The sequence below is a fragment of the Mya arenaria genome, chromosome 4, assembly GCF_026914265.1.
Source record: "Mya arenaria isolate MELC-2E11 chromosome 4, ASM2691426v1".
NCBI lineage: Eukaryota > Metazoa > Mollusca > Bivalvia > Myida > Myidae > Mya > Mya arenaria.
This window is the reverse complement of record NC_069125.1, coordinates 63,727,571-63,799,659: the sequence shown is the minus strand read 5'-3', so window position 1 is coordinate 63,799,659 and position 72,089 is coordinate 63,727,571. Positions and strand designations below refer to the sequence as shown.

Below are 72,089 nucleotides of genomic sequence, written 5' to 3'. Positions count from 1 at the left end.
CTTGACAAAGTTTCGGCTGGAATGTGAATTGCCTTCTCTCTGGCCAACACCTACTAATCACATAGTTCTTTTCATAGCCAGATGTTTTGAGCAATATTATGCCTCTTCGACAATTTCTGTATATCTTGCAGGTCTTAGTTTTTATCATAAGTTTCAAGGTTGGGCAGACCCATGAAGCGCATTTGTAGTTAGGAAGATGTTAGAGGGTTGTCGTCGGTCATGCAAAAGGCCCGACACCAGGGCCCCAACCACGCAGTCCATATTGTCGAAGATACACACCGCTTTGGGCAGTGTTTGTTATTCGCATTTTGAGACAACCTTATTTATGTATGTCTTGACTTATTTTGGTTTATTTAGAGTAAGCTAGCTTGCGTTGTCGGGTACGTCACCAGATCCACTTCGCAGGAGCGATCTCGTATTCGAAGGCGACAATAGAGCCTTATTGGTTACGGTCAGGGCATGCAAAACTAGCAGGACACCTATGACCATGAGGATCCCGAAGGAGAGGGCCAACCTTTGTCCAGTAAAATCGATGCTGGATTATATTTCGGTACGCACATGTGGTGATGGTTACTTGTTCCTCCATCATAAGTGGAGGTGGACTTCCGACTCTTATAAAACATATATCCGTACAACGAACTTACCTAATTAAATGATGTTCTTACAGATATTTGGATAATTGGCGATCACTGGTGCTAGCGCGGGTCAGGCCCATAGTGGGTCAGCTGGACGCTGTCTGAAGGTCGATGGCTTTTATATTCAGTGGTTGGGGTCCCCTGGAAAGAATTGTTGCCGAAATTTCAACTAAAGACCATGTCAAGCAAGGCACCGCTCATTATTGTGATCAATTTGGGCGGCAATGATCTGTCATCTATGGAGCTAGGTGAATTCAAAGCGCATATCTTTTCAGATTTTAAATATATACGTAGCGTTTTCCCTACTGCATTATTAGCTTGGTTTGATATCCTCCCAAGGTTGCATTGGAGGGAGGTGGATGATGCATCTGCGAAACCAATGGATTTAAAGAGAAAACGTGCAAATCGTTTGGGTCGACAGGCTGTTTGTAGAAGTCATAGTGGTCGGACAGTTGGCTCGATCAGTTGATCGCAGAACGCCTGGTTTCTACTCTTCTAACGGTGTCCACCTGTCCCAAGTTGGTTGTCGGATGTACCTTGTCACATTGCAGGCAGCTTTAATCAAGTTCCTCAATGATCCTTCTGCAGTCAAATATATTGAAATTAAGATTAGAATTTTGGGGGACAAATTTGTTTAGAAGTGCTCCTACAAATTTGCGGTATAGGAAAATTCTAGGCGGCATGCTTCCGCTATTTTCGCATGGGAACATCCGCCATATTCATAATCGGGGTCGAACCGGTTGGTTCGAACCATTGGGTTGCGAATGCAGTTACGAGTTTTCTCCCTTTCACTTCCGGTTTCAGAATTTCCTAGATTTACTTTCGTTCTCTCGCAAAAACCCACCCACCGCACCCAGTTGTATATATTAAATTATTCCATGTTTGTGAAGATGATGCTTGTTAGCCCATTTTAATGTTCTTTTAGGTAATTGTTGGAAATGATGCTGCATAATCCATTGTTATGTAGTGGTTGAAAGTGGTGCTGTGTAGCCCATACTATGGTTTGCATTCTGGTATTGACTTATGTGTAACTTTCTATATATTCACGTCTCATGCTGCATACTGTTGTTTGATTATGATACTGCGCTAAGTTTTTGTGTATTTTCAGTGGTTGTCACTATCATATCAAACTGGACATGGTACAACGCGGACCTGCAGTTGTGGACATGCACGGGCAATCGATCGTATGGCACAGTGTTGCTTTTGGCGCACGCAGAGGCCTTGTACTGGACACTGTCGTCTTTACCGTTAATGTCGTGTGTGTGCATCTGACGCTTGAGGATATAATTAATTTATCTACAGTCAATGATAATGAACTATAAAACAGTTGTTTAGCTAATTTATTAGTTTTTATGTTTTTATCCCTCCGCTAAATTGATGAACATGATGTAAATACTTTTTTTAATTGGTTAGGTATTTTCCTCATTTTCGTTACCAAAGCAACAGCAGTATTTGAAGAACAAATAAAAAAAATACGTACCAAAAGTTTCCGTATTGCCTTCTTCGCACAGTCATAGTTTCATTAATAAATATATCTAGCTTGCATACATCTCCAGTTATCGGAAAATTCACGTTTTTATTTCGGACGTACGGAAATAAATGAATTCACAACATTTCTATTTCCAAAGCAACCACATTTTACTGTCCGACTTGAAGACTATAAATGACGTGAATAATCCCTTACTGCCTTCTGTCTACATACAGAGTTTCTTTACCGTAGATTTCCACTCGAAGATATATACCGGAACCCAATTAAAGTGTAGTATTTTCAACCTGTTCGTGCTACAGCAACCTGTTGAGTGACATTTGAAGGCCGACAAAAGAAAAAAATGTCCGCAGCGCCCTAACCCAAATACCAGGTTTCTTAACCCTAGTTAACATACTTCTTGAGATATTGCAGGATTTGGTTTTCCGGACGGGCCGACGATTGGACGACTAATAATACACTAAGTAGTACGGCTTTTGAAAGTCCCGTATCGATTATTTAAATTTTCCTCTAAAGCTGCTCCTTAACCAAATGGTGTGCTATAGCTTGTAAACTGGAACTTTAAGAGTGAATAGATAATTCTGAATATACTTGTTTGATGCTTAATGATCGTTTCTGTACAGACAAATAAGTGCTTTGGTCAGAAAATGGTAGAACTCCAGAATAATAAAAGCATGAAGCTGACAAAATAAAACCATAATATATTCATGAATTTATACAGATCCTCCACTTACATGAAACGGTGCATTTATTGAACAATCTGTCTGAAATGTCAGCCTTCACGGGGCAAATATTGAGTGCATGCATTCCCAGCAAAATAAGGGTCACGAGAAAAACGACAAAGAGTAGGTTTTGTAACATGCAAACCAGTCAATCATGGTTATAGTTTCTATGATGTACCCATAATTCAATAATAAATGATCTATTACTCATCCTGAAAGTGATTTATGACACATAGTTCTATAATACTTTCTGAGGCAACTGTCAAGGTGTCATACGATGATAAATATGTCATGCGAGAACCAGTACTTAACGCAAATATATTTTAGAAACTTTATAAAAATAAAACACATCTTATAATCAATTCATCTTAGTTTTATTCACATAGGAGCAGTAAAATGACATGGAAAATATTTAATGAAACTAAGCAAACACTAAAACATCAACGATAAATTATGGAATGCGATGTTGGTCCAAAATGTGTGTGTGCAATGAATAAAATCACTTACAATTTTACATTGCAAAAGTAGTCACACAAACGTTGATTTATGTGTCAGTATCTATTTAAACAAACAGTTTTGTATGATTATGTTCCAAAGAGGATGCGACATTTCTTTTTGTTCCTAAACTGATCCTAAATGGAGGGCATTCAGAATTGAGACTGACACTCATTTATGATTAATATGTGAGTGTTAATAACCTGAAAAATCGATTGTTTTTAAAACTAGTATCTATGGTACAATATAACATATGAAATTTTGAAAAACTGGTATCTATGATAAAATTTAACATATGAAATTTTGAAAACAGAAAAAGTTGAATTTGAAATGCACAGTTATCGGCAACACATTACAAGTGCTCCAGTGATCATTTCCCTAAGGGTAATGCTGAATTTTGAAATTAACTATCACTTAAATTAAGCTTCATCAGAATAATAAACATATTCTAACATTTTCTTTCAGCAAATATAGTCTCTAAGGTTTCATTATTTTTCTGTATCTTCCTGGATCTTCCTGGTATTTTAAATTAAAAAGGATCCATTTTATATATAAACACATCAAGGCATAATCCTAAAGCAGAACATGACATATTTACAAGGTTTCTTTCAGGCTTTTAGTTTATAAGTAAACCCATATACATACAGGCATTAGGAATGATTTATATCCAATATTTTCTAAACTGCTTATATTCATCCGTTATTATCATGTCCTCCAATGCAGTTAGGACCATGATTGTAGCTAAATATAAGCCTTATTGTAATGCTCTTCAGTGCAGTTATGGTCATGTAGATAAATATAACCCTAACTGTCAGGTACTCCAATGTACCATATACCTAAATATAACCCTAATTGCCATACAATCCAAAGTCGATGTAGCAAGAACCATGTACCTAAATATAACCCTAATTGCCATGCAATCCAAAGTACATGTAGTAAAAACCATATACTAGTACCTAAATATAACCCTAATTGCCATGCAATCCAAAGTAGATGTAGCAAGGACAATATACCTAAATATAACCCTCATTGCCATGCAATCCAAAGTAGATGTAGCAAGAACCATATACCTTAATATAACCCTCATTACCATGCAATCCAAAGTAGATGTATTAAGAACCATAAACCTAAATTTAACCCTAATTGTCATGCAATCTTAAGTAGATGTAGCAATGGCCATGTATCTAAATATAACCCTAATTGCCATGCAATCCAAAGTAGATGTAGCAATGGTCATGTATCTAAATATAACCATAATTGCCATGCAATCTTAAGTAGATGTAGCAACGGCCATGTATCTAAATATAACCCTAATTGCCATGCAATCTTAAGTAGATGCAGCAATGGCTATGTAGCTAAATATAACCGTAATTGCCATGCACTCCAAAGTAGATGTAGCAAGGGTCATGTATCTAAATATAACCCTAATTGCCATGCAATCCAAAGTAGATGTATCAATGGCCATGTATCTAAATACAACTCTAATTGGCATGCATTCTAATGCAGTAAGGGTCATGTTACTTAATAAAACCATAATTGTTATACACTCCAATGCAGTCAGGGTCATGTAGTTAAATATAACTATAATTGTCATTAGCTGCATTATGGCTTGACCCTGCCGTGACGCCGTCACGACTTAAATTGTGTTTTAATGCCATAAGTGACATGAAATAGAAATGACAGCAATTCGCAGTCAAATCCAGACATTGGAAGACTTGACAAAACAGAGTGAGAAATAAGAGATCCCCTAGCTCTTGCGAAGAGACCTCTTGGTTCATAAACGTGCTCGGTGTAAAACACCGATACACGGGATACAATTTTCCTGGGTTGAACCAGTACACCACTTTTCCAAGCACTAACCTTTAAATGCCGAGTGCCAGGCAAGGGAGCTACTTGTACCAACTTTTAACGTCTTTTGGTATGACGCGGCCAGGGATCGAACCCATGACCCCCACATCGTGTGCAGACGCCTCAACTACTAGACCACGGATACGGTCTCATAGTCAGTATACTGGATGTGTTAATATTTGAAGTGTCACTATCATTTAGTAAAATAAGCCTGTGAAAATAGTGTCATTTAAATTTTCTTTAAATGCAATTAAGTTATTTAGCTCTATACATCTGCTTTCAAAAATACGTAACAGGGGTTAAAACCATGTAGCTGGGAGAAAATATTTTTACAATACATTTGCCTATCAAAAGAACGTTGTAGATATATATATAAGGGCCACTCACAGCAAGCTGGAATGCAGCGTTGCTACCAAACTTGGGCGACTAATAATACACTAAGTAGTACGGCCGTTAAAAGTACCGTATTGATTAATACAAATTCCCTCGAAAGCTGTCCCCCAACCAAAAGTGAATGGTGTGCTATAGCTTGTAAACTGCAACTTTAAAGAGTGAATAAATAATTCTGAATATACTTGTTTGATGCTAAATGATCTCTTCTGTACAGACAAATAAGTGCTTTGGTCAGAAAATGATAAAACTACAGAATAATAAAAGCATGAATCGTAAAGCTGACAAAATAAAACCATTATGTATTTATGAATTTATACAGATCCTCCACTTATATGAAATGGTGCATTTATTGAACAATCTGTCTGAAATGTCAGCCTTCACGGGGCAAATATTGAGTGCATGCATTCCCAGCAGAATAAGGTTCACGAGAAAAGATACAACGTGTAGGTTTTGTAACATGCAAACCAGTCAATCATGGTTATAGTTTCTATGATGTACCCATAATTCGATAATAAATGATCAATTACTCATCCTGAAAGTCATTATGACACAAAGTTCTATAACATTTTCTGAAGCAACTCTCAAGGTGTCATACGGCGATAAATATGTCATACGAGAACCAATAAATAACGCAAATATATTTTAGAAACTTTACAAAAATAATACACATCTTATACAATGTAACCAATCTGTCTTAGTTTAATTCACATAGGAGTAGTAAAGATCCATGGAAAGTATTGAATGAAATTAAGCAAACACTAATACATCAACGATAAATTATGGAATGCGATGTTGGTCAAAATGTTTGTCGCACAAACGTTGATATATGTGTCTGTATCTATTTAAACATACAGTTTTGTATGATTTTGTTCCAAAAAGGATGCGACATTTCATCTTGTTCACAAACTGATCCTAAATGGGGGGGCATTTAGAATTGTAACTGAATCTCATTAATGATGAATATTTGAGGAAACGTGTTATTAAGCTGAAAATATCGAGTGTTTTAAAAACTGGCAACTATAGTGCAATTTAACATGTACATTTTTGAAAACAGGAAAATGTTAAATTTGAAATGCACAGTTTTTGACTACAAAATACAAGTGCTCCAGTGATCATTGCCCTAAGGGTATTGCGGAATGTTGAACTTAACCGTCGCTTGAATTAAGATTCATCAGAATAATAAACTGTTTTTTCAGCAAATATAGTCTCTACAGTCTCATTATTTTCTGAATCTCACTGGTATTTCAAATTAAAAAGGATACACTTAATATATGAAATACATCAAGGCATTATCTTCTTGCAGAACATGACATATTTATAAGGTTTCTTACATACTTATAATTTATAAGAAAACCCATATACATACAGCCATTAACAATTAATATCCAACATTTTCTAGACTGTTAATATAACCGTTATGTCATGTCCTCCAATACAGTAAAGGCCATGAAGCTAAACATAAGACTTATTGTAATGCACTTCAATGCAGTTAGGGTCATGTAGCTAAATATAACCATAATTGTCATGCACTCCAATGCAGTTAGGGTCATGTAACTAAATACAACCGTAATTGACAAGCACTCCAATGCAGTTAGGGCCATGTAGCTAAATAAAAACATAATTGTCATGCACTTCAATGCAGTTAGGGTCATGTAGCTAAATACAACCATAATTGTCATGCACTCCAGTACAGTTAGGGCCATGTAGCTAAATAAAAACATAATTGTCATGCACTTCAATGCAGTTAGGGCCATGTAGCTAAATACAACCGTAATTGTCATGCACTCCAATGCAGTTAGGTCCATGTAGCTAAATACAACCGTAATTGTCATGCACTCCAATGCAGTTAGGTCCATGTAGCTAAATACAACCGTAATTGTCATGCACTCCAATGCAGTTAGGGTCATGTAGCTAAATACAACCATAATTGTCATGCACTCCAATGCAGTTAGGGTCATGTAGCTAAATATAACCATAATTGTCATGCACTCCAATGCAGTTATGGCCATGTAGCTAAATATAACCATAATTGTCATGCACTCCAATGCAGTTAGGGTCATGTAGCTAAATACAACCGTAATTGTCATGCACTCCAATGCAGTTAGGGTCATGTAGCTAAATACAACCATAATTGTCATGCACTCCAATGCAGTTAGGGTCATGTAGCTAAATATAACCATAATTGTCATGCACTCCAATGCAGTTATGGCCATGTAGCTAAATAAAAACATAATTGTCATGCACTTCAATGCAGTTAGGGCCATGTAGCTAAATAAAAACATAATTGTCATGCACTTCAATGCAGTTAGGGCCATGTAGCTAAATACAACCGTAATTGTCATGCACTCCAATGCAGTTAGGTCCATGTAGCTAAATACAACCGTAATTGTCATGCACTCCAATGCAGTTAGGTCCATGTAGCTAAATACAACCGTAATTGTCATGCACTCCAATGCAGTTAGGGTCATGTAGCTAAATACAACCATAATTGTCATGCACTCCAATGCAGTTAGGGTCATGTAACTAAAAAATAGCCATACTTGTCATGCACTTCTATGTGCATGCAGTTAGGGTCATGTAGCTTAATACAACCGTAATTGCCATGCACTCCAATGCAGTTAGGGTCATGTAACTAAATACAACCGTAATTGTCATGCACTCCAATGCAGTTAGGGTCATGTAACTAAATACAACCGTAATTGTCATGCACTCCAATGCAGTTAGGGTCATGTAACTAAATACAACCATAATTGCCATGCACTCCAATGCAGTTAGGGTCATGTAACTAAATACAACCGTAATTGCCATGCACTCCAATGCAGTTAGGTCCATGTAGCTAAATACAACCGTAATTGTCATGCACTCCAATGCAGTAAGGGTCATGTAACTAAATACAACCGTAATTGTCAAGCACTCCAATGCAGTTAGGGTCATGTAGCTAAATACAACCGTAATTCTCATGCACTCCAATGCAGTTAGGTCCATGTAGCTAAATACAACCATAATTGCCATGCACTCCAATGCAGTTAGGGTCATGTAACTAAATATAACCATAATTCTCATGCACTCCAATGCAGTTAGGGTCATGTTACTAAATACAACCATAATTGCCATGCACTCCAATGCAGTTAGGGTCATGTAGCTAAATATAACCATAATTGTCATGCACTCCAATGCAGTTAGGGTCATGTAACTAAATACAACCATAATTGCCATGCACTCCAATGCAGTTAGGGTCATGTAACTAAATACAACCGTAATTGCCATGCACTCCAATGCAGTTAGGGTCATGTAACTAAATACAACCGTAATTGTCATGCACTCCAATGCAGTTAGGGTCATGTAACTAAATACAACCGTAATTGTCATGCACTCCAATGCAGTTAGGGTCATGTAACTAAATACAACCATAATTGCCATGCACTCCAATGCAGTTAGGGTCATGTAACTAAATACAACCGTAATTGCCATGCACTCCAATGCAGTTAGGTCCATGTAGCTAAATACAACCGTAATTGTCATGCACTCCAATGCAGTAAGGGTCATGTAACTAAATACAACCGTAATTGTCAAGCCTTCCAATGCAGTTAGGGTCATGTAGCTAAATACAACCGTAATTCTCATGCACTCCAATGCAGTTAGGTCCATGTAGCTAAATACAACCATAATTGCCATGCACTCCAATGCAGTTAGGGTCATGTAACTAAATATAACCATAATTGTCATGCACTCCAATGCAGTTAGGGTCATGTAACTAAATACAACCATAATTGCCATGCACTCCAATGCAGTTAGGGTCATGTAGCTAAATATAACCATAATTGTCATGCACTCCAATGCAGTTAGGGTCATGTAACTAAATACAACCATAATTGCCATGCACTCCAATGCAGTTAGGGTCATGTAACTAAATACAACCGTAATTGCCATGCACTCCAATGCAGTTAGGGTCATGTAACTAAATACAACCGTAATTGTCATGCACTCCAATGCAGTTAGGGTCATGTAACTAAATACAACCGTAATTGTCATGCACTCCAATGCAGTTAGGGTCATGTAACTAAATACAACCATAATTGCCATGCACTCCAATGCAGTTAGGGTCATGTAACTAAATACAACCGTAATTGCCATGCACTCCAATGCAGTTAGGTCCATGTAGCTAAATACAACCGTAATTGTCATGCACTCCAATGCAGTAAGGGTCATGTAACTAAATACAACCGTAATTGTCAAGCACTCCAATGCAGTTAGGGTCATGTAGCTAAATACAACCGTAATTCTCATGCACTCCAATGCAGTTAGGTCCATGTAGCTAAATACAACCATAATTGCCATGCACTCCAATGCAGTTAGGGTCATGTAACTAAAGAATAGCCATACTTGTCATGCACTTCTATGTACATGCAGTTAGGGTCATGTAGCTTAATACAACCGTAATTGTCATGCACTCCAATGCAGTTAGGTCCATGTAGCTAAATACAACCGTAATTGCCATGCACTCCAATGCAGTTGGGGCCATGTAGCTACTTAAAACCGTAATTGTCATGCACTCCAATGCAGTTAGGGTCATGTAACTAAATATAACCATAATTGCCATGCACTCCAATGCAGTTAGGGTCATGTAACTAAATATAACCATAATTGCCATGCACTCCAATGCAGTTAGGGTCATGTAACTAAAAATAACCATAATTGCCATGCACTCCAATGCAGTTAGGGTCATGTAGCTACTTATAACCGTAATTGTAATGCACTCCAATGCAATTAGGGCCATGTAGCTACTTATAACCGTAATTGTAATGCACTCCAATGCAGTTAGGTCCATGTAGCTAAATACAACCGTAATTGTCATGCACTCCAATGCAGTTAGGGCCATGCAGCTACTTATAACCGTAATTGTAATGCACTCCAATGCAGTTAGGGCCATGCAACTACTTATAACCGTAATTGTAATGCACTCCAATGCAGTTAGGGCCATGTAACTACTTATAACCGTATGTAGCTAAATATAACCATAATTGTCATGTCCGCCAATGCAGTTAGGGTCATGTAACTAAAAATAACCATTACTGTCATGCACTCCAATGCAGTTAGGGTCATGTAGCTAAATATAACCATAATTGTCATGACTTCCAATGCAGGTAGGGCCATGAAGCTAAATATAACCCTTATTGTCATGCACTCACATGCAGTTAGGTTCATGTAGATAAATATAACCATAGTTGTCATGCACTTTAATGTACATGTAGCAAGGGTCATGTAGCTTAATATTACCCTTATTGTCATTCCCTCCAATGCAGTAAGGGTCATGTAGCTTAATATAACCCTTATTGTCATTCCCTCCAATGCAGTAAGGGTCATGTAGCTTAATATAACCCTTATTGTCATTCCCTCCAATGCAGTAAGGGTCATGTAGCTTAATATAACCCTTATTGTCATTCCCTCCAATGCAGTAAGGGTCATGTAGCTTAATATAACCCTTATTGTCATTCCCTCCAATGCAGTAAGGGTCATGTAGCTTAATATAACCCTTATTGTCATGCAATCCAATACAGTTAGGGCCATGTATCTAAATATAACCCTTATTGGCATGCACTCCAATGCATTTAGGGTCAAGTAGCTAAATATAACCCTTATTGCCATGCACTCCAATGCAGTAAGGGTCATGTAGCTATATATAACCCTAATTGATATGCGATCTAATACAGTAAGGGCCATGTAGCTAAATATAACCCTAATTGTAATGCACTCTAATGTGGCAAATGCAATATAAATATAACCATAATAAACATGCCCTCAATATGCAGTTATGGCCTTGTAGCTAATCTTTACCCTAATTGTTGTGCATTCCAGTGCATTTAGGGCCATGTAGCTAAATATAACCCTAATTGTTATGCAATCTGATACAATAAGGACCATGTAGCTAAATATAATCATAATTGTCATGCACTCCAATATACATGTAGTAAAGGCAACGTAGCTAAATATAACCATAATTGTCATGCACTCCGAAGTAGATGTAGCAATCGCCATGTATCTAAATATAACTATATTGTCATGCACTACCAATGCAGTTAGGGTCATGTAGCTAAATATAACCCTTATTGTCATGCACTCAGTAATACATGTAGTTAAGGCAATGTAGCTAAGTATAACTTTAGTTGTAATGCAATCCAATGCAGTTGGGGCCATGTAGCTAAATATAACCATACTTGTCATGTCCTCCAATGCCTTTATGACCATGTAGCTAAATATAACAGTATTTGTAATGCACCCAAATACAGCAAGGGCCCTCTAGCTAAATATGACCATAATTGTCATGCACTACAATATACATGTAGTAAAGGCAACGTAGCTAACTAAAACCCTAAATCGTCATGTACTCCAAAGTAGATGTAGCAATGGCCATGTATCTAAATATAACTCTAATTGTCATGCACTTCAATGCAGTTAGGGTCATGTAGCTAAATATAATCCTAATTGTCATGACTTCCAATGCAGGTAGGGTCATGTAGCTAAATATAATCCTAATTGTCATGCACTCAGTAATACATGTAGTGATGGCAATGTAGCTAAATATATTGAGGCAATCCAATGCAGTTAGGGTCATGTAGCTAAATATAATTCTAATTGTCATGCTCTCAAATGCAGTTAGCGTCATGTACTAAATATAACCATAAGTGTAATGCACTTTAATACAGTTAGGGTCATGTAGTTAAATAAATTTATATACATATTGTCATTTTTAAAAAAATGCAAATAATATATTTTGCTCTATAAATTTGTTATTCAAAAATTTATATCGTGGGTTTAAACCATGTAGCTGTGAGAAAATATTTTTACAATACATTTGCCTGACAAAATTATGTTGTCGATATATAAGGGCCACTCAGGGCAAGCTGGCATATAAGGTTGCTACCAAACGTGGGCGACTAATAATACACTAAGTAGTACGGCCGTTAAAAGTACCGTATTGATTAATACAAATTCCCTCGAAAGCTGCTCCTCAACCAAAAGTGAATAGTGTGCTTTAGCTTGTAAACTGGAACTTTTAGAGTGAATAGATAATTCTGAATATACTTGTTTGATGTTAAATGATCTCTTCTGTACAGACAAATAAGTGCTTTGGTCAGAAAATGATAAAACTACAGAATAATAAAAGCATGAATCGTAAAGCTGACAAAATAAAACCATTATGTATTCATGAATTTATACAGATCCTCCACTTATATGAAATGGTGCATTTATTGAACAATCTCTCTGAAATGTCAGCCTTCACGGGGCAAATATTGAGTGCATGCATTCCCAGCAGAATAAGGGTCACGAGAAAATATACAACGTGTAGGTTTTGAATCACTCAAACCAGTCAATCATGGTTATAGTTTCGAAGATGTCCCAATAATTCGATAATAAATGATCTATTACTCATCCTGAAAGTCATTTATGACACATAGTTCTATAATATTTTCTGAGGCAACTGTCAAGGTGTCATACGATGATAAATATGTCATACGAAAACCAATACATAACGCAAATATATTTTAGAAACTTTATAAAGATAAAACACATCTAATAATTAATTCATCTTAGTTTTATTCACATAAGAGCAGTAAAATGACATGTTAAGTATTTAATGGAATTAAGCAAACACTAGTACATCAACATAAATTATGGAATGCGATGTTGGTCCATGAAAGTCAGGGTCATGTAGCTAAATATAACCATAGTTGTCATGTCCGCCAATGCCGTTTGTATCATGTAGCCCTTTGTCCATTTTAGTATAGAACATAAACAACAATGCAGTAACAATATGGAAATATTGAGAAAATTTAAACAAGTTTGAATAAAGCTAAATAGATAAATGGGCAGTCTATAAGGAGTATAAAATATCACAAGTCAAAATTTGATTTGTACAACAAAGTCTTAAGCTTAACACGATTGTGACTATTTGTTCAGGTTAAACCAGACTGAAGCTCTCTAAAGAACTGTCTCTGAACACAACCCAACTATGAAGCGATATGAACCTAGACGGAGATGCTTCCTTCCCGGAAATTAGTCTTGCCGATAAGGGCGTTAACAAGCACGCTGTGGCCCTGGCGACTGAGCTCCATCGCCTCACGCAGGACTTTCTCCATCTCACCCTCGTTGTTGCGATCAAGTTTGAGTCCCTTTCCACCATAACCAACAGCTACCGTCTCATAGTCAGAAAACTGGATGTGGTAGTATTTGAAGTATTATGATTAAGTAAAATGAGCATATTAAAATATTCGCATTTAAAAAAAAAATGCAAATAAGTTCTTAAGCTCTATATATTTGATATTCAAAAATATGTTAATAGGGGTTAAAACCATGTAGCTGTGAGAAAATATATTAACAATACATTTGCCTATGATAAGAATGTTGTAGATATATAAGGGCCACTCACAGCAAGCTGGCAGGCGACGTTGCTACCAAACATGGGCACCTGCTCCCGCGAGATCTGGGTCCAGCCAGCATCATTACCAACCAGGGCTATCACTGGAGTCTGTTACACACAGCAATAGTGAATCAGAAGTATAAACAGCAAATGGATCAGGACTTAAAGTTATATACATGTAATAATCTAAGCATGGCTTTTCATAATGATAATTTGATTAACTCTATTAATTTAGGGTAACGCATAAGCTATTTGACATAAATTATTTTCAATAAGGCCTTCATAAACACTGTAGTTCGGTTATAACTTTATACGCATTTCGAAGAACTGGCAGGGTCTAGTCTTCTTGATAGGTGGAACGCATGTGTCGACTTATTTTAAAATTTGTCCATACAAGAGATAGTTACAGCTCAGACACGACCTCCTATACTCTATGTCCTTAAATGCAGCATTCAATAGTAAACAAACAAGTGTGAACTTGACCTTAGGGGTAGGGACATGGGTCTTGTACATGACTCATAGTCTTGGTATGTCGAATACATTAGGCAAGTTTGTTTTTTCAAGTCTGTCTATACAAGAGGGAGCTACAGGCCGGACGCACAAACGGACGGACGAAGGGACGTTTCTTGTTGGTGTCTTTTCATTCTTTAAAAAGCCCCTAAAACTAGCATTTTTATGTGTGTTTTTTCAATAGAAATCATTACCAAATAAACTCCTAATCCTAATGGACGCACCCCCTAAACACCCTGACATTGGCCTAGTCAGACTAATACCGTTATTGGAGTTTTAGGGAAAATAATTCCATGGATGCAAACGTTTAAGAAAGCCTTTATTTTAGGATAATTTTTGTAGTAACTACTATTAAGGTACTTGGTTAAACAACCAAAGTATTGTTTTTAATATGAAAACAAACAGAAATAAATTGACAAGAAGTTTCAAAGATGTAGCTGATGAATTTCTGCACTTACTTTATGTCTGGTGAATGTGTCAAACTCTGCCACACTGTACCCTAGGGAGCCATCCCCATAAATGATCCATACATCACAGTCTGGTCTGCACAGCTTTGCTCCCAGGGCGAAACCTCCCCCCACCCCCAGGGTACCAAAGGCCCCAGGGTCAAGCCACCTCAGGGGACCTCGTGGCCTAGAGAAAGACAAACGGGAAAAAGCTACTGTTAGAGGCACTTACTTTTATCATATGATTTCTAGGAGAATATATCGTGATTTTACATCATTAAAATTTTGTAAGTAAGCTACATTTATTATTAGTTATGGCATATATGGTCAAGGATTTCAATCATAGATACAATCTGCATTTTGAGTTAGCTGGGAAAACGTATCATCTTATCTTATTATTCCTTTTAAACATCTCAGGGGGCATCACCTATACATTTAAATTACTATCATGTACCAATTATGTAAGTACAAGCTATACAGCATGGAATAAAACATGTTTATTCCGAGATAACCAGAACATCCAGTCAATAAAACTGGACATCTCCATTCCTTACTGTTAAATACCAAAACAAACTACAGCAATTGATAGTATTCAGCAGTCTCTGCTAATTCTCCACTTATATCTCTCTGGTAAAGATTTTACAGCTCTTTTTATGTTAAATGTGATTTTTTTCCCAAGGCGTTCAATGGAAAACCATTAGCACAAGGTCATCAAACTGTCAGTAAAGCAGAAGAACTTCCATGCAAGAATGCCACAATATTTGACCATTGAGAATTACACTGCCAACTTTTTCGGCTGTTTGGATAGCCCAGTCCATAGTTAATGCAAGTGCTAACAAGAAAACAGATTATATTGGCAAATCTTTCATTTTCCCCAAAATGGTCTGGAGGGTGCTTAATTTCATCTAGATTACATCATTCTAAATGACAGATGGTGTGTTTACTTTGGATCAGAGATATTTTTTATTTCAGGAAAACTAATAAACAAGAATCTACAAAACACATTCAATTTCTTCTCTTCTCGTTTGCGGTAAACATAAATGGCTTGCATAACGATTATTCTATGCTTGGCCAATTCCATTGAATATATTTAGCAATTTTCTAATCAGTCTGGCAAACTAAATTGAATTTAAAGCACTAAAGTACAAAAAAATAATAAAAAGAAGTTAAAAAAGTTAATGAATTCCAAAAATTTTAAACACAGTACACTGGAAATTAGATGCACCCACATGGGTCAGGGTGACAGGCCCGGACCGATAGAAATTTAAATCAATTCAATAAAGGCACATACTTGCATAAAACAAAAACATTAAATGAGACTCAAACTTTTAACACCACATTATTCCTATTCCGAAAAACATAATTTTTATTATTTATTAAAGAAAATGAAAGATATAGCAATAAATCATCAAGGATAATTATTATAATTTCTTTATAGGCACAAAGCTGTTTCAACATGTTAGACAAGATAAGAAATACTTTAATACAGGTTTTTACAATTTATACTTGAACTGGAATAAAAAATAAATAAATGAAAGTTATCTTTACAAAGTATAGGTCTGTCCATATTTATTTTTGTCCCTAGTTTGGGCATTTATTTGAATCAGAGCAGGGCTTTTTCTGCCCATTTTGGGAAAAAGACCCTCGACATTTTGGGAAATTTTGCGTCGTGAAAATGCGGAAATTGGGAAATTTTACAGTGAAAAGAAAAAGCTGTCTAGTCTCCTGTGAATAAGGAAATGATTTAATATTAGTTTATTTTCCCTTTAAAAGACCCACAATGGCTGAAATATCAATCCTTGGGGTGTAAATATCTATTGCAATAAATCATGACATATAATAGTTCATATGTCTGAATGTAATGAAAATCAATGATTTCTGAGTTCAATTACCAAAAAAACTTACAATCACATAATTTATTAGGATGTTGAAAATGAACCAGTACAGGTAAAAAGAATTTCTAAAAAAAAAAAAAAAAAAAAAAAAAAATTTTTTTTTTTTTTTTTGGATTGGGATTTTTTTCTGAAGATTGGGAAAAATATCTTATATTTTGCTTTGGGAATGGGTCCGATAGTCGGACCCGTGGGTACTATAGAAAAAGCCCTGCAGAGAGATGTGCTTTGATTTAATAAGAGACAGTGAAAGAGGTTGGTCAGCACAGACTTGAGCGATATAATTTTATGGGTTTTAGTAATTTGTGTACGACACTGTGTGCCAATATATCTTTCTATTTTATGTAACAACCTGGCAGACAACAGACAAATATTGAGGAATCTTATAAATCTTCACAATTTATCAGTACTATCAGACAATTGCCATTCTAAGGGTTTCAAAACTTAGACTTTTTAACGTCTGGAGGTTGGCGGTATGCCACTCAAATATCTCATTTTTTTGTAAATGTAGAAATATACTTGTGTAGATATAAAAATGACACGCTAATGGTTTGTAAAATGCAAAAAAAATTATATCGAAATAAAGTGTGGCAAATCATAAGGAGTGTTAAAACAAAAATACCAAAAGCTGGAACCCTTCAGCAAATGTTGGTATTTGCTCAAATATAGTCTTTGAAGACCACAATTTTCATTAACATTAATAACACAATTGAAAATTAATTATGGCTGTGGTGTTGCGTGATTGGTTGATTGACATTTTCATGTGATGTCATCAATGTATCCTTAACAGGTCAACATATTCACCACTTTTATTTAAAGTCCTGGTGGCTGTGTGGACTAGCCGGCTGTTTTCTAATTCTTCCTTGACTTTACTGGCATGGGTTCCAACCCCATTAAAACAAAATACTTGTTTATGCTATAACTGTTTGTTTTTTCAGTAATTTTGATATCATAGAGTAAAATAATGATAAAATAACTTTAATAAGAGTTTTCAGATGCATTACCGGGAAAACTAATTTTTGGTCCAAAAACATGAGCCAATCACTTTAACAGTAAACTTCTTATTAAGTGATTCGAAATATAATGTAATACCGTACATTATGAAGAATTTTCCATATTAGAATATTGTTTGATATATGGCTATAATAAACTCAGGATAAAACAAACAAATTGCATATGTCCCAAGGGGTTCATTTAAAGCATAGTTAACTATTATCATATTTTACATTATAAATTGTCTTGTCTGGATTTTTTCTAACCTCTATCTCTACCAATTTTGATAATGCAAAGCCCTTCAGCCTCACATAGCCTTGAGGTAAGGAGCAGCACTTAGGACTCTAATGGCATTCTTAGATCAATACATTCAATTATTTGTTTTATGACTTTAGGCTGGGTTGGGTGTGCTAATCAAAGGGCACCATAAGAGTCCTTTATTGCACTCCTATCCTCAAGTCACTGAGATCAGCCTGCTGGCACCTGAGAATGTATGCTGCAGTGCCAACAAAGTCCCCGCCGTCAGCCACCATGATGGTGTTGTCATCCATCACTTCCTCTGTCATGTGCAGGACTTTCACAGGGTTCAGATGCTGGTCTGTCACCTCATTACACTTATCCCTGGAAACAAGAATTTCACTGTACAGTAAAACTGCAATCGCTCAAGGACGCCAGGGCCCAAGCTAAATCCTCAAGAGATCCAATGTTTCGAACAACCCAAGTTTTCATTATAGTCTGTTACATAATGGCTTACAATGTATTTTCATTGTTTACTTCGTCACTGATTATGAATTGCATTGTGGAAATCGCTCATATGTTTAAAGGCTGTCGTATACTTGTGATAATGAAAAAGAAAAAAGCCAATAAACAGTGAATAAATAGCAAAGATTATTTTTACCAAAAAACAACACTTTATAAACAATGCCTTAAAGGTGATAAATGGTTTTCCACACATTATTGAATTTCTTTTCATCTGTCTTTGAACTTTTTACAACTTGCAAAATTTTTAACCCCTCTTAATTGTTTGTTTATTTTGGAACATGCTTTCTGGAAAGTATGTGAAATTATGACCTCATGGTAATCATAAGGTTTTGCCCATAATCTGTGTATTTGGGACTGGCAATTGTGCTCGAGTCCTCAACTTATTAAGGTTTTGATCCATTGTCAGTATATCTTAAATAAACAAAAGCTGTCACAGAGACAGCATGCTCGACTATTCCGCCGCTTTTCAGTGTAAGGATTGAAAAGTTTTGGCGAAACATACATTGATCACTCTTAGATTAGATTTCAATGCAATACATGATGTGCGGAGATATTAACATAAATGTGGTTACATGCATAATTTTAACCAGAATTTTTAAGTGTAATAATAAAGGGCTATTATTTGCAAAACACAGTTATCTAACTTGGTTATTCAATTAGGTTGGGTGGTTGAATACCATTGTATAAAGTCTCAATGCAATACATCAAGTAGTTGCTGAGATATTATCCTATGTGTGCTAACATGCAAGACCTTAACCAGAATTTCTATGTTGCATAATAAAGGGGCAAAAATTATATAATATGAAAGATAGAGTTATCTTACTTGATTAAATAAGAAGGTTAAATGGTTGGGAGCCTGTGTGTAAAGTTTCAATGCAATACATGATGTATTCGCTGAGGTATTGACTTAAAAGTGGTTACATGCAAAACCTTAACCAGAATTTCTATGTTGAATAAAAAAGGGGTCATTATTTAAATTTAATGCAAACTAGAGTTATCTTACTTTGTTATTTAAGTAGATTGGATGGTTGAGTACCATTTTATAAAGTCTCAATGCAATACATCCAGTAGTTGCTGAGATATTAACCTATGTGTGCTTACATGCAAAACCTTAACCTGAATTTCTGAGTTGAATAATAAAGGGCAATTATTTGCATTAAATGCAAACTAGAGTTATCTAACTTGGTAAATTAAGTAGGTTGAATGGTTGAGTACCATTGTATAAAGTCTCAATGTAATACCTCAAGCAGTTGCTGAGATATTAACCTATGTGTGCTTGCACGCAAAACCTTAACCAGAATTTCTAAGTCAAATAATAAAGGGCAATTATTTGCATTAAATGCAAACTAGAGTTATCTAACTTGGTAAATTAAGTAGGTTGGATGGTTGAGTACCATTGTAACAATTCTCAATGCAATACCTCAAGCAGTTGCTGAGATATTAACCTATGTGTGCTTGCACGCAAAACCTTAACCAGAATTTTTAAGTCAAATAATAAAGGCCTATTATTTGCATTAAATGTGAACTAGAGTTATCTAACTTGGTTAATTCAGTAGGTTGGTTGAGTACCATTGTATCAAGTCTCAATGCAATACCTCAAGTAGTTGCTGAGATATTAACCTATGTGTGCTTGCACGCAAAACCTTAACCAGAATTTTTAAGTCAAATAATAAAGGCCTATTATTTGCATTAAATGTGAACTAGAGTTATCTAACTTGGTTAATTCAGTAGGTTGGTTGAGTACCATTGTATCAAGTCTCAATGCAATACCTCAAGTAGTTGCTGAGATATTAACCTATGTGTGCTTGCACGCAAAACCTTAACCAGAATTTTTAAGTCAAATAATAAAGGCCTATTATTTGCATTAAATGTGAACTAGAGTTATCTAACTTGGTTAATTCAGTAGGTTGGTTGAGTACCATTGTATCAAGTCTCAATGCAATACCTCAAGTAGTTGCTGAGATATTAACCTATGTGTGCTTGCACGCAAAACCTTAACCAAGGGGTGACGCCGACGCCGATGCTTGGGTGAGTAGTACAGCTATCCTTATTCTTCGAATAGTCGAGCTAAAAAGAAATGAAATAATGGTCGGGACTAAGGCTTGACCTAGACCAATTGCCAGTTCACGAAAGGACGGCCTGTTCATCAAGTCATATTATAATTTTAAATTTATTATTTCTTGAAGCCGATTCAATAATTGTCAAGCCAAAGTAATATCACATAAAATAACCTGCAAATTATCTATATAATAAATATACCTCAAATTGCTCAATATTTAATGAATTTGTATGACACCCATCCCACCAAATGTTCAAGAGGAAATCACAAGTCATTTCAGTAATGATCGCCTTACCCTTGATGCCAATTCAAGCTTGTTTTTTAAAGTCCAGAGATTCATTGCAGCATCAAAGCGTTTTTATGCCTAACAGTCGACCCCATTCATGTATCGATCGCTTTTCATCGGGACAGTGTGTGTGACAGAATATTTTTGTGTTTTTTTGTTTGTTTGTCTTTTTTATTTTTATTTTATTATTCCAAAACATTCAAGTTAAATGTAAAAAATAGTTTGAACAGTTATTAAAACAATATCTTTCGTCATACTGTACACATCATACACTGACTTTCTATGCAATTTGTAACTGTACACTGCTACATGGAAAGGAATTGGTATAAGCAATTACATTGCTTGTTTTCCAATCCATTTCATCATACTATTGCTGTATTGTTATTTTTGTATATATACGAACTGAATAAAATATGTTTAAACTAAGTCTGAACATGACGTCATGATCTATGGGAGATAAGCAAAAATATCACATTGAAAAAATGCTATATTTATCTGTAGGGTGTTTCAGAGCAGGTGAGAAAATACAATAATTTACGATATGTGACCAGCTGGCAGAGTTCAACAGTCTCACCTGTTGGTCTGTTCCTTTTCCTGGTCTCTGCCTCGTAGCTTGTTAAGCCATTCTGGGTCACACTTGAAGCCCTTTAAACCCGCTGCCAGCTGTACTATGAAATCACCTGCGTCTCCCTGAATAGCCACTGTCGGCTTCCAGAACATGTCAGAGTTCTGTGGGGTAAGAAAAGTGTACACATTTAAATCCAAAAGATTTTCAACTTTGTCATATATGAATTGAATAAGTCATAGTTTTAAAAACTGCCACTCTTATTTTAAAGCTAATTAATATTTAATTAAAAAAAGACAACTCTAAGGAAAAAATTAAATTAACATATTAGGAACCTTCCTAATCTTTTACCTTATTAACAAGGTCAAATACAAAGTGCTTGAATCATCTGAATGATCACGAATGACATGTCTATAGTAGTACCTTAAATAGCTGCTCTTTGTTTCGATTTACTGCAATAATCTTGGATTTCCTACTCAATGTCCTGCCATACCCAAGTCGGAAGTCACATACAGCCCCTGAACATAATAATTTCTTTGTAACAAAGCAGTATGAGAAAGATCAGACAATACTTTCACAGAGATTCCGAGGAGCAATTTGTACATGGGAATGATGAACCAGCAGTACTCCCAGGGTCCTCCATGAAATGGGCTGCGGGTTAGCATACATGTAACTTCCATGTTTTAATTGTAACAGGTCTACATAACTAATTTAATGAAATAAATTCTAATCATGTGTATTTATTCAATATCAAATAAAATTATGAGGACACCTAAAGTCATGTTGTTTTTCAGATGATCAAGGGGCTTAACAAAAGCTAAAAAGCTATTCAAGCCAGGAATATAATTGCAGAGCATCGAGGTTTCACATAAATACCATGACAATTTGGACTAGCAAAGGCAATATCATGTCTTAATGATTGCTAAAAGCATACCAAATGCAAACATTTCATAATTCATGTCAATATTATAGAAGTAACATTTGACTCAATTGGTAACAGGCAACTGATTTAAGGCATATCAATGGTAAAATCATACCAGCTAAAATAACGACATCTGCCTCCTTGAGTGCCTCACCCCTCTTCTGGCGTATCTGAATGTCACTATGCTGGCCCAGAAGGCCCCGTGCCATCCCGCCCAGGAAACTGGGAATGCCCATGCTCTGTACAGGACATAAAATATGGTACAGAGATTCATAATCACAGAGAACTGGTAAATATTATCGCCAGAATATTAAATGATTTTTTTGAAGAATTTAAAAAAAAACAGACTAAAATTAAATTACAAATATAATTATACAGCATCTATGAATTTGCCAAATAAAATAGGACCAGAAATTTCAGCGGTAATAACGTCCACATTTAAAGCAGGAAGTCCTGGAAACAATACCAAAAATGCATTCTATCTTTTATAATTGACACATGGGAGAGATTATTTCAAAAGAAACAGGCCACCCCAGACCTATCAGAGGCATTAGTGATTATTCAAGGCATTTAAGATTTTATCAGCTTTAATCATGATTAAATTTCAGCTAAAGGAGATTGGTACTAAAATTGAAAAAATACATGTACATAAAGGTTAATCTCTGAAACCTTCCTGACATCAAATATAGCATATTCATTGTCAGTGCATTTTTTGGAAAGTGAAAACTCCCATAAATAAACAAACTTTACTATTCACCGGTTTCCTACATTCCTACACGAACTGTGTCTACATTCCTACATGTACTGTGTCTACATACCTACATTTAGTGTGACTAAATTCCTACATGTACTGTGTCTACATTCCTACATGTACTGTGTCTACATTCCTACATGTACTGTGTCAACATTCCTACATGTACTGTGTAGACATTCCTACATGTACTGTGTCTGCATTCCTACATAAAATGTGTATACATACCTACATGTACTGTGTCTACATTCCTACATGCAATGTGTCAACATTCCTACATGTACTGTGTCTACATTCCTACATGTACTGTGTCCACATCCATACATGTACTGTGTCCACATTCCTACATGTACTGTGTCAACATTCCTTCATGTACTGTGTCTGCATTCCTACATCTTCTGTGTCTGCATTCCAACATGTACTGTGTCTGCATTCTTACATGTACTGTGTTTACATACCTTAGTGCACTGTGTCTACATCCCTATATGTTCTGTATCTACATACCTACATGCAATGTGTCAACATTCCTACATGTACTGTGTCTACATCCCTACATGTACTGTGACTACACTCCTACATGTACTGTGACTACATTCTAACATGTACTGTGTCTACATTCCTACATATACTGTGGTTACATTCCTACATGTACTGTGTCTGCATTCCTACATGTACTGTGTCTACATCCCTACATGTACTGTGACTACATTCCTACATGTACTGTGACTACATTCTTACATGTACTGTGTCTACATTCATACATGTACTGTGACTACATTCCTACATGTACTGTGACTACATTCCTACATGTACTGTGACTACATTCCTTCACTTACTTTGTCTACATCCCTACATGTACTTTGTCTACATCACTACATGTACTGTGTCTACATCCCTACATGTACTTTGTCTACATCACTACATGTACTGTGTCTACATCCCTACATGTACTTTGTCTACATCACTACATGTACTGTGTCTATGTGTTCATTCCTCCATGTACTGAGTCTACATTTCTACATGTACTGTGTTTACATCTCTAAATGAACTGTGTCTACATGTGCATTCTTACAGGTACTAAGGCTACATACCTACATGCTCTGTGTCTACATCCCTACCTCTAGAGCTGTGACCAATTTGTCAGTGGGGGTTGGGGGCAGTGTTGACTGGGAGCCCAGAATAATCACAGGCTGCTTGGCTCGCGACACCAGCTCCACACACTTTTGGACTTGAAATACAGCAGTGAAATACAGAAGTAGTCTTTAAAAAGCTAAAAATGAAAATGCTTTAAGTATCTTTGAAAAACATTTACAGTCACTTCAAGCATCTGAGTTTTCAATCCTCTGTGTGTATATTTAACAATCACTGACCAAAAGCTATAATCTCAAAAAGCTTAGATGAGATTACAAAGTAACTACACATACAAGCGTGTATTTATACAAAACCTAAAACCCATTGTGCATACAAGATTATGTTAAAAAGGATTTTTGGGTTAAATAATATGGGTATTCAAACTTGGGACTAACCTTGAGATTTGGATGCCCGGGGCATTGTCACAGGCATAGGGGAAACATCTCTTTTCTCCCACGCCCCGGCAAACAAATCGTCTACATAATTCTGTAGGTACCTGCCACCATACATGTACATGGATTTTCCAATAAAATAAAGAGCACCAACTATTAATAAAAATGGCTGTCCTATTGTTAGGACACCAAGTTTGTTGATTAGTGGTTGTATGTTAATTATGAGAGCGAACACTGTAAATAGAGTTTTTGCCAATTCAAGGATCATAATTAATGGAGGCAACATGGCTGGTTATCAAACCTCACCAAGATTTTATTCCAATACACATTCTGAACAAATTTGGGAATGATTGGATTGAATGTAATTTAAATATTTAAAGGGTGATTATCTCAAGTGACTATAGCAATATAGCTGGCTAATGAACTTGTCCAAGATATTATTCCCATACATATTCTGATAAAATTTTATGATGATTCGACAAAGACTTCTACAATTATTGAGCGGGTGCCCAAATTTGCCCATTCACCGCAGTTTAAACTTTAAAATGACCCCTTTTTTTAAAACGGGCATATAAGAACAAGAGCACTACAGGCAAATACAAATGCTTGTCTGGGTTTTTTTAAGGAGAAGAACTCAAATCTTTAAGAGTTAGATTTAATGGCCTTACTATTCATGTGTGTGTTGCTTTGCTAACATTTGTACCAAGTTTCATGTAAAAAGGTTTACTCTAGTTAACTTAACCAATGACAGTACTATGATAATATCTCAGTTGTTTTCTTTGAAAAGCAGTTTAACTTAAAAATACAATATAATAAAAAGATATTACAAATAAAATTATTGTGGGGATAAAACTGTATATACCAGTTGACAATCATGGGCATGAGCCCTTTGCTCTTACTCTTGGCCCCTACTTCTTTCGCCACCATCTGGTAAGGGTACAGGGTGTCAATAGGGAACTCCACAAACACTGGACCTGGTACAGTAAATTGTGCAGTTAGGGTAGAATGACCAAAATCTTAACACATCAATCAATGAACTAATAAATATATGATGCCTGATGGAGACTTTAATGACTGATGCCTAACCTGGTTGCCAACATTTAATAAGTGAAGGTCATTTACTTTTCTTAAAGGTGATTTTTCAACATATTGATATAACATGCCTGAATGAACTGTTAAAATGATTTGGCTTTGAGGAGCAAAACTGGCTAAAAAAAGTTTGTGCATGTCATAAAAATTCATCACGGGGAGTAACATTGTTTTCACACCTTAAAACCCTTTATAATACTGCTAACATTCAGGCTAAATGCAAGGTTCATGACTTCATACCAGGTGTGCCAGACTGTGCTATCTGGAGTGCCTTCTGGAGGGTGGGGGCGATGTCGCGCACCTTGGTAACTGTGGCACAGTACTTGCACAGAGGCTTGAACAGGGACATCTGGTCAATATCCTGCAATGCTCCACGACCCTGAGGAAAATGGAATTTAAATTTGCAGATCATCATTATCTTTTAAATGTTAGTGTTTTACAAAAGTAAATGTGCCACTTTTAAAGACAATTTTCATTATTTGAGATAAGTTTTTTAAACACATAATATACCAGCTCATAGTCAGAAATGTTTCACAGGGCATTTAATGTCATTATAAAAATGAAATGTACAATATAATTTTACCATTGTATAATACAGTGATAATGTTCCATTGTTGGTGGTTTTTATATCATCAAGAATTACCCGGACTACACTTAATCCTACTTTATCTCACTTTGAGAATTGAAGCCGCTGCCCCTCCCATCAGGAGAACTGGAGATTCAGCCATCTGGGCATTCTTGACTGCGGTCACAGTGTTGGTCAGTCCTGGGCCAGCAGTGACTGCAGCAACACCCACAGTGCCGGACATCCGGGCGACCGCATCTGCCGCAAACACTGCTGTCACCTTTAACAGAAAAATACAATTTGTATCCATGTTTATAAACTAAGTAGGACAGAAAAGTAATGCAAACATTCATGGAAATGTCATTAGTAATATTTAATAGATACAATATACAATACCTCTACTTATTTTTTCCGCAAGTCACATCATAAATACAATCTTAAAGCTCTAGAGCTATGACTTGAAAATAAATGTGTGTTATTTTTTCTTGTCTGAACATGAAAGATACTCTTAAGGATATGCACAGGACTTGTATAGTGTTTCTGTGCTGTCAAAATTCATAAATTAAAGTCACGCCCTGTGAGTAATTTTGACAATATTTAACTAGAATTCTGTTAAACGGATGTGTCCCTTGTACGGAGCTCGCACTACTTTTTTAGTCAAGGTCACTATGACCTTGATATTTGACCTATTGAGAAAAGAATCAATAGAGGTCAGTGCCTGCTTAGTTTGAAGATTCAAGTTGTTCAAAGATTAGTATTGAACTGAAACAAAAGCAGCCATATTTTTTTTCAGTGAAGGTCACCATGAGCTTAACAAATTGAATTCAAAATTAATTTGAGTCAAATATTTACCACAGCCAATGTGCATTTGAAATGTTAAGACTAGCCAACCAACGACGATGACAGGCAAAGAAACTTCCATGCTCTACAGGCATCACAAAAATGACTCCATCTAGCCAAAGTGAACCTCTGCTTACCTCATGTCTTGTGTCTACAACTCTTATTCCTAGTTTCTCACAGGCTACAAGGATGGGTGAAATGTGACCTCCAACCAATGTGAACATGTGTTTAACTCCATGAGCCTGGAAAATATATATATATATATATATATATATATATATTAAAAAAATGCAATCTTAGTATATATACACAAATGTGAAGGAGACATGTCTCAGGAAAAAACATAGAAACAGGAGCACAAACTATCGCAAAATTTCCTGGTCCTCTTTTCAGGACAGCAAGTTTGATGATAAGTGGTTGTACGTTAAGCCAAATTCAGAGAGAGGAAACTGTAAAGTTTTTGTCAACTTAAGGGGGATAACTCTTGGGTGACTAAAGCGAAATAGCTGGTTATCAAACTAGTGCGATATATTATGCTAATATACAATCTGGCAAAATTTGGTGATGATTGAACAAAGGATTCTAAAATTGTTGATTGCACAAGACCGATTTTAGGAAATTTCTATCATTAAGGGCAATTACTTTTTAGTGACTTATGCTGGTTATCAAAACTTCTCCAATATACACATTCTGACCAAATATATGGTGATGATTGGACAAGGATTCTAAAATAATTGATTGGACAAGTCTGATATAAGGTTAATTCTAAACTTAAAGGGTGATAACTTTCAAGTGAATCAAGGCTTCTAGAGTATCAATATACCAATTCTGACCAAATATGGTGATTTGATTGGACAAAGGCTTCATATGTTACTGATCATAACAGCATGCTCGACGAAACCCACCCACCCATATTCCTGCTGCAAGTGAAACTTGAATACCCCACACGCACACTCGCACACATAAACAGAACCGCCATTGTAACAACTATGTCTCACTCACCGCAAGTGGGCTCAACATATTTAATAGGATGCTTAAATCTCATTGCACTGATATGAGAATGATGAAAACAGTTCTTCATCTTAACCAAAAGACATTTTTTATCAACTTCTTGAACCCTAACAGCAATAATTGTGCATGTTGTGCAAACTGCTTCTCAAAAAGCATCAGAAAAAGGAAGAGTATTCATTAATTTCAGTTTATTAGAAATATTTATTTTTATTTGTAATTTCTCAGGGTGCTTAAAACCTAGGCGCACACAGACGGTTACAAACATACAAATAGCATCCCATTATGGCATTGGAGCACCAATCCAGCAGGTTCGATTCTCAATAGTATTATTAGTGTCAGCTAATTTTTAACTGTGATATATGTATAAAATATATACATTGAAATTGTACATCTAGTTATAAGTAATATATATCGTTTGTAAGTTTCTATAAGTGCAAAGAAAAAACAAAATGGCAGTATAAAGGTATCATGTTAATCATTAAAGTTAAAATTACATGTACATATAAACTGGGAGTTAGAATTGTTGGTGTTTTTTACATCATCAAGCATGAGTCCCAGATCTAGACTTCAATAATTTGGATCATTTAGTTGTAAGACAAACAAAATCTGGTTTACTACCTTTAAAACATCAGCCACAATTTCACCTCCATGTCTTGTGGATTCTTTTTGAACCTGCAAAATACAAATAATTATTAACAATCAAAGTCCAGAGATTTGGATCATCAGAGTAAACACTCCCTACTCTTAAAACAACTGAGTTAAACTTACATCTTAAAAATTGTCTTATGGCACTATAGATCTATATATATATATATATATATATATATATATATATATATATATATATATATATATTATATTGATAATTTCATCATGCACAGCTAAAAGGACTAATTATATTGTTATCAATTCTTTCCCCCAATTTAGAATCAACTCGATGAAGATTAAAATTAATCTCTCTCCCTCTCTTGTCATTGCGTCATGTTAAAAAAGTGAAGTCAAAGACATGATTTCTCCCTCAATAAGATCTACATGTGTATCAATTGGAAGTCCATACATTTTAGACCTTTCAAGCTTGTGCCTGTAGAGTGTTTGTACACATTTCATATTAAAAAGGTCATACATGTAATTAAATGGGGGGGGGTAGAAAAAAAGGTATATTATATTTAGTATATTTTGTAATATTTACAATAAACAGCATAACATTTGTTTGGAAAATGATGGCAGACAGGGGTTATCTACTGTGTGCAAAATTAATATTCATAAATTGGAAAAATTCACAAACACCAATAATACCTGTCATATCCATCATACTTTAAGAAAATTTCACCAGAAAGTGTAACTATGGTAGAACAATTATTGATACAGTGAGTCAGGAAGATGAAGCTCCCATCCTTAAAATTAGGCAAAAAAGGGGCGGTGGACACTGCACCTGCATGCTGCCTGACCACTGACATGGAAATCCATGTAAATGTTGTAAATAAGTTAAATAAATATAAGGAACTCTAGATAATTATTTTTTAGTTCAAAATTTGTAAAAATAATGACTCATCAACATTTTTTTTTTACAATGATCTGTGATTATTTGATTGGGTGAACTTTTGCAGTTTTGGAGTAGCTGATAAATATTGATTTTAAGAAAGAATACCTTGTGGAATAACTGGTATATTATTCCGAATTTTCTAAGAACCAACCAGACCCCAACAGCGGCAGTTGACAATGTCGCAGGAACAATCAACTTCGTTAATGAAGCTTGCCAGTTCCAAATAATTCTGTCTTGTTCAGCCATTCTGGTTTCTTTCAATTCTGAACTTTGACCCTGCTTGCATCAATGGAAATAATAAATTGTTTTTTTACAAATGAAATGAACAAATAATACAATCGACACATTTGGAAACAATTCAAGCGTTTTTTCTTGTAAATAACTACATATCCTGCCAAAACTCAAATGATTATCAGAAAATATTAACTAATTATTGTTGAAGTAGGCGGCAGATGCCGAAAGAATAAAAAACACTTCTCACAGGAAAAATTATATTTTGACAAGAACATCCTTAGAATATAAAGTATTTGTTAGTCTTTATTGGCAGTTACATGTTTAGTAAAGGACTGGTTTGTATAAGTTAACTTGTATTAAATTCTTAAGATTTATTGACATATACGTGATTAAGTGCATGTTTTCTTGTTTCGTACACAATCACTTTCGTTCAAGATAATTTTTAACTTAATGGTAGCTTAATTAACTTACCTGAACTTTTCTTTGTAAGTGGTAGCCTGGCATTAAATGGATCAGTTTCTAAAAGTACATTTAAGGATTGATCACATTTGTTCTTGCAATTATGCTGTTTGCACATAGTAGGGCACCCAAGCATATTCATTGAAGCGCGGTAGGGCTTTTGGTCATTTGCACTAATACCATGCAGCATAAACGCATGAAAAATGTGATCAATACTTTTATTTACAATTAAGATAAGTAAACTTTACAATTAAAATTAATAGTATCTTTTGTTATTTAGTATTAGTTCTTACATTAATGCAACCGACAACATATGTTTGTATAAAGAATACCTGATATTTGTAATGCATATATTGTTGGTTTAATGCAATCGCGCTAATCCAATTGGAGCGCAATATTGAAGTAAAGAATGATGTCATAACTCTTTGTGTGTTATTCAATAGGAACGTCAAGTTTTATCTACACAAAGGACTGGAAGATTGTAAATATTTTAATACTTTAAACAACCTATATGTCGGATTACTGCCCCTAAAAGATTAGTGGTAGAGTGTCCACTGGAATTGGTGTTCACAGCTGGTTCAATCCTTTATCTTGTCATACCAATGACATTAAAAAGGGGTCAGGTCAGGTATCTTACTAGTTCACCTTAATGCCCGTCAACAAAACCTTTGACGATTTCAACACTATGGCAGACTCGAGACTGCAGGGATACATAAAAAATGTCAAAATAATAAACAAGTATCAGTGAACGATCATTACTGTAGCTTGTATCTTACTAGGGTTTTAGCTACAGAGTTATGGGAGGATGCTGCACCCTGTCATTTTTTGGAAGCACCCTTCTAATGTGCACCGTCCTGCCTTAAAAGAATTAAATGCTTAAGATATTAAAATATTTCTTTTGTTTTGATTAAAACTACATATTTGTTAGTTGAAACCTAATATTACTTCAGATAAGACAATTTCTAACATTTTCTATGAAAATCATAATGCTTTATTTTTTCATTGCCCAATACAATGTGTCCTTTTGTCTTTAGGCACCCTGTCCGTTTTCTGTCACACCCTGTTCTTTTTAAAACCTGGCTAAAACCCTAATCTTACTTGCCTGACCTTCACCATGACAGTGTAGTATGGGGGAATTTGGAGTACTCAGAACTAATTAAAGCTTAAAAATATGGCTGTATGTGTATTGATTAGTGCTTAATTTACACTATTAAAAAACCCAGAGATTCATTTATATAAGGGTTATAGGGTAGTCATGTAGTTCAGAAAACACTAACTTTGGTGCATTATCAATTTCCACATCTTTCGTTCAATCTGTTGTTTTTTTCTTCTTAAAAAATGTTGAAACTTCTATCGCACTCAAGTCTCCTTATATCTCACTCTGTATCTTCAAAATTGCTGTGTCTTCAGCAAATGCGTATGTTCCTGTGTAAGGTTTGACATTAATGGAAGGAAGATTGATATATAACTTGCTTACAGATAGAATATAACAAACTGACCTTTTTTGTAGATATGGGACTAAATTCACTTTTATAAAGTTGAAAAAAATCACGATGGGTCTAGCAGAGGAGGAGGTGTTGATTCGGGACGACTCTGGCCTTCTATTAGAGGATGGCGACGTCCGACCACAAAGCAGGCTACACTGGTGTAACAAGCTCTCGAACACACTAATACTGGCAACAGCATTTTTTGCCTTGGTATATATTTATTTATTTAGAATGCCTATTGTAGCTAAGTAACTGTTAAATTAGTGCTTTACCTAACTCTCATATTCTCTCATTTCCATTTTTTTGACATATTTCCGTAAAGAGTTTGAGCTAAAGCATTTGCTTGCTTATATTTAAACCTTTTTTGAAACATCATAGTTACGAGAAGACTATTGCAGTACCAGTAAATCTTGTAACATGTAATTGTAATGTATAAAGTTGAAGATGTGGGAATTATTATCTATTGTTTCCATCAAGTCCATATTTCACCAACCACTGCATGTTGAAGACAAATGCAAAATTCCTGATTACCAGTATTATTTTTGTTTCAGGGTCTATGTGTGGCAATACCAGGCCCAACGTTGCTTGACCTTGGTGACCAGGTAACAGCCTCCACGTCTGTAATGATGGTTGTTTTTGTTTCCCGCTCCATCGGCTACCTGCTGGGGGCGCTGTTGGGGGGAGCGCTCCTTGACTGCTTCAATCGCCAGCTGCTCCTGTTCTGCGCCCTTCTGCTGGCTTCCGTGGCCACGGCTGTCATCCCCTGGTCTCTCACACTGCTTGTGATGTCTGTCATGTTTGCACTGCAAGGAGTGACTATGGGCACTCTAGATACTGGTATGATGCAGTAAAGTATTTCCTGAAATCCAATGTTATTTTCGATTTGCTCTAGATTTTTTTATGCCCCCGAAGGTGGGCATATTAAAATCGCACCGTCCGTCCGTCCGTCCGTCCGGCTCTTTAACTTTCCCTTGTATGGACAGATTTTAAAATAACTTGCCACATGTGTTCCACATACCAAGACGACGTGTGGCGTGCAAGACTCGTGTCCCTACCTCAAAGGTCAAGGTCACACTTAGTGTTTATTCACAATGGAGTGCTGCATATAAGGACATAGAGTACAGGTTGTCGTGTCCGGGCTGTAACTTTCTCTTGTATGGACAGATTTTAAAATAACTTGCCACATGTGTACCACATACCAAGACGATGTGTCGCGTTCAAGACCCTTGTCCCTACCTCAAAGGTCAAGGTCACACTTAGTGTTTATTCACAATGGAGTGCTGCATATGAGGACATAGAGTACAGGTTGTCGTGTCCGGGCTGTAACTTTCCCTTGTATGGACAGATTTTAAAATAACTTGCCACATGTGTTCCACATACCAAGACGACGTGTCGCGTGCAAGACCCGTGTCCCTACCTCAAAGGTCAAGGTCACACTTAGTGTTTATTTACAATGGAGTGCTGCATATACTGACATAGAGTATAGGTTGTCGTGTCCGGGCTGTAACTTTCCCTTGTATGGACAGATTTTAAAATAACTTGCCAAATGTGTTCCACATACCAAGACGACGTGTCGCGTGCAAAACCCGTGTCCCTACCTCAAAGGTCAAGGTCACACTTAGAGTTTATTTACAATGGAGTGCTGCATTTACTGACATAGAGTATAGGTTGTCGTGTCCGGGCTGTAACTTTCCCTTGTATGGACAGATTTTAAAACAACTTGCCACATGTGTTCCACATACCAAGACGACGTGTCGCCTGCAAGACCCGTGTCCCTACCTCAAAGGTCAAGGTCACACTTAGTGTTTATTCACAACAGAGTGCTGCATATAAGGACATAGAGTATAGGTTGTCGTGTCCGGGCTGTAACTTTCTCTTGTATGGACAGATTTTAAAATTACTTGCCACATGTGTTCCACATACCAAGACGACGTGTCGTGTGCAAGACCCGTGTCCCTGCCTCAAAGGTCAAGGTCACACATAGTGTTTATTCACAATGGAGTGCTGCATATAAGGACATAGAGTATAGGTTGTCGTGTCCGGGCTGTAACTTTCCCTTGTATGGACAGATTTTAAAAAAACTTGCCACATGTGTTCCACATACCAAGACGACATGTCGCGTGCAAGACCCGTGTCCCTACCTCAAAGGTCAAGGTCACACTTAGTGTTTATTCACATTGGAGTGCTGCATATAAGGACATAGAGTATAGGTTGTCGTGTCAGGGCTGTTACTTTCCCTTGTATGGACAGATTTTAAAAAAACTTTCTACATGTGTTCCACATACCAAGACGACGTGTCGCGTGCAAGACCCGTGTCCCTACCTCAAAGGTCAAGGTCACACTTAGTGTTTATTCATAATGGAGTGCTGCATATAAAGACATAGAGTATAGGTTGTCGTGTCAGGGCTGTTACTTTCCCTTGTATGGACAGATTTTAAAAACACTTGCTACATGTGTTCTGCATACGAAGACAATGTGTCGTGTGCAAGACCCATGTCCCTACCTCTAAGGTGAAAGATACACTAAGTGTTAATTCACAAGGGAATTCTGAATATAAGGACATAACAGTGTAGGTTGTCAAGTATGGGTGGTATTTTTTTATGTTCAGAGGCAATTTAAAATAACTTGCCATATGTATTTGACACGTAAAGGCAAGATAAACTTTTCATGTACTGACCTTGTTCGTAGGTCAATGTCACATTCGGGGGCATTCGTCACATACTGTGACAGCTCTTGTTAATTACTGAGGTGATTAATATAATGGTTTAAAAGGAATTTGTCACTTACAAATATAATGTAATTAAGAAGCTATGACTTAACTTGGAAGTTGTAAGATATCTGACATTCTCTTTTAGGAGGGAATGTGTTCTGTATCCAGCTATGGGGCAGACAGAATGGACCCTATATGCAAACCCTGCACTTTGCCTTTGGTATAGGTGCCTTTATAGCACCACTTCTAGCTAGACCGTTCCTGTCCCCGGACCCTGTAGGGCTTACAAACTACTCTGCAGGTGTAGTGCAGGGAAACATCCCAGTATCAACGGACCTGCATCATCAATTACCCTTGCTCCTTAACAGGACAAACAGGATCAAGGGTCTGCTGGATGTTGAAAATTGGCAAAACAGGAAATCCATTCATGAAGGGGATACACATTCAGCGACAAAAAAGTCAAGGTACTTGAGGGAAAGAGGAGATTATGGTTTCAAATTGGACGGATATATAGAACAAAGTTATAACAACTATGTAATTAATGATAAAGTTAGCATAAGACTTAAAAGACAAGGAAATGCAAATAATCAGGACAAAAGTCAGAGTGGTTTCTGGAAATGGAAGGGGAGTGGGTCAAAAAGGTTTGTAAGAGATGAACCTGCACCTAATCCAAATCCAACATCAACAGACACTCACACAATTATTTCTTCAAATAATGCTGTAAATCACTTAACCTTGACTGAGTTTATAAACAGCTCTGATAAACCAGCAAACAGCAACACTACTGAAACCAATCAGCAGACATCAGACACAAGTGTGGCAGGTGGAAATGGCAGCACAACAACACCTAAGATTTTAACATCTGTGTCAATTTCACAACCCATTCAAAAGGTAATGAAACCATTGGCATCCACAGACAACGGTAGAAAACCTGAAACAGCAGATGGCTTGAGCAAAAACACTGTTGATGATCACCTTAAAAATGCTGAGAACCAAGCTGTTCCAGTTGAAGAAAATGAAAAACCTGGTAGTGCACATGAAGGAATTTTAATTGGAAAGGTCAATTTGACAAACCTTGAAAATGGCACAATCAGTACAGATTTAGATGATGAACCTTTCAACTCTTCATCAACTATCAATGGTACCATTGTAGAGAAAGTAACCATAACAACACCAGTTGGATCCCCCACTAATGTCAGTAGGGCTTATATTCAAGCAAATACTACACCTGGTCCTGTAGCTTCCAAACCAGTGCCTCTGTTGGTGCCTAAGACCTCAAGTTCAACCTTGAAACCTACGACAGTCACAGCCACTTCCACAACAGCTATTACAAGCACTACAACACAGTCAACAACAACAACCAAACCTACTACTTCAACAACTAAATCAACTACCACGAAAGTGTCAACTCACCTGACAACTGCTACACAGTCAAGTACTCAGAAAACAACAAACTCTCCCAAAATAGAGAAGCCTAAAGTTACAAAACTAACAAACCGCCCATCTTTCACAATTAAGCCATCCCCACCAAGTGTTGAAAGCAATACTAAAGTAACAGTGAGTAGCACTGTCCCTACTCCTGGAAATTCCACAAAGCCAATGACAAGTGTGGACACCTTCATCCATAGAGTGAAAAATCTATCGAGAAAAAGTAAAATCCGGATTGCCTATTTGATCATTGGGCTTCTTCTTGTTGTTAGTGCAATTCTGTTGTTGGTAATGTATTGCAAAAGGCACAGACTCTCAGTGAACCAAGATTTTGATGACTATGACCGACCGAAAGGCGTAAAATTCTGCTACAAAGCAATTTTGATGATATTGTTTGGAATATTTTTCTTCCTATACATTGGACTGGAGGTGACATTTGGTGCCTTGATCACAACATTTACAGTGGATTATAATAACTGGCCCAAAGAACAAGGTGTGACTGTGGCTGCAATATTCTGGGGAGCCTTAGCTACAGGACGTGGGTTCTCCATATTCTTAGCGAGGTGTTGCAGAGCAAATGTGATGTTAATCATAGATTTAGTATTCATGACAATTGGAAGTCTGGTATTATCATTTGCCTTAGAATATCATGACAAGGCAATTTGGTTGGGGACTTTGATATTAGGACTAGGAATGTCCTCTGTATTTCCAGCGGGCATTTCCTGGGCAGAGAGGTTTATCCATCTTTCTGGGAAGTCAACAGCGGTGTTTGTGATTGGATCAGCAGCGGGCCAGATGTTCATCCCGAGTTTGACTGGATATTTATACGAGAACCTCGGTTTCATGGTGTTGATGCGGGGATCCCTAGCTTTAACTCTGTCATTAATAGTGCTATTTATAATGATAAGCTGTTTGGGGCGTAAAATGTCTCATTTTGTTACAGTTGGTAATAGGAATGGATTCCTCCCCCTGTCTGAGAATGATGATCGGGATAATGAAGAAGATCTGGAGATGGATTTGGTGCACTTTAGTAAATCCAATGCCCGCAGTCGTCATGTCAGGATGAATGGAGGAGGGGATGCCCAGTATCATGTCCTTATTTCGGACCTAGATGATGACTAAGGTCGATGTGTGTACAGTGGATCTGGCTTGTTATTTGTTAATGTTGACTCTGCTTATCATTGCTTACTGTTATTATTGTTCAAATGATTTATGTGTTATTACTTTGCTTTAAGTTACTTGAGAAGTACTTCTCAACAGCGATGTATGATTTCTTGGTTTCTTGCTTTAAGCATTCTGTTGATAATTTCTTGCTTGAATCAAGCTTGAATCAAGCTGTTAATGGTTTCTTGCCATTAGAATTCTATTAATGTTACATGTATTGTCAATATTGTTGTGCAGAACCTTCAACACAATAAATAAATAATGTTAAATGTAATAGATACATGTATTATCTAGTCTTCTTTGGCATCATTAAAGGAAGTAATGATTAATTATCTTTATACCATAGACATAATTCAAATTCACAGTTTATTCAAAGAAATAGTCATAAATGTAAATAATCCACATTGAAAACTTGTTTAATTCTCAGTCCTGATGTTGTAACTTGTAATAACAAAGTTGAACATCCGTGTATACTCATTTGTTTATATCCGTTTATATATGTTTATCATCTTGCATACATCCATGTGTTTTTGCTTCAACATTAGCCTGGAGTATGTGACTTGTGTTGATGTACTGGAGGTTTCCTAGATAACCTCCAGTCTGCCCAGTAAGGTGGGTGATTTGTAAAGTGTTCATCAGTGTTATATAACGCAATATTTTAGTGCAAATACACATGTGTTATTGTATAGTTCACTGTTAAGTGCTAATAGTTCTGGTAATATCAGCTTAAAGTATAATGTAAAATATGTTTTTAATTAACCTTTTTTTAGAAATTTCCTGTTCAGAATATGTTATGATTCCAGAAATGTTATTTTTCAATTAATGTTGATTGAACTAGCTCTCTTTCACTACAACATCTAATTGGAGTAAAGTCTGCCAAATGTGATATTAAAATAATTTATTAATTAGATACAACGCAATTAAATTAATTACAAAAAATGACCTTTTATACAATATTGTGTTCATTAAAAACTTTCATCTGAAGTAAATAATACGTTTACTTATTTTGTACATGACCTTAAGACAGAGACATCTATATCGTAAGGTCTGTTATCAGACTTGAATTTCAGTTCTAATCAGAGTTTTAATACATATGTGTATTATCATACATTGTCAAGTCCGCTATTCACTGACGCAAATGGGTGCAAAAACTGGTTACAGGAGCTGTACTAGTTGAATTTAAGTGTTTTGATATAAGTTATATAATTTACTTCTTGTGCCAAAGATGGTCTTGGAACTTTCTTTTATAAATTTGTGCAATTTCCCGTAAGGCTTTTTGCTTTAAAAACGGACATGTGAATTTTGCAGATTGTTGCTTAATTTTTCGTTTTTAAAACTGTTATTTAAAAAGTTATCTTAAGGTTCAAACGATAAATGTGTTGTGTACCAGAGTTGTTCCCCTTTATTTGCAATTTTAATTGTAATAAAATGTTCAAATTCTTTCAACAGCTTGTTCTTCATTGTAAACATGATAAATGGTGACGTAGATGGAAGTATGTGTCAGTCAGCTAGATTTACTGTTATGTTGTGTTGTAAAACTATAAGTAGAAGTGGATATGATTGTCATTTGTCCGGCTGTCTTTTACATGTACATATATGACCATACATACATCATGAACGCTGTACATATATTACCATACATGCATCATGAACGCTGCTGTCACAGTTGAAAGGTTGGAAGTCCTTTTTAAAAGCATAATGACAAGAGTTGCCACTTCGCTTATACATGATGTACAGGACAGTTCAACTTGCACTTAATAGCGAAAGAGGTCCTACCTGTTTAAGGTAGCCTTGGTCAGTGGCCGTATCACAGTGTCTGTACATGGGGCGTTGTGGTACAGTGTGGATACAAAGATAAGCCTGGAACGAGGACCTGTGTTGTATTTGGGTTTGATACTGACGCCTTGTATTTTGCTGTGTATTTGGTTTGTTTCGCGTGTATGGTGACGCTAGGATTACTTAAACACCAAAATTACTAGCGGAATGAAGTAAATGCGCTTTCAAAATTAAACTTGTATTGAACGAACGTTGGTAATAGTGACGTTTAGAAATACTGAAAGTCTGATATTATCACATGTTATGAGCTAGTACCCCTCTTCACTAGAGTTACTGTGGTATGTTAGATAAGTGAAGTTATTATCATATAATTAAGGAACGTTTCTTGGTCATATTTTGACAGATGTCTTAATATACACAGCTACTATACCGCTAAAAGGAAATGGCGGAGGATCTACCACCGGAAGTAATGTTGCCGCGTCTGAGTCGCGCGCTGTCAGTGTGTGAGACTCAGCTTGCCCACGAGCTGTGGTCGGAGGAGGTCAAGCAGCCGTCAAAGTTACAAAGGTAAGCTATGTTCCTAAAAGCATGCTTTCTATGCATTATAGTCTAACAATAACAAAAAACGTTTGATGGCAGCATGCTCTGCCCAATGCGATTAAGTAAGAACCTTTTGCTAGTGGCATTCCAACACCCACAGGATTCGTTCCCGTGGCACGGACCTCTTGCACAGCCAGGGTGTTCTGCTAGCTGTTGTCATACTGAACTGTGTCGACTGTATCCTCGTCCTCTCAGAGCTCATGCTAGACGTCTACTTCGTGAAAGGTGCAATGCTCTTGTCATGTATCGCTTAGAACAAGCAAGTATGCAGTTATATATTATATATAGTGCAGCTACAGAACGTCTATGCTTAGAGCGTCTAAGTAAGATTTTGGTTAAACAGTTGAAATTAAAAAAAAGCATGCACTGGAGAACAATGACGACCTCTTTGATAACATTGCGATGACCTGAATCTGCAGATATGATAGTGACGGCTGAGCATACGATGAAGACGTTTAATCGGAAGTTGCAGGAGCGCTACCCGGCCCAGTTTTTTGGACTGTTGCTGCACGATACCCACGAGTTTTACAACCGCGTACTGCGCGCCCATCTGATGTGGAACACGACCGACAAAGGCGCAATGGAGGGAAGCAAATCTGTCCCGGAGGCTTTCTATTCGGTTGGTCAAATTTTCCTGTAAAACATGAGTCTAAAATAATATCATTCTAGGGAACACTGAGCTTCTGTATAGTTATTTTTTATTTATTAAATTAACTGTAGTTTTTGTCCAATACGAAAAATAAGACTATGTTGAAAAAATAAGATATATAAATCGTTTCTTTTCTGATCATTGGTTTGTTCATCAGGTTGGTGGTAACAACAGTTTAGTCGTGGGTCTGGATAGCGGGGCCGGGCCGGTATTCTTTTATGACGCGGACGACCCTGAGTTTCTTGAGGATGTGACCCTCAGCGCGGAGGAAATTGTGTCGCACGCCCTCCACAAGACCAGCATCGCCATACTCGCTACCCTCGTCATCTATGTAAGTAAACAAGTTCTCGAAAGTAGCTTAAGTCCATATTTGTCCACAGCAGAGACAGGAAAAAGTGAGAACCAAATATTGTGCGCACTACTACAGTATTTGCTAAATGTCTTGCACTATCATCCATAGCATGTCCGCGTTCCTACAACAGAGCTTTATGTTTTCTCATATTTTCGCATTACAGACCGTACTGAAGGTGTTCTGCTATGGTTTGTCGTTTGTGAAACATAAGATGGAGGTGTTTGACGGTATAGTTGTCGTGGCGTCCTTCACACTGGACGTGTGCTACATCAAGGGCCTAACCAACTACCCCGTGGAGTCCTTCATACTCATTCTGACAATCATGGTCCCTTGGAGGGTTATTAGGGTCCTCAATAGTGAGTACCAACCTTAAACAGTGAGTACCAACTTTAAACATGAGTACCTTCAACATGAGTACCTTCAATAGTGAGATCTTACCCTCAAGAGTGAGAACCAATATTTGACAGTGAGTACCAACCTTCAACGGTGAGTACCAACCTTAAACAGTGAGTACCAACCTTCAACAGTGAGTACCTTCCTTCAGCAGTGAGTACCATCTTTAAACGGTGAGTACCAACCTTCAACAGTGAGTACCAACCTACAACAGTGAGTACCAACCTACAACAGTGAGTACCAACCTACAACAATGAGTACCAACCTTCAACAGTGAGTACCTACCTTCAATAGTGAATACCAACCTTCAACAAACCTTCAACAGTGAGTACCAACCTTCAACAAACCTTCAACAGTGAGCTTCAACAGTGAGTACCAACCTTCAACAGTGAGTACCAACCTTCAACAGTGAGTACCAACCTTCAACAGTAAATACCATCTTTAAACGGTGAGTATCAACATTCAATCATGATTACCTTCAAGAGAAAGTACCACACTTCAACAGTAAATATCAACCTTTAACATTGAGTACATATCTTTAACAGTAAGTATCTTCAACCATGAGTATAAACCTTCAACAGTCAGTACGACCCTTCAACAATTAGTACCGATCTTTATAAGTGAGTTCAGCAATAACTACCAACTCTTGACAGTCAGTTACAACGTGTGTCATGAAAAATACAAAACTTCAACAGTGATTATACCAACCTTTAACAGGGAATACTTAAGCCTTCAACATTGAGTACTATATACAGGGAGCTCTTTCAATAGTTATTACCTTCAATAGCTAATACCACCTTCAACGGTAAGAATCAAACCGTCGGCAATAAGTACCTTCATCATTGATCACCAACCTTAAACGGTGATTTACATCCTTCAACAATGAATTGAAAAGTGAGTACCAAACTTCAGCAGTGAGTACCAACCCTTAACAGTGAGTACCTTGATTGGTGAATACCACTCTTCTACCGTGAGTACCAATCTGTGATAGTGAGTTAAAATTTTAAACCTCATCCGGAACATTATTGTATCTTGTAGGGTGATCATGCAGCGTCCTCAATAATGATTAGTGTTCACATGTAACAGAACAAGAATTATTGCAGCTCTAAATATCGTCGATTTGTCAACAGTGTAATCTGGATCCAAACAGTTACTACACAAACATTTTAAATGATTTTCCAGCAAACGCTCCAGAAGTATAGGAATATAATACGGATGTACATGTAAAATCGTTTATTCACGGCACGATTCCTCATGCCTCAAATACTCTACAGGTCTGGTTATCGCAGTGAAGGACAACTACCACTTTATGATGAAGCTCATGTACCGGAAGTCCCAGTTTCAGCGCGACCGTATACGCCACCTGGAGACCTCTGGGAGAGACCTCCGGGTAGGTAGTGGCGGTGTGGGCAATAAACGATGCTGACATCGGCGCAATACGTACTCATAAAAATTCAACAATGCACAACTTTTTATCACGTGTGTATATAATACACGATCAATCTTGAACATTTCAATACTGCTTTCAACGCATTATAAAAGCTTAGCTGTTTTCATGTCTGTAATTTGTATTGATTTTCATAGGTGGTAGTTCCTAAAGGGTAATTCAATTTAAATCGAACATTAACTTCATAGTCATATTTCAGAGACATAATGCAGTCCTAAATGTATATTTCATATATATATATATATATATATGTTTGCACTTTTCCTTAATTCCTTTCAAGTGATGCCGACATATCATGCGTTTACAAAGCGTTATTATTCACCATGTGTGTGTCATATATCTTGATTATCTCAGCACCGATTGTGTTATCTTTCACTCCACTTTTCAACTCGACAGCGTATACTGCCGGTAAATGTGTAAGAGTCCGAAAGGGTTGCACTAGGCTTTGATTCTGGTTTTACCCCCCAGGTACTGGTGGAAGTACTGAAAGACAAATGCGAGCTTGCTGGAGTGTCCATAGATCATCTTAAAATGGCGGAGGATCGAAGGAACGGTTAGTCAGCAAATACGACTACGGTCGTTATAGTCTTAATACCATAGTGATGGTTGTTTGTTGTATTGCATTGCATTTGTATTCCTTCAGTTAAGTTATGCAATATGCACCATGGATATAGCTTATATAGTCAATTGTTCGATTAAGATTAGCGAGAGATTAACATACGTGCCTTATGGAGGTTTACATTCATAGTGGATTAGCTGTGGAATAAGGTCCAGATATAGTTAATTACTTTATGTATAAGCAGTTATTGTATTAGTCGTTTTGATGTGAAACGTTCACTCGGGCAAAATACTTTACGCACATGCATGTATAAATACGTTGAGAAAGCTTAAAATATGTTTGTGCATATCATGGTTACGCATCAGGCGTGCCTTATTGATATACATGTAGTTTTTGACTAAGTTTTTGGAAGGAAAATATCTGGTTATAAGATAAGAGTACGACTTTGGTTGAACAAACGGATGGTCCAGTTGGTGAACGGCAAGCTGGAATGGCGGGTGGGCAGTTGCATGGGTGGTCGCCAAACTGCTGGCTTCCGCTCAATAATTTTAGTTTGTATAAAGATAATGATGACACTTGTGTGTATAGGTAGTTAATGTGAAAACGTATCTTTGAGTAGGGGAGCGAGCTTGTGTGGTCGAGGTCGCTGTTAAAAATGATTTCCGCTTTAACTAACTTATGATAGCAATAATTAATATTGTAATATATTCCTTTTAAAGTATTTTTATTTTTATTAGGCTTTATGTAATATCGATATTGTCATCATTGTGGAATGGCGTTTAAGAAATATTCCGTAGAACACTTAAAACAACATATTAAAGCACACAGAATTCCTTTTTTTTAAACTGAAGGAATATAAATACGGTAAGGTCGGAGCCTATTTCGTAGGTAGGGTCTGGTAACTCGGACCATGACCCCGTTTCGCTGCTTAAGGGTGCTCGGGTTCAACCATAAAGTAACGGTCAGAATCTATCACATAGAACACTTTGGTCAGTATCAAATACAATCTCGAAACTTGCCGTAGATGCTCAAGTTGTTTCGATTGAAAATCTATGCGATAAATGTCCATACGATATTTTTATTTAGACGCAGCTTACGCCAAAGACGAGGTTACGCCTAGAGGCCTTACGATCTTTATTGACCCAGAAGTATATTTTTAGGCCTGTGAAGACATAATTTGGTATTGATTTGAGGGTCATCGGGGCCAAGGACGCTGTTACTAAATAGAAAATGGTTTTCAATCAATAACTTCACATAGGCATAACTTTATTGTTGAAATTTGTTGTGCTGTAAGTTTGGTCGCAGATACATTATGGGATTGATTTGGGGGTCAGTGGGGTCAAGGTCGCTGGTACTAAATATAGAAAAAAGTTTTTCGCAATAACTTTATTTAGGAAAAGCTAATATATTATATGAAGTTGTATGTCTTTGATGTATGCAAACTTGGCTTGACTTATGTGAAGAGGTGGCACGGACTGTTTTTGAAGTAGGTGGGAAGAAGGTCAATGTCGCTGTTACCAAAGATAGTATAATAGTGTCGCTAAATAACATTGGACTCGATATTATAAGAGAGAGTGTATGTAAATGGATGAAATTTGATGTAAGCAAGCTAATGTGAAGACGTATATTGTGAATCTGGTGACCGTCAAGGTACATGAAGGTCGCTGTTACAAAGATTGGAAAATGGTTTCCGCTAGGAATAGCTTATAGAAATAAAGCTTACAGCTGTGCGAAGCTTGTGTGAAGAATTACAACATGTTGTGCCGAAACCTATGTGAAGACATATCTTGTGGTTGCTTTTGGGGTCAGAAAAATTAAAGAAGCAGTTACTTATACTAAACAAAAATGTTTTATGCTTAAAAACTTCAGTTTGCATTTGATTATAGCAATGTAAATTGGTATATAGCATATTCAAGGTCAATGTCATTGATCATGAAGATAGATACAGTTTATCTCATCATCTGAGTAATGAAGCTTAGCAGAAAGGATGTTAACATGAAACGTATGTTTGGCTCAATGAATGTACGAATTATGTGCAGTTGTAGATATGATTTGGGGTTGGTAAGGACAGGTTGAAGGTCACTGCTTGTATTTAGATGTACAAAACTTAATTGTGCACATTTTCCTGATTTCACAAATGAAAAACCTGCTTTCTTATTATTGTGGCGTATAAAGTTTATGTAACAGACCAGTTGGTGAATCGCTTTTTCAGATACAAAACAACGACCGTTCTTGGCCTGCTTGTCTGGCCAGTTATCCACGACCGACCTGGACACACTAACGCATGATGTCAGCGAACACTGTCTGTCACAAGCCAAACAGAAAATCATGGGGGGAGAGGTAGCGTCGCACCCCGAAAATTGCGTGCAAGATCCGCTGCTGGAATCTGCAGACGTCAACCGACGGGCTGTGCACTTCTGAATCATATCCGCACCTTGTCCTCGTGAATTGTACAAAAATATAACATATCTCGTCTACGTCGTACAGAGATTCGACTTTGAATTCATTTTTACAAAAATCTACCTCGTATTCCATATCTCAGGGATTCATTTCCTCACATACTTAAAAGAGTAGCCGTTAGAGCGGTTGTGACTTTAGAACCGATACATTACGTCCACACTTCTGTCCTTCATCTCGTATCACACCTTAGTAGCCATTGATTGTCTAGATGTATTACCTATTATAAATAATAGCTTTGTCAACTGTTTTGTTATGATATTGAATGTTTAATAAATGCTATTCCTTTGTAAGACCGTGTTTTAGACAAACCATACTCCATAGACGTATTTCTGAACTTTGTTTGTCAGTAGCTTTACAAACAGTCTCAAATCTTAGTCCAGTATCAAACTCAGAAAAAAAAGCATTCTTTTGAAATGCAAAAAATCAGAATAATTTATATTATGTTTATTTAACATAATCTCTTTAAAAGATAGTGAAACTTTCAGATGGTACTTAATTCGAAAATTATCACTATCAGTATATTAGAGAGAACCTAACTTGGAGTTTGAGTCCTGATTCTGGACTTAAGACTTGAGATTGTTCGAAAAGATGGACCAATATTTTGATGACAACATAAAGACACAGTAAAATTCTTAATTTTTTATTGTGCAAACAACATAAGCCTTCATATTGTGGTTCTATGCAATACATATACACATATCAAACAATTTCATGTCCTACTCGCTGAAACTACATCATGACATGGGGCGGGGAAATGCATTTTAGCTTGTCCTCAAGCGCACGTGTAAATGGAGTTCCCCTTTATCACAGATAACATTGGTTTGAGAAGAGACAATGTTTACTTGTCTCTGAGCAAAACGCCAACCAGCTTCATTACATGCGTGAAATAATACTTGAAAAATATAATACTGTTAGGAGTTGCCATTCGTGCCTTCTGTTTAATTAATCCAATGCAGACACCGCGAGTGCAGAAAAACTGCATAATGTTGTGTTTTTTTTAATTTGCTGCCATTTTTAAAACCTAAATCTTAAAGTTTTGTCCCGTTTAAGATATAACGAGTGTTAAAATATTATCTGAGCACTTTCTCTACTTCCTTACACTAAAACAGAGCAAGGAAATAGTTCGGTGGTCATGGCAACGATGGCGTGGCAGATTAATACGCGATCACTGGCATCTGATGTTAAATGACTAAATCTAAGCAACAAGAATAAATATCTAAATTATAAAACAACAATTCTACATAAATATTAACACACTGTACAAAAATATAACGTGGAGGGAAATGGTAACAATATAATACTGTTTGAAATGATGTGGACATAGCACACCCATGCCTATACTTTTAGAGTAATAGAATTAAAACCAAACAAAACATCTGTATTTGAGAGAAAATGAAGGTAACGAAACTAGCATGTTAGACAGGCCGCAAACAACGAAAGAGAGAAAGAGGGTAGGCACTTTCATACTACATCGGATTTTAAACATATTTTTTTATCTTGAATTCGAAGAGCGATCGCCTAACACCGGGTACGTAGTATTCCAAAATGCCTACCGGAGCCCACCAAGTAGGCATCGCACAAGACTGTTAAATTTGTACCTTGAAAATACGAAAGCGTAGCAACCCTTTATAAGCTACAAGTTTAACAGATGATATTCAAACAAACACATGCGACAGGTATATACACACACTCTCAGCTAATACACATTCAAATTGCTGGTAGTGACGTGTGGCAGTAATCGTTTCTGCAATGTTGAATTATTCCCTCTACCAATAACCTACTGTGCCACCGCTTCTTACCAACGCATATCTGATCTTGTAATATTGTAAAATGACTGAAAAATAATCTATCATCACTTCTTTATATCAACTTTTGCTTGATTTTAACAACCAGATGATAAAACTAAAACATATGTATGAAAATCGATAGCTCAAAACTTAAAATATTCATTTTTAAAACTATGAAACTGTCTATAACAATAAATATGTCTCTAGTATCCCAGGTTAGCATGTGGGCATCTGGAAGATTGGGCCGACCTTCGGGTCCATGGGGAAGCCCTTGCGCATACCCATACAATACTGGGAGTCGATCCGCAGACTGTTCTCCTTCACGGAGATGTCGTGCTCCAAGCAGGCCTTTGTCTTCATGAGGCGCGCCAGGGACAACTCGGACGCCTTCAGACGTTCCTTCAGGATGCGAACCGACTCTCGGATCTCGCTTACCTCCCGCTGCAGCCTGCACGAAAAATAAGATCGTTAACACGTGCGCATACATTTTAAATTTGACATCAAGACAAATATCTTTTTTGTACATTGTAACACGCAAACGGCTTTTTCAGATCTGTGTTCAAATGAAGTTCAAACGGAAGAGTGAAGGAGTGATGTTATTTTGTTATTTAACTCAAAATTAACAAATTCTTGAGAGAATCTTGCTGCTGTATATACGTCGGTATGAATTATGCCACATGAATATTAAAGATTAGTGAAACGAAACATTTGAATAACCAAAACTCAGAATCAATAGGTAAGAAACGTGTACGTACGACTTCATGACTGGGTCGTTGCAGAGCTCGACGTTGATGCGGCGTGTACGCTCGTCCAGACGGCTCTGGGACACCTTCATGGGGTGTTCCTTGTCCTGGATGGCCTTACGCAGCAGCTCGATGTTCTTCTCCATGTCGAAGATCTCCGCCATCGTCTGTAACGTGGTGAAAACAAGAATAAATATTCGGCGACTCAGTTTTTACATGATCATTTTACAACCCTTTTCGTGGTTATTATAGGCAACGAATCATTGTGGGCTCACAGACAAGTCTGGAGTTCAAGCAACTCCGGGAAATTAAACAAAAACTGCACCTTTAAACCGTTTTGACAAATTCACACAGTCCGCGACGTACCCTCTGTAAATGTGCCTGGAGCCTGTTCCTGGCGTCCGTTGTCTCGCGTATTCTCGCGTTGAAGGCGTTGTTGACGGTGTTGAACATGTTCCACATGTCGTTGGCGCACTGGCGCATGGTGGCGTCGATCTCACCCCGAAGCCGCTCGGACCCCGCGCGCTCCTTTTGAGATCGGGCGATGTTCTCCTGGGTGTACCGTGCCCACGATTCTGGGATGGTGATCCTGTAAAATATGACAGCCATAAGTATCTTGAAAACACTAATTGAATAACATGAGTGTGCTGTTTTTACCAAGAACAAAACTGTGAAGAGAATGTAAAACCAATAATAATAATGTCTGCCGGCAGAAAAATGACAGCATACTTCAATGCAAGGAGTCTTCTTTGCTACCATTATTTTCATTCCAGTTTACCACTTACGTGTTATCGATGCTCTCGATGCCCGGGTAGTAGCCGGTGCCGGCGGACCCGTTCCGGTATTGCTGGATGCGGTCGTCAAGGCCTTGCGCGTGGTGCTTGTCCTTGGCGTCGATCTCCAGGGCGTGCTGGGCAGCCCGGTTCATTCTGCAAGCGGTCGACACGTGCCAGATTATATTTTTGTTTGTGTTATTTATTTCGTTTGTTATGTTATTTACTGTACACGACTTTTCTGATAGAACATTACATCATAAAACAAATTAATCATCAGACAGAGATTATGTTGATCCATTACAAGCCTATATGTATGCATTCTTTGACAGTTATTTATTACACTTACTTCAGTTGAACGGCAGCTTTGTCGAGCACTTTCTTCAATTTAGCCTGGCACTTTTTGATTACATTTACTTCCTACAACAAGAAATACGGACTTAAGGCAGATGTAAAGGTTACCGTTTTGGAACAATGCAAAGAAAATGACTTGTATTCCCTTAATTTAAAGACACACTTAAGTGCATTCGGGACTTAGGACGAGTAAATTTTACCTAATGGGTTTGAAATATCAGCTAACTTCTACTGTTACAACAAGAAGTTCCAAAATTGGACATGCGCATGCGTACCCTGACAAGCGTCTTCTCCACGTCGTCGTTGACGAGGTCGATACCATTTCTCTTCTCTCTGTGCATGAGACATTCCTCCGCGATATGGAGGGGGTTGGCCGTGTCCGAGAACGCCTTCTCGCACGTGCGGCGGTACTCCTGCGGGGGGACAGAACAGGGGGCTCAGTTATGTGAGCGAACCACAGGACATGGGGTCAGAATGACCAGCATTTAAGCAACTTTGTCAACGATGTATTTATGTTTAATTAAAATATTTTTCAGTAAAATGTTTATCATGAACACATATACAGCTAGTCATTCCCAACATAATTTTGTCTGTTTTTGTATTCACTGCTTTTTTAGCGATACAATAGGCAATTAAGCTCCAATGTTAAGGTGTCCGATGTACAGTGATGTGAAATGTTGATGCCTGGCCACCCCATATTTCTTTGACACCGTATGAGATGGTGTAAAGCATTAAGGGAAAATACGTAATTATTATGCTGAAAAAAATATTACAAACACAATGTTTGTAACATTCCAAACTCGTCCGATTTCACTATCCGATTTTAATTGAAATAAAGAACTTTAAACTAACTGCCAAAACTTATATATATATGTAATATAATTTCGGTCATTAATTAACATAAAAAGTAGCAAGCTATACCCTTTCAAATGATACTAAAATATCCCCAAAAAGTCCCCAGGCATCACCATTTTACATAAACTCTTGTTTGACCATCGTATACCTTAAAAGACCTCATTTTGTTTCAGATGTGTAGCAAGTACTTTCTATTTAAAGACAGCTATTGAACGTGTTCTTCTAGCAAAATTGTGCAGTAAACTAGTCTACGGTGCAAATACGTTTTTTACGTTCAAGAAAAGCAAATGCGCGGGCCTGAACAAAAAGTGTAACTTTAACAATACAGGGATTGTCGACTGGGCCGTGTTAATGGACACTTTTAGCATGCTTAATATTGAGTTAGGAAACTTGTAAGAAAACAACAACATCTGTTTGGATGCTTTAAGTTAAAGTTTTATGTTAGACATGGGACCGACGAACGAAGACATATTACATGCTAGTACAAACAGGACATAAACATGCATTCTCCTGGCAGAAGGGGAGACTTATTACTTGTGATTTTGTCCGATTATGCAAAGCAAGAAATGTAAGAAAAGCAAAAAGCATTAGTGCCATGTATCGAATTTAAAAATAAATTAATTGTGACAAATAGAAATAATATCAGCTGCAATAGCCTACGTAATTCCTTCTGTGGTAAGAAATAAAGAAACAAGCCCCATACTACGCCCAAAACACAGTGTCTACTCCGAATAGATAAATCTACGTTTGCTTGAAAACATCGCATTTGGTGGTATAGTCAAGGTATTACGGCATGTTCTTCATGATTGACAGAAGACATGTATACTGATATGTGAGCAAGCTTTAACAGGCAAAGACTGATAATTTCTGAACGTCACTTAAATTGTACACAACTTTCAAATAACCGTTTTGACTGTCGTTTGTTACCTTCAAGTTTGCAATCTCTGTACACAACGAGTTGATTTCCATATTAAGCTCACTCTTCCAAAATGCGATGTCGTAAACTCTTTCTCCTGGGGATACAATGTACAGAGTGTAGGCGGGCGACCAAGAGGAGGCGGAGTGCTTGTCTCCCTGGTGCAGCCTAATAACATGCCCTCCGAGATCAAATGTGTTCGCAAGCATGTGTACCCGAGCAAACAATTGTATCCGCTACATAGTGTTAAGACTAAGATCTACTTTCTAAAAAAAGGAACCATCTGTTCTACTCACAAAACAATAGGCGTTTTAACAAAAAAAAATGTGTGCGTCCAACATTTGATCTCAGACTCTTTTGTTAGGAGCATATTGCATGCATGCACGTTATACAGTTATACAGAGAAGTTTGGCTGAGATTAGAGGGGGGACAGGACTACTAAACTCTCACGTTAACACCACGCTAGGTGGCGCTTGTTTCGCGGTACCTCGAGATTTCCGCTTTCAGTTTCTATACTGTTGATTTCGTTTAGGAGTTCTGATTTCCAGAATGATATATCTTGGACTCTTTCGCCTGAAAGCAAATTATGCTGAAAACATGGATTTATTTTTCAAGACCACAATAACGTGTTATATACCCTGGAATACGTAAGTCAACACAGGATCATTGGGGCTGAACATTATGCAAAAAATAATGAACAAAAAGAAGAACGATAAGTATGTTTTATCGATTATTCCCTATATGTGACTTTTGAATAAATTATCTTTTTTTTAAACATATTTTTTTTATATGAATTATCAAAGATGAACGATTATGGTACTGAGATGACATGGTGGTCTTGTACATTCAATATCATATGGTGAATAAACCTTATTGAAAAAAGGCTTTATAAACAATGTGGAACAAAAGTAGAACTGGACCGGCAATTTTTACCTAGTTTTTTAGTGACATCGTTTTGTCGGTTGCGTGTGCGAGCATCTGTCTCCTTCATGGCCCTCCAAGCGTCTGCGCGAAGGCGCTCCCCGAAGGCGCGCTCCTTGTCTGAGAGACTGTAGTTCATCTGGTTAGAGAGGCCCCAGTCGTTGGGTGTGTACCGAGAGTAGATCGTATTTCTGAAATTACCCGAGAAATGGAAATGTGCAAATAGTTCATTGAATTTTTCAACGTCTCTAAATGAGTAATTATTCCAGTCGTGAATACCACAATGTTTACATTATAAAGTTCCAATAGCTCTAAACTGCCATCGCTCATTCTTAAATTACAGAACAATGTATGACAAAACACATGCGTTTTAAACACATCAATACGGTATACTGTCTTAAGTTTATGTATTGAATACAGAGGAATTACTGCCAAATAAATGCCATTTATTGTATCTTGACACCGAAACGGTTTGGTCGTGTTTTTTTAAGAATAATAACGAGTCATATCCCTAAATGGTACGCGCTGGCCCTTGCTTGTAAGTATTGTAAAATCAAACAAAACAACCCAACGTGGAGGATATCTTTTTTGTAAATGATGTATGATTTGTAGAGATGTCACAACGACCGACATCAACAGTAAACAGAAGCTTGATCAGGAAACCCTTTACAATTGCTGGGCGATGTCTTTAAATCAAATAAGAGAAGCACAATCCGTTACCTGGCAGGGTTGTAGTAGTTTCTGGCATGTCCCATGTCCATGGACCTTCCGGCGTATCCGAGGTGGCGCGAGATTGTCTTGTCGGACACGTACGGCAGGATCTTCGACATCTCCGGCGACAGCGGCGTGGCACTCCGTGAACGCACGATAGCCGGACTGTCGTAAAAGGCGAGTCTGGAATGGCACAACTGGCATTTAGAAGAATATCCCAACCTGAAAACTTCAGCATTGACGCCGCGCTGGATAATTTTCCTGTATTATGGCTCATTTGCCAGACTTGAATGTGTTTCTTTAATTGCATTTATGTTAAGTGCTAAGAAGTGTTTAACCTCGGGAAACGGCCTTTATTGAATAACATTTGTAATCCTATTTTAATGTGAAAACTTTTTATATTCATGAGTGCACTCTAGCCTTATTACAGCTTCTATAGAAATACAGAAAGAACGAAGGAAAAAATAAACCTTTTCAAATCTTAATGTCTACAGAGGTGGAGGAACAAAACCCTGACAGAAAAAATGACATTGGAATTCAATATGATCACGAACTGAAACGCTAATGCTCAGGTTTTTTATTTGGAAACCGAAAATGCTCAATAACATTAAAAATCTCAACAAGCTCTCCAACACGATTAAGTGCAATAAAGGTTAGCCTGCAATACACCGTGGTAAATTACGATTTAAAGCATTCTTTCACGAGCTTAGATGTTTAAAATGATTCATTAATGAACGAGTCATTTACATATTAGGATAATAGAGTAGAGAAGACGAAAAGCAAGTATGCTTTGTAAGTATGATGCACCATCAGTTACTGTTTGTTATCATATACATAATGATATAAATGATCCTGAAAATGATCTCAAATACCAAATTCATGTTTGACTGCATGAAAGGGCCACTGACCAGTCCTGCTCAATGCCGTGATACCAACCCAAAGCTAGCTACACAATATCAGCCATGTGCCAACGGTGTACCTCCATCCGCATAATTACATGACAGACGTTTAGAATATGTCACATGAATATGAATGTACATTTGTGTGGACTTTTTTCTACATACCTGTGTGCGCTAACATTATAATGAGATTACAAAGTCAGATATTTGGTCATTAAATACTACGTCAACGTTGGTAAACTTCAATCTTTTCGATGGAAGCGTATATCGTATATATTACACTAATAGAGTTATCATGTATTTGTTTTCCATTCACTTGACACCAAATGTTGGCAAAATGATGTAGATTCCGGATATCTTGAGATTTGCTGTGTCGACAAATTATCATAAAACATTACTTTAAGATAAATCCACGCAGCATGCTCAACATTTTTGTCGACACCAATTAGGTCAACACATCCAGTTTATAAGTGGACAAGTTGATTTAACATCGGTAAAATGTTGTATTATAAAAATGTCCACAATTCTTCAGGTTCAAATCATCAGTATATACGATATAAGCTTTCATACAGATTTGTTAATATATATATATATATATATATATATATATATATATATATATATATATATATATATATATATATATTGTAGTATTAAAGTAAATGAAATTATAAAATTAAATGAAATTTAACTTATACGTAAAGCGTTATTATAGAAAGAATTGTAAGATGTATTTATTTTATCGTGTAACTGAAAAATAAGCATTCATAAAAAGGAAGGAACAAAGCTTGCATGAAAACGCAATTGCTCTAAAACCTATTAATCTAGGCTTATGCGATCTACAAGGCAGAGTTTAGTAATATACATTACCTGGTGGCGCTTCGCCCCCTACTAAAGGAAATAGGTACATTTTGGATAAATGGGTAAGAAAAGCTTTAAGCCCCAACCTAGAACGTACACACTTTTGGAAAAGGCTGATCATACTCTTATTTACTTCAACATAAGTTTTGTTATGTAATACATGTATATATAATCTAGAGAAATTCAACGTTTTATATCAAGTATGTATGTCATTGACTCTGGAATGTTTAAAGACTCTGTGTGTTTGACAAACACATAATCTTAATAACCTAAGACGAAAAACAAAAACTATCTACCCTAACTTGTTGTGTTGATAATACCAACAACACACACAGAAAACCGATGAAAATGTTTAAAATCGTTCAATTATGATTTCATTTTGTAAGCGTGGCTTGAACGTGACATGCAGTTACATTCATAAACATATATAGTGCAAGAGAAAGTGTGCAGGGATGAAAACGTTGCGATTCTGGCTTTGGAAAACAATAGACAATAACATGACGTCGACGTCACACTTTACAAGCGTTAGCAACGTCAACAATTTTGCGTTAAATCAGATTTTACTATAGGTAAAGCACCACAAAATATACTTACTTGTGACTCATTGTGAATATGGATGGGACTGCAACCCCGTCAAAAACAACAACACTGGATTATTCCTCAAGTTTCACTGATCTAAGTCTTCGGTATGGCACCAAAAACTTGAGCGTCGTTGTCAGCTGCTGGTTTCCAAGTAACTGTCACGTGATGCAGAAGACTTCCGGCTTTGACGTTCTGAAAGTAAGACCGAACGTCTAGTGTTCTCTGTTTGAATAATTAATACAGACGTATAGGGTTGTCAGTCTGACACAAGTACCCCATTTATCAATGCTCATTTGTATGTTATATTATTCCTGTATTTAGCAAACATTTATCGGTGAATAAAAATGAATAGTAAATAAAAGTTGTTGTTTTTTATCTTTTATTTTATTTATGCATTTATTCATATAAATCTGCTCGCTTAAATCTATTATAAAGCACAGTCAATGATTTTTGTTTTAAATATCTGCCTCATGACAAAGCTTACTAGAACTCAGGTTTTATTGTCGAGATAAAGGCTAATGTGAACATTGATTTGCTCCGTATGATTTTTCAAGCTTACAACAGGCTATTCCATGAGAACTTTGCAGATATTATTAAACGCCATATTGAATGTGCATTAATGCGATTACACTGGATCAACTCCCACATGAGCAGTTTCATGTTAAAATAAATAAAGAAGTATTTTATCCGCCTTTAAATACATTATCAAATCTTTAGAAGTCTTGTATGCTTCATTCAAGTGTTTACTCAATGTCTGAATATGGATTTATAACGTAGAATGTATGTTTAACGCCGCTGCGGTTGTAAACTGGCAGTTCCGAGCCTTACAAGTAGGCTTTCAATCATACCTGGCTATATACCTGGCCATAGGTAATGCAAAACAGAGCGTAGTAATAAAATTGTGTATGAAAAAAAAATGCCGAATACGAAATGTTTTGTTTAACAGCCAGTTCTGCATGTGCAGAACGAGAATGAGCTCTCGATTGACCAGATCATACATGTAAACATCCAGTAGCCCGGCAAACATTAAGTCCAGAAAAGGTCCAGATAACTGACACTGTTACATACGATGTAGAGAATACATGTACTTATTTTTGGTTTTTAAACTCTCAAAGTCAAATATACAAGAATATTACATGTACTCCAGTATACATGCACATAATTTTAATCGCCGTCGGGTCAGTATAGTTCATTATGGCTTAAGCTGCCTGTCCCTACGCAACATGGATTGTAAAGTCATGAACTCTCGACGCCGTCATTGTTTCGTCCTAGGAATGCTAACCACAGACTTACTAATCACCAGTTTGATGACTTTCAACAGAGTCCTTGCCAGTTTGGAATTTCATGTACATGTCTACTTTTTCCATTATACTTTCTTACCAAGATATATCTATAAACGAATCTGAACGATGCTAGATATGCACTGATATGCCCTATGTATGTTATGGTACAAAAAAGGCCCCCTCTTTTGAGGCGTTAAATGCAAGTGTGAATACAGTCGATAGTGTTACTCGTATCGATATCATTCCTATTTTATATAAAGCTTACATTGGGGCAATAAAACTTGTCAAGTTAAATGCATCTGTGGTGCAACCATGGTAAATGGTCAAATAAATTTCATTGCAACTTTTATGACATACTTTACAAGTTCGTGACAATGTCTTTACTCTTTAGTCAACCTTTAAACTACCATTGATTTAAAAAGGCGAACAATGTGTTTCAGGGTTTTATTATAGGGGTTTCTTTCAATTAATTTTCAATTAAATATCAACTTTTCCTGTGATATTGATACCGAAATACGAGCAGCTAATGAAATACAAAACCAACCATCTACTTAATATTTAACACGTTCCATTGCTAGAGACCATTGCAATTGATCCCAATGAAAAAACATATTCGTCAGACTTTAACAGAGCGAAGCATGGTAACACAGACATAACGATTGAAACAAACACCCAGATCAGGGCGATAAGAGAAGAATGATTGTTAAAATATGGTTTATGTATTGATGAGATTTTGTTCTATGCAAATTTGCCGATATGGGTAAATATTATATCAGGTAGGCGACCATGATTTCATTATCTTGTTTCATACCATATTTCGTCTTGTTAAGTCTGCCATATGATCGCTCTGTCAAGAGAAACAATTATCCCATGGATGGTGTTGAATAATTCATGTAAGCCGAGGTGTAGAGCAGGCTTTCTGTGTTTTTCTATTGTTTGAGCGTTTACAATTCAATCATATTAGCATTTTGTGTTAAGGCCTCTTTCTTCGCGAATTAAAGTAGGGATTTTATTCAGCGGTTCGTGCATGCGCACTAAATAGTAAGGAGACATTCGCCCCAACATTTGTATTGTATTGTTATGTATACATGTATCTTTTAAAGCTTAACTCTCTTAAATGGTTAGTCTGGTTAAAAACATTTATTTGATTTTTACATTGCAGATAACAATGAAATGCAGATAGCAATGAAACAATGTTAATACAAAGGCATTTGGTTTACGGAAAAATATGTTTTATTCTGAAGTCATTTATTGAACAAGTATATAAAGACTACCAACAAACTATATGAATACGTTTAATGATCATATCAATACATTTAACAAAGAGCAATACATAAAGTATTTACTTCAAAGAAAGTTTTTGTAATTTCACCTGGCCTGACAACTCGTTTTTTTTCTCTATACCAAGCCCAGTTGGTTCGCGCCTTTAGAGTATTACATATTTCTCTAGTATATTATAAAAAAACGAACAAACAACTTATTAATGAACTTATTTTGGTTTGACCACAATTCTACAAAATACTGTTATCTCTCATAACTTTCATTTGTTTAATGTGTTTGTTAGCTCATTACGTGATTGAAATATTTTCACTGGCATTTAATTGTACTATTTGGAAACGCTGACAGGGCTATATTATAAGGCTTAATCCGTTTAATCGCCTGCCAACGAACCCTCTTAAGAATTCATTTAGTATTGAACAATTTTTTAATCACGAAGATTACAGGTCAGACAAAATGTAAGGCATTTAAGTTATCAGAATAGAAAAATCGCAAATGGATTCCAAACCTCGTAATGTTGGTGAAAGTGCCAATGACGGCCAATTACTAGTAGATATTTATCAAATGATCGGTAAGGAATTATTTACGAGGACCGCTCACGGGTATTGACGATATCTGTCTGAAAGTCTGTGTTGGTGTATGTGTTTGGCAGTTAAATATTTATGTTCAGTTTTTGCCTGTTGGTTATAGCGACAATCAAAGAAACGGAACTGCCTCAATAAAGACGGAGTGTAGTTGAATAGTAACGTGTCAGAACGATCATTTACATTTTCAAAGAACAGTGTACCTTCAAATCCCTTGTTTTTTTTGCATTTATATGCCACTTGTATGCCTTTCACGTATTATTGCCATAGTAAATCCCTTAGTTATGCAAAACTTATTATATCTAGAAATAGGAAGCGTTTTCTTGAAATATAGATGATTTAAACCAACTTACTAACACCTTAAACACTACCAGGGTCATGTTATATTACCGACACTAACCATATCTACACTCAAATTGCACATTTCCTTAATACTACAAAAAAAGTGTACGGAATCTGCCCAACACCGACCACTGGGGTATCCGACGATATAACCTTTTTTAACTTGTGCTGAAATTGCTATAACAACCAATACAAGGTGCATGTCTTAGGTACGAAACCATGACAACCATTTGTTTGAGTGGTCTGCTAACGGGTCCCCTGTAATAGTTTATTGCACTCTGTCCCATGATCTGTGTTTGTTATGTACCCGGTAACCAACACAACCAAGGTTATGACCAAATAACCATTCTGATATAAGACTCCTGATGGGTTTAGCAAATCACGTAACCTGCTATAAATCGTAAATAACAACCATTTAATATGCACTGAAGGCTTATCGTGACTTGATATTAAGGAAAGCGACCCAAGCAATGACATGATTTTGCGGTCGTCAACCTCACGTAATTAAATTTACATGTTCATGATTGAAATCAGTCTCGTTTTTTCATTAGGCTGTCTGTACAGCTCATGCGATGGTTTACTGGAGCTTCTATCAAATATATATAATTTTATATTAAGGCACATACCATTAACTAGGAAAGTCCAAAGTTAAAACCTTGACCATTTAAACTTAACTTTATCATGATCACCAACTGGACAAACTTGACGATAATTCATCCTTGATTCCATTAATCTCACTGGATTTGTTACCTGTGTCCGCTAAATCACCTCTCAATGTGCCTTGCCACCTTTTAACGACCAGGGAAGATAGGTGACATATATTTGTATGCTCTGATCGATACACATTCTACGCTCGGGTCACGGATGTTATGGCTTCTACTATGCCAGCATGTCACTATGCCAAACTCTTGTCTCAAATCGTCAAACATTGAAGCAAGTTTTAAAACCAACCCTTTCAGTCTATTGGAACGAACTGATAGAGATAACAAACACAAATGGTTTTAACAAAGGCCAGCGGTTTAAAAAACATGTTGCACACAACCATCATTATTAATAAATGTGACTTAGGGTAGTTTTGCCTTCTATATACAGAAAGGCTTCGAATACCTTTTACTTGAACAAAGATTCGCGCGGAAAATGCGCATGTGATGTGTTTGTACAACGTTACTAAAACACATAATAATCAGACTTTCTTTACGATTGAAGCGGTCGTAAACGAAGTAAATACTATATTTGCCCACCCTTTGTTCCCCTTTTTCCCCATACCTACACTCCTCGACAAATACATACGACAGGGGCATAATTGAAATTAATATTTCTATTTACATAGCAGCGTCCGCACAATAGGTGAAGGTAATATATAAAATGCCCGTGTTTGTTTGATTTCGTAGAGATAACATTGAACACTGGAGGAGAAAGCCCTGTAAGGTGTTGCAAAGGCACGAGTCGATAAGCTTGGCCCGGGCTTTTCATTTACAAAAGTTAATAAATTACATTCGTACGAGCCTGCAAACAGTATCTGAATGGTTTATGGTGAATAGGAAAAAACTTGAAAACAAGCCTCTGCTTATTTGTTTCAATTTGAATATCATGAACTGTTTGAAGAGCTATGTCTTTGTCATTTATCTACGCTGTTTCATATAGCTGAGAGACACAACGCATATCATCTATTTAAAGATAACTGATGATCGTTTCCCGCTTATCATCGAAACAAACGCACTCACACACAACAAAAAAAATGGGTTCAGTGAATTGCTATAATACTTAATGTATTACAGGTAATAAGTATTAAGATATGCTATTTTTTAATCAAATGCATTTAAGAATATAGCGTTTAACCGTTGCCCAGTCATTGCCATTGATTCATTCACACATTGGCAAGTTCGACCTAGACCCAGCCCGACAGGGTGGTGTTTATCGCCCCGTCTATGAATACCCAGACCGCGCAACCTCTCACCCACAGGTCAGGCGGCACAGAAGTTGTCAAAACCATTTAATATCCATAATCAAGACCTCATATTTCTCCTCAATTTGTATATTTAGCAATGAAAGTATGAATATTTACTGCAAATAACTTAAGTAAATATTCAGCCGAGACATTCGAATAAATCATTATAGTTTTCATTGTCCGTTATTGAATGCTTGATAAGTTTAAGGGCGCTAGGTCAATGTTTTAAGCACAAATAAAGATACACTAAATCATAGTACACATATTTGTTAAAATCTTTTAAACTCAAAACCAGTTATGTAGATAAAGCGTTTAATTTGTGCGACGACAATGAAGCCAATAATTTGAACATTTCAATTACAGTAAGCGCTTTATAGTGTAGACAGACATAGTCGAATAAAAACCCGTTTAAGATTAGAAATATATTTCATTTAAATTTATAAAGCTGGTTCTGAAAGTTTGGTTTACAATGGACACATGATCGGTCCCAATGCACTTAAAACACGCTTAATACTTTGAGAGTTAAAGAAACATGAACTGACCCCTACATTGATGCAACACAAAAAAAATAGTGCTGGTAACTGGGTTAAAGGGATATTATACGATATCTTCATATATTTTTAATCTTATAATGAAATTCATATCGCCCAAAGACTGTTTGAACACGATATTTAAATCACTTGTCGATTTTTAACACAATGTAGTTGTCTTTACCAGTATATGATACTTGATACTTCTCCTCCACTAAGAGCTTCGGTAAACGCCATTTTTTTTTTTAATACATTTGATTTTGTGTCAGAAAAATGTTATTTTTTTGTATTGCTAGCTGTGTGTGTATTATAACATTATGATTTATTTTTCAATAGTGTGTTACTATAATGGCATTAAGCTAACGTTACAATACAAATACGGAAATTTTTCTTGTATAATTTTGAATGGTTTAATAGATATAGATATATAATTCGTTAAGACGACACATATACAACAATAATGAAATCAATTAGATTATGTAAACATGATACTCTTGGGTAATTTACAAAATCTCAATACAAGGATAACACTTAAACATAAATTGGTTCAAATTTCGAGTTAATCAAATTTTATGATAATATTTTCAATTTACCTTACCAATTCTAATAACATGAGTGTAATGATTATAAAAGGTTCATTCATTTGGAATAAACCTTATTATTTCATGAATAAAACTTTACGGAACAACCAAAATCACCTTAAACGATTTAAATCCCAAAGTTATATCATGGTCTCGATACCTTTTAAATTTGGTATAATCGTCAAATTAAAAATTATAATGCTGAAATCATCATAATAATTATAAATATCTTGAGTTTTATCAGTTTCTTTTGTTTCGATTTAATTCATTTCTTAAACGCGAAGTCAACTTACCGAGGAAAAATCCAATCTTTAAAGTACCGTCGCTAAGAAAATGGCGCCTCGTTGCTAAGAGTATTTAACCTCGCGCACCGGTTACAAGGTTTCCGGTATAAATAAAAAAAAGATTCTACAACACCTAACGCTTTAAGACCCAATGCATTTGTTTAACAGTTTTAAGAGAATAAATAAATAAATTGTCTGAAACGAAAAGTATTTAATGAAAACTAAAGAAAATTTACCTCCAGTTTACATGAAATCCGACGCTGATTTGATCGGCTGTGTGTTCGATAATACCAATATCGCAGTAGTCAGGTTACGAGGATTTATTCATGTATTTTACCCACTAGAAACTAATCTTAACGCGCTTATGTACACTTATAAGTAGTTTATATTTACATGTGATATGCATTGCCATTTAATGCATCGCGTCGATGGATTAAGTTAAATCGAATATACTCAGTATTTTAATTATTTCTTAAAATATTTACATTTGAAGCTTTTAAGGGTGGCTTTCATACGATCATCAGGGAAAATATTGTATTAGATTATAGCATAACCAATTGGTGTTTGCATTGTTGTGTGTGCCAATGATAATCGAGGATTCTTCAAATTTTCTGTTTTAATAATACGTAGATCGGTTCTGACGAATGCACCAACAATCACCAAATTAGAGTCCAGCTTTGGTGATCTGAAGAAAATAGTTTCTGTATATCCCAAAGTTCGACTCTGACGTATAGTAGGATATATAGAATAAATAAAATTGAAACCTGAATCTAGATATGGGCCACATGAAAAGTCAGCAGAACCACGGTTCTGTTCCGTCGGTCTATTAGAACCCCGGTTAAAGATGGAAATATACGGGGGGGGGGGGGGGGGGTTGTGAACCATTTAAAAACAATGACGGGTTCAAAGAGTACCAAAACTGTTAAAGGCCGTAGTGTTTGTAATTTGTTTTCGATCAATCTAAAATTGCAGCAAATGATTAGGGAATGGATTTTGGAAGATTCGTGTCAAAGTGCAAATCCAAAGACCCTTCATATTTTAACCCTAATTGCAGGTAAACATTATTTAGATGCTAAGTTTTATCATGTTAGATTGCAATTTAGCAATTTTATTTTTCCTTAATCTTATCCTTCATTGGCACTGACGAATACACGAAATCTTAACCAGAGACAGACGAATGGCCATAATGTCGATCTAGAACTGACGAATACACGAAATCTTAACCAGAGACAGACGAATATACTAAATGTCAAGTGGTCCTATGATCTTATATGATATTATAATTTTACAACATCTGAAATATCTTATTTTCATTGATTGTATTGAATAACATAGTTTTATGTTAAAAACACCCATACTTTCCTTAAAATACGACTTTGAAATTTTAGGGAATCGGCTTCAGTGATGACTTTAAAAGTCTTATAAATATGGATCGTGATGAATTCTCTAAATATCATCCCCAATCGACGAATTGACAAAATGTCCTCCTGGAACTGACGAATACACATGAACACACACCTGAGATTAACCTTTAACTGTTAAATACACTAACTGTTAACATGAAAATGACAAAATACAAGAACAGCTAACATGGAACTCGCGAATATACAAATGTTAATGTGGGAGTGATGAATGCACAAAATGTTAACCTGGAACTGATGAATACACTAAATGTTAACATGGAACTGATGAATACACTAAATGTTAACCTGGGAGTGATGAATACACTAAATGTTAACCTGGATCTGATTAATACACTTATTGTTAACATGGAACGCACAAATGCACTAACTGGTAACCTGGAACTGATGAATACACCAAATGTTAACATGGAACTGATGAATACACTAACTGTTAACCTGGAACTGATAAATACACTAAATGTTAACATGGAACTGATGAATACACAAAATGTTAACCTGGAACTGATGAATACACTAAATGTTAACACGGAACTGATGGAAACACTAAATGATAACATGAAAAGCACGGATACATTAAATGTTAATCTGGCACTAATGAATACACCAAATTTAACATTGAACGCTCTTATGTACTACATGTTATCTGGAACTGATTAATACACTTATTGTTAACATGAAACGCACAAATGCACTTAATGTATACATGGAACGCACAAATGCACTAAATTCTAACATGGAATTGATGAATACACTATATGTTAACCTGGAACTGATGAATACACTAAATATTAACCTGGAACTGATGAATACACTGAATGTGAACCTGGCAATGATGAATACACTAAATGTTAACCTGGCACTGATGAATACACTAAATGTTAACCTTGAGCTAATGAATACACTAACTGTTAACCTTGAACTGATGAATACACTAAATGTTAACATGGAACTGATGAATATACTAAATGTTAACCTGTAACTGATGAATGCACTAACTGTTAACCTGTAACCAATGAATACACTAACTGTTAACCTATCACTAATTAATACACTAAATGTTAACATTAAACTGATGAATACACTAAATGTTAACCTGTAACCAATGAATACACTAACTGTTAACCTATCACTAATTAATACACTAAATGTTAACATTAAACTGATGAATACACTAAATGTTAACCTGTAACTAATGAATACACTAAATTTTAACCTGGAACTGATGAATACACTAAATGTTAAGCTGGATCTAATGAATACACTTACTGTTAACCTGTAACTAATGAATACACTAACTGTTAACCAGGAACTGATTAATACACTAACTGTTAAACTGGAACTTATGAATACACTAACCGTTAATCTGTAACTAATGAATACACTAACTGTTAACCTGTAACTAATGAATACACTAACTGTTAACCTGTAACTAATGAATACACTAACTGTTAACCTGTAACTTATGAATACACTAACTGTTAACCTGTAACTAATGAAAACACTAACTGTTAACATGGAACTGATGAATACACTAACTGTTAACCTTGAGCTAATGAATACACTAACTGTTAACCTTGAACTGATGAATACACTAAATGTTAACATGGAACTGATGAATATACTAAATGTTAACCTGTAACTGATGAATGAACTAACTGTTAACCTGTAACCAATGAATACACTAACTGTTAACCTATCACTAATTAATACACTAAATGTTAACATGGAACTGATGAATACACTAAATGTTAACCTGTAACTAATGAATACACTAAATTTTAACCTGGAACTGATGAATACACTAAATGTTAAGCTGGATCTAATGAATACACTAACTGTTAACCTGTAACTAATGAATACACTAACTGTTAACCTGTAACTAATGAATACACTAACTGTTAACCAGGAACTGATTAATACACTAACTGTTAAACTGGAACTTATGAATACACTAACCGTTAATCTGTAACTAATGAATACACTAACTGTTAACCTGTAACTAATGAATACATTAACTGTTAACCTGTAACTAATGAATACACTAACTGTTAACCTGTAACTTATGAATACACTAACTGTTAACCTGTAACTAATGAAAACACTAACTGTTAACATGGAACTGATGAATACACTAACTGTTAACCTGGAACTGATGAATACACTAACTGTTTACCTGTTACCAATGAATTCACTAACTGTTAGCCTGTAACTAATGAATACACTTACTGTTAACCTGAAACTGATGAATACACTAATTGTTAACCTGGAACTAATGACTACGATAAGTGTTAACCTGAAATTAATGAATGCACTTAATGTTAACCTGTAACTAATGAATACACTAAATTTTAACCTGGAACTGATGAATACACTAAATGTTAACCTGGAACTAATGAATACACTAATTGTTAACCTGAAACTAATGAATACACTAACTGTTAACCCGTAACTGATGAATACACTAAATTTTAACCTGAAACTAATGAATACGATAAGTGTTAACCTGGAATTGATGAATGCACTTAATGTTAACCTGGAACCAATGAATACACTAAATTTTAACCTGGAACTTATGAATACACTAAATGTTAATCTGGAACTGATGAATACACTAACTGTTAACCTGAAACTAATGAATACACCAACTGTTAACCTGGAACTGATGAATACACTAAATGTTAACCTGGAACTATTGAATACAGTAAGTGTTAACCTGGAACTGATGAATAATTAACTGGAACTGATGAATACACTAAGTGTTAAACGTTAACCTGAAACTAATGAATACACTAAGTGTTAACCTGGAATTGATGAATGCACTTAATGTTAGCCTGGAACTTATGAATACACTAACTGTTAACCTGGAACTGATGAATATACTAACTGTTAACCTGGAACTGATGAATACACTAAACGTTAACCTGGAAATAATGAAAACACTAAGTGTTAACCTGGAATTGATGAATGCACTTAATAATAACCTGGAACTGACGATTACTCTGTTAACCTGGAAATAACGAATACGCTTACTATTAACCTTTGCATGAGGAATAAACTTCTTGCTTGTCGGGAACTGCCAAGCACACAAATATGCAACTGCTAGGCTGGATCTTTTAAGAAGACTTCAATTAAGGGGGTTAACGATTAGAAACTGAACACCGAACCAACACATGCCTTATATTGAAAACAAAAAAGAAAAGAAAAAAGAAGAGAAAAAAACATTATGAGAACTGGCGTTTTTCACCAGAAAGATAGTAATAGCAAATACTTATGTATACTTGAATAATATCAATCGAGATATTCCATATCTAGGCTCCGTTGATTTACAACCACCCTATCTGAAGTTCGATCAAGTACCTATAAATCCATCAAAGATCCGTTACTCGTTCATTTTATGAATCAGGATACATTATTCATTTCCCCTTCTTACTCGACGGTATGGTGTGTGCATACCTTCAGAGATGGTCATTTTGTGTCAAGAACAAAACTTACATAGTTTTAATTCCTGTACACATGCCATGAGTTATTTTATTTGTTTTTGAGTGACGTTTCGAAAGCTAGACATTTTTTAAATACTTTTAAGACATTTTAAGTCCTCATCTGTGAACCATTGTGTAGTATTTTATCATCATTCAACTGTTGGTCAAGTTTTCAAAAGATGTATGGCATGGCCTTTGGTGATTTGAATTTATTTATATAGTGCTCCGAGAAGATTGTTTGTTATAAAAGGTTGTTTGGAGCACAGCATGCACAGACAGAATGTAACGCTGGTTAGAGCTACCCTGGTTCTTTTGCGTGCACCAGTGTATTACACTATACATAGATATTTTTGTATTTATTGACCATATTTATCACCGTTTGGTGACTAAATATGTTACAACATAGCAACCACGTATAATCAGTTTCGTAAATGACCTACGTCATCGCGTTTGCCCGGCCAATCTGTTTCAAGTTAATATTATCAATACATTTTTTTACATAATTATATTGATATCTTCGACAACCCAGTATGCCATCGTTTTCGTTTTCTTTTCTAAGGATTATGTAACTGTGTTTTTTTTATAATAAGGTATACAGTGACTATGGTAGGTTTAAATTCGCAGATGTTTGCATGATTTTGTATAAAACAAGAAATCAAAAGTATATGATATTATTGTTTTAATTTGTAATATATGTTACCGCATCGTTTGCTTCTTTTACCCATGAATATGTCTTAATTCTTTATTTGTGCTTCATATGAATAGGACTACTATACACGATTTTGTATGATATTAATGTATATTTCATACGGTGTATAAACAATTCTATTTCCAAAAAATGACGGCCGCCATTTTGTTTATCACGTGACCCGTCCGCCATTACACTTCTGCAGATTCCTGATAGTCTCCTACGGTATTTGACTTATTTCTAACGATATTGCTCGCATAATGGACGAAGATAAAACATTCAGTAAGTAATATGACAATGGAATACAACACCTGTATGAAACGTAGACCATATATTGGCTGAGTTATTGTTAGTTACAAACGGCAGATAATTACATTACCACATTCACTCACACATTACCGCAATCATTTGTCTTCGGGTGCAACAGGCGACAAAGTACTACTTTCCAAATGAATTATTAATGGTATGTGACCTAGTCATGTCGTCCTTATTCGCTTACAACACATTCACCAGACACGCAGCACGTCGGATAAGTTGACCAACCAAGTGGACTGCTGATATATGAAGTAGGTATACAATTCTTTGAAATATGATGTTAAAGTGTGTGTTTTTTGCGATGGACATTCAGGATGTGATGATTTAATTTGCTGTAGACAAATGCTGAACAGTTGTTGGACATTTAATAAATGGAACGTTTGGATGATAATATGGTTAAACAATTTTAAAGAGATTTTAAACTTAATTTAAATTTTAAAAACCATTTACACACCATATGATAAGACCTCCGACCTATGGCCTATGGAAATTGATGCTTCAGTTCCAATGCTTCTAAACAAATAATAAAAGGTTGTCGATGACTAGAGATTACGTTTTTGGTTTTCATATAAAAGTATTCTCATCAAGAGAAAGAACGTTTCGAATTGAGATTATGAAGACGTTGCACTGTTATTGATATCGTTCATTTGTAATTTCGGGGTTCAAAATATTTGAAATTATTTCTAATGCATTAAATTGGGGTTTTTTTTAGGTTTGAGGTATCCAAGCCGTTCAAGTTGGTTTCCTCCGGGTACTCCGGTTTCACCCATTACACAATACCACATTCTCGCGTAACATCGTGCAAACGATATGATTGATATATTGTTGTAGCAATTTGTTTCACAATCCTTGTAAAATAAATACGTTTAAACTAATAGTGTTTTTCTTTTCATTGTATCCAGCAATGAAAAGAACGTTAGGAAACCTCTTCCGCCGGAAGTCCATCAGTGAACGTGAACTCGCCGACGATTACCCGACTTACTCGGATGAGTCCGACTACTCCACGGACCGCGACGCCGGACGGAGGTGAACGAGTACTCAGCAGAAGAGGCGGCTCGGGGCACGCCGGAAAGAGCGCCTCACTGGGAGTACGAGAGCGAGTACAACTACTCCGTAGGAAGCGCATCTAGCTTCATTGACGCCTACAAGGAGAATGGATTGTCAAACGAAGCGGCAAAAGTGTATTCACATCAGGATGTAGAAAGGTGCATTGAAAAACAAATCATCAAAGATGAAATGTTCAAGGAAAGAAGCAGGCCGCGGTCGAATGCTCGAAGGGCGTCAGTTCAACATGGGGCAAATAACCAGACCAAGGAACGAATTCTGAACTGGAAAACCACGTTGCTGCCAGTCTCCGAGCGGGTTCAGGGGATTGAAGACAGAATGAGCAAAGCATGGCGACAAGGGGTACCCTCCACGCAGTATAAGAGAGACAGCACTGAGCGATGGGCCACTATGGACTCGGCTGGAAAACGTAAAGTCCGTAAACAAATGAAACATAGGAGACGCGCGAAAGACATTTCACCAGATTTGAGCGACGAAGACAAAAGTAAATGTATGGTGAACATTTCTATGGACGAGCTTAATTTAATTATTAAAAAGAATATTACTTCGGCTATGAAGTGTATGATAGACAAAAAGAAGAAACCATCAATCTTAGACGAATCGTTTTCAACGGAAACTGAAACTATGTTTTCCGGTAGTAGTACCCAGTCCGCCGAAATCCCATCAGGTTTATTACAGAACCAAATAAAGGCACAGCTAGATAAAGGCCGTCTACGAGGAATTATAAAGCACGAGTTAGCTAAGGAAGCGAACGCGCAGAGGCGAATGTCGTTACATCCTTGCACGGGATCTATGATGCCTTCCCCGTGTCTCGGTCAACCTACTAATGACTTTATACATAACCCAGCCTCAGTACCAGCTATCAAAACCACTCCGCCTACTCCAATGATAGAACAACGAGCCAATCACATGTTCAGTCCCCAGTCACATGACCAACACGTGGCAAACGGTGGCGGCACACCTGACCAGTACGTCCATACACCGGCACCTCCTCCTCCGCCGCCGCCACCTCCATTTGGAATGGTCAACTTTGACCCCCAGTCACCAAGCATGCATGCACGGGCTAACGTCGATCTACAAGCAATGCTGCAGCAACGTCGAGGGTCTATGGCATTAGGAATGAGTAACGTAACGTTTGCAGATGATATAGGACACAATGTATTTGGTCATACAGACAGTATTGTCGAATTCAATCGTCTGAAAAATAGGCGACATACGCTTGGTGCGGATGTGAATAATGACGATTTAGATAAATTACAACAGTTTAGTAACGCCATCAAACGTCTTGATAAGACTTTAAAACGCAACGACAGTTCATCCTCTGACTCATCTACTGAGGACAAAAAATCGACAAAAAAGAAGAAAGCTGATAAAAAGAAACCCAAAACAAATGACAGCAGTGAGGACGAGACAGTAATCCAAGAGAACAAAACAGACGGTGCTGAAAAACAGCCCGAGTCAAGCTCAGGTAGACTTACAAGTGAAGTAAAGCCATGTTCTAACATCACTTATATGTATATTCATAGTAAATTAATGTTTACTATTCAGTTGTTCATGTGGAATATTTATGTCATCTCAAGGTTTGTATCTAAACCGCATAGTGCTCCTGTGTGTTGAGCTCCCGGAGACCTCTTTCGGATGCGAGCTCCGTACAGAGCAACAACTGACGCATTGTACAGAATACGTCATTTGTATTTATTGTTTTTTTACGCTTTTAAGTTTAAACTACTTCTGTGTCTACTGTGGCTACTACTGCTAATAATGCACCCTTTTACGATCTACTTTTCCAGTTTAATTGACGTCCCAAGTTTATATGAGATGGTACTGGTTCTGGAATGTCATTACCATCACTGCTTAGTTTAAACATATTTATTTTAACGATTGTGAAACAAGTAATTACAAAATCATATTGACCATTGTCGTCGGCACGATTAACACTGTAGTGTGGTTTTCTGTTGTGGTGTTTCCTCTGTAGCTACTCGTTCGTTTCTTACCGCTGTTGGTACTTCTTCGTTACCGCTGTTGGTAGTCCTTCGTTACCACTGTCAGCACTCTTTCGTTACCGTTGTTGGTACTCGTTACCGCTGTTGGTCCTCGTTACACTTGTTGGCACAACTTCGTTACCGCTGTTGACACTCCTTAATTCCCGCTGTTGGTACATGTTATCGCTGTAGGTACTCCTTCGTTTCCGCTGCTGGTACAACTTCGTAACTGCTGTTGGTACTCGTTACCGCTGTTGGCACACCTTCATTACTGCTGTTGGTACTCGTTACCGCTGTCGGCATTCCTTCGTTACCGCTGTTGGTATTCCTTCGTTACCACTGTTGGCACTCTTTCGCTACTGCTGTTGGTACTCCTTCGTTACCACTGTTGGTACTCCTTCGTTATCACTGTTGGTACTCTTTCGTTACCACTGTTGGCACTCTTTCGTTACGGCTGTTGGTACTCCTTCGTTACCGCTGTTGGTACTCCTTCGTTACCGCTGTTGGCAATACTTCGTTACTGCTGTTTGTCCTTCTTCGTTACCGCTGTTGGTACTCCTTCGTTACTGCTGTTGGCACTCCTTCGTTACCACTGTTGGTCCTCGTTATAACTGTTGGCACTACTTCGTTACCGCTGTTCTTACTCTTTCGTTACCGCTGTTAGTACTCGTTACCGCTGTTGGTACCCCTTCGTTACCGCTGTTGGCACTCCTTCGTTACCGCTGTTGGTCCTCGTTACAACTGTTAGCACTACTTCGTTACCGCTGTTCTTACTCTTTCGTTACCGCTGTTAGTACTCGTTACCGCTGTTGGTTCTCCTTCGTTACAACTGGATACTGACATAGAAGTATGGTTGTCGTGTCGGGCTGTAACTTTCCCTTGTGATGACAGATTTTAAAATAAACCTTGCCAAAGGTTCCACATACCAAGACGACCTGTCGCGTGCAAAAACCAGTGTCCCCTACCTCAAATGGTCAAGGTCACACTAGAGTTTATACAATGAGAGTGCTGCATTTCCTGACATAGAGTATAGGGTTGGTCGTGCTCGGGCTGTAACTTTCCCTTGTATGGACAGATTTTTAAAACAACTTGCCACAGTGTTCCACATAAAAACCCCCCAAAAAAAAAAAAAAAAGGGGGGGGGAAAGGCACACGTGTCGCCTGCAAGGCCCTGTCCCGACCTCAAAGGTCAAAGGTCACCCCTAGTGTTTATTCACAACAGAGTGCTGCATATAAGGGAACATAGAGTAAGGGTTGTCGTGTCCGGGCTGTAACTTTCTCTTTGTATGGACAGATTTAAATTACTTGCCAAGTGTTTCCACATACCAAGCGAGTGTCGTTGTGCAAGACCGTGTCCTGCTCAATCAGGTCACATAAGTGTTTTATTCACAATGGAGTGCTTGCATATAAGGAATAGAGTAGAGGTTGTCG

General features: G+C 36.7%; 4 protein-coding genes across 9 annotated transcripts; 2 read left to right on the top strand and 2 right to left on the bottom strand.

Annotated features, from left to right (window-relative positions):
• Window positions 1-13,155: 13,155 nt before the first annotated feature.
• On the bottom strand, window positions 13,156-30,023 carry LOC128232915 (2-hydroxyacyl-CoA lyase 2-like). Its single transcript, XM_052946717.1, has 15 exons — window positions 29,861-30,023; window positions 28,831-28,884; window positions 27,339-27,443; window positions 26,471-26,641; window positions 26,037-26,175; window positions 25,570-25,681; window positions 24,711-24,811; window positions 24,303-24,412; window positions 22,549-22,672; window positions 21,935-22,029; window positions 21,521-21,675; window positions 18,323-18,460; window positions 14,967-15,141; window positions 14,008-14,106; window positions 13,156-13,792 (listed from the first exon to the last, which is right to left on the bottom strand). Exons 1-15 carry the CDS (start codon window positions 29,999-30,001, stop codon window positions 13,607-13,609), a joined length of 1,905 nt encoding a protein of 634 aa, XP_052802677.1. The 5' UTR covers window positions 30,002-30,023; the 3' UTR covers window positions 13,156-13,606.
• Window positions 30,024-30,201: 178 nt separating this feature from the next.
• Window positions 30,202-38,679, top strand: LOC128231830 (uncharacterized). Of its 3 annotated transcripts, none has more exons than XM_052945046.1 (4): window positions 30,202-30,324; window positions 31,959-32,145; window positions 32,487-32,772; window positions 34,791-38,679. In XM_052945046.1, exons 2-4 carry the CDS (start codon window positions 32,002-32,004, stop codon window positions 37,193-37,195), a joined length of 2,835 nt encoding a protein of 944 aa, XP_052801006.1. In that variant the 5' UTR covers window positions 30,202-30,324; window positions 31,959-32,001; the 3' UTR covers window positions 37,196-38,679. The 3 variants fall into 3 exon arrangements, with proteins under 3 accessions (XP_052801006.1, XP_052801007.1, XP_052801008.1); XM_052945047.1 differs by having other exon boundaries at window positions 30,213-30,284; XM_052945048.1 differs by having other exon boundaries at window positions 30,228-30,278.
• A 403-nt stretch (window positions 38,680-39,082) lies between these two features.
• Window positions 39,083-45,710, top strand: LOC128229812 (uncharacterized). Its single transcript, XM_052941631.1, has 8 exons — window positions 39,083-39,580; window positions 39,714-39,838; window positions 40,033-40,232; window positions 40,420-40,593; window positions 40,778-40,970; window positions 42,282-42,397; window positions 42,923-43,007; window positions 45,226-45,710. The coding sequence occupies exons 1-8, from the start codon at window positions 39,456-39,458 to the stop codon at window positions 45,432-45,434; spliced, it is 1,227 nt and encodes a 408-aa protein (XP_052797591.1). The 5' UTR covers window positions 39,083-39,455; the 3' UTR covers window positions 45,435-45,710.
• A 387-nt stretch (window positions 45,711-46,097) lies between these two features.
• On the bottom strand, window positions 46,098-62,063 carry LOC128232548 (tektin-3-like). Of its 4 annotated transcripts, none has more exons than XM_052946178.1 (12): window positions 61,942-62,063; window positions 54,888-55,067; window positions 54,303-54,323; window positions 52,543-52,716; window positions 51,835-52,013; window positions 50,913-50,998; window positions 49,406-49,543; window positions 49,126-49,196; window positions 48,789-48,932; window positions 48,370-48,592; window positions 48,016-48,170; window positions 46,098-47,708 (listed from the first exon to the last, which is right to left on the bottom strand). In XM_052946178.1, the coding sequence occupies exons 2-12, from the start codon at window positions 54,896-54,898 to the stop codon at window positions 47,477-47,479; spliced, it is 1,434 nt and encodes a 477-aa protein (XP_052802138.1). In that variant the 5' UTR covers window positions 54,899-55,067; window positions 61,942-62,063; the 3' UTR covers window positions 46,098-47,476. The 4 variants fall into 4 exon arrangements, with proteins under 4 accessions (XP_052802138.1, XP_052802139.1, XP_052802137.1 ...); XM_052946179.1 differs by lacking the exons at window positions 50,913-50,998; window positions 61,942-62,063 and adding exons at window positions 51,389-51,474; window positions 61,715-61,822; XM_052946177.1 differs by lacking the exon at window positions 61,942-62,063 and adding an exon at window positions 61,715-61,822.
• Between the last annotated feature and the right edge of the window lie 10,026 nt (window positions 62,064-72,089).

What these genes read in the sequence shown, in the direction of transcription:
- LOC128232915 (XM_052946717.1), bottom strand. Translation starts at nt 30,001, where the DNA reads ATGGCTGAACAAGACAGAATTATTTGGAACTGGCAAGCTTCATTAACG. An exon ending in AGCACAGTCTGGCACACCTG is followed by an intron (nt 25,682 to 26,036) that starts GTATGAAGTCAT and finishes TTACTGTACCAG; the next exon opens with GTCCAGTGTTTGTGGAGTTC. An exon ending in GAAAAGGAACAGACCAACAG is followed by an intron (nt 18,461 to 21,520) that starts GTGAGACTGTTG and finishes TCTTGTTTCCAG; the next exon opens with GGATAAGTGTAATGAGGTGA.
- LOC128231830 (XM_052945046.1), top strand. Translation starts at nt 32,002, where the DNA reads ATGGGTCTAGCAGAGGAGGAGGTGTTGATTCGGGACGACTCTGGCCTT. An exon ending in CAACAGCATTTTTTGCCTTG is followed by an intron (nt 32,146 to 32,486) that starts GTATATATTTAT and finishes TTTTTGTTTCAG; the next exon opens with GGTCTATGTGTGGCAATACC. An exon ending in TATGGGCACTCTAGATACTG is followed by an intron (nt 32,773 to 34,790) that starts GTATGATGCAGT and finishes ATTCTCTTTTAG; the next exon opens with GAGGGAATGTGTTCTGTATC.
- LOC128229812 (XM_052941631.1), top strand. Translation starts at nt 39,456, where the DNA reads ATGGCGGAGGATCTACCACCGGAAGTAATGTTGCCGCGTCTGAGTCGC. An exon ending in TCCCGGAGGCTTTCTATTCG is followed by an intron (nt 40,233 to 40,419) that starts GTTGGTCAAATT and finishes TTTGTTCATCAG; the next exon opens with GTTGGTGGTAACAACAGTTT. An exon ending in CCTCTGGGAGAGACCTCCGG is followed by an intron (nt 42,398 to 42,922) that starts GTAGGTAGTGGC and finishes TTTACCCCCCAG; the next exon opens with GTACTGGTGGAAGTACTGAA.
- LOC128232548 (XM_052946178.1), bottom strand. An exon ending in AAAGCTGCCGTTCAACTGAA is followed by an intron (nt 48,933 to 49,125) that starts GTAAGTGTAATA and finishes GACCGCTTGCAG; the next exon opens with AATGAACCGGGCTGCCCAGC. An exon ending in AACGACCCAGTCATGAAGTC is followed by an intron (nt 47,709 to 48,015) that starts GTACGTACACGT and finishes TTTTTCGTGCAG; the next exon opens with GCTGCAGCGGGAGGTAAGCG.